General features: G+C 39.3%; 1 protein-coding gene across 1 annotated transcript; it reads right to left on the reverse strand.

Annotated features, from left to right (window-relative positions):
* Positions 1 to 1,774: 1,774 nt before the first annotated feature.
* Positions 1,775 to 59,124, reverse strand: LOC140232036 (uncharacterized). Its single transcript, XM_072312187.1, has 8 exons — positions 58,924 to 59,124; positions 57,754 to 57,934; positions 56,992 to 57,098; positions 55,374 to 55,523; positions 53,939 to 54,019; positions 53,079 to 53,291; positions 52,543 to 52,675; positions 1,775 to 1,967 (listed from the first exon to the last, which is right to left on the reverse strand). The coding sequence occupies exons 1-7, from the start codon at positions 59,122 to 59,124 to the stop codon at positions 52,556 to 52,558; spliced, it is 1,053 nt and encodes a 350-aa protein (XP_072168288.1). The 3' UTR covers positions 1,775 to 1,967; positions 52,543 to 52,555.
* Between the last annotated feature and the right edge of the window lie 6,071 nt (positions 59,125 to 65,195).

Consider the following 65,195-nt stretch of genomic DNA (forward strand, 5'->3'; position numbering starts at 1 on the left):
TGTGACCACATAATTATTTTGATCACATTTCTTCGTAACCATTTGAATGATAACACCAAATGTCTGACACTCACAATGAAGCATCACAAAATCCTTCATGATAATTCATATCCTAATGAGATTGAAAAAAAAAAGTGCCCTCTGAATCTTCGTCCTGAAAATTTGATCAAAATGCATATAACAAGCTTTATAACTCTTACATCTTAAAATCTCTTTAATTCTGACTCAAAACAGCAGCCAGGAATCTGCTTTGGTTCCACAGGCTCGAACTCTCTGATTTTATGTGACTGCTGGATCATGGACCACGGTGATATTGTGGAAAGCGTGTGTTGATAATGTACACTTCAGAATCGCGATTAGGCCCCGGTTGCCTGCGCATCACATTTGGTGGATCGGTATGAGCATTGAAGCGGGATATCATGGAGTTATAGCATCAGTGTGTTTTAAATAATTGATAGTTAATGTGTATGCTTTGTTGGACGGGTCAACAAGACGATGCATTCTTGAGAACAGGGTTCTGTATTTCAAGCTGACACAACATTTGCTCCTGTGCCAATCATTGCTCTGGTCTTACTTTCTCCAAGGACTTAGGATTAAGGTTAGGGAAGTGATAGGGTTGTAAGTTTAGTTTGATGTAAGGATTAGGATTAGGATTATGTTTGAGGATAGAATTTATGTTTGGCTTTGTGTGCAGATATATTTCATACGAGCAATTGTTGCAGGAGCAAATGTCATGGAACTGTGTTTCAAAGAGGTGGTAATTTTGGGTGAGATAGGCATTCAAGGTTAGAATCTCATCCAACACATGCAGCGGAGGACAAAAATACACTTTACATCCCAGTATGGACTCTGGCAATTTTCCATTGAGGAGAAAATCTCAATTAATCTCTGTGGTATGAGGCAGCACCAGTGTTATTTCTCTCGATCTTATGGGAGTAGACAAGCAAGTCTTATGTCATGAAGTCCATGCAAACAGGGAAGAACATCTAGTCGACCCAGTAAACATACAACGGCATTTTTGCTGGCACCGAGTTTGCGAGCGACATCGCGATGCAAATTGGCATCACACCGTCAGATGATGATCTTGAGAATTTCGGGGGGGGGGGGGGGAGGGGGGTGGTGGTCGTTGGAGAGATGAACTCTCCGCAGAATCTTGTCTCGCTGCTTCCACCTCAAAATAGCAACAAACCAGATCGGGGCTTAAAAGCATCGTTAGTAACCTTTTGATGACTTGCAAATGTGCTAAACTCAGCTCTAGCCGAAGTGTGTGTGTGTGTGTGTGTGTGTGTGCTTTCATGGTTTTGTTTCATCTCCTCATAGAAGATGGAGATCAAAAGAGAGAGAGAGAGAGAGAGAGAGATAGGATAGAAAAGAGATAATAAGAGAGACAAATGGAGAGATAGATAGAGAAAGAAAGAGAGATGGAGGGAGGGTGGGAGAGAGCTATATCATGATATGGAATGATGAGGTTTTCTCAAGAGAGAGAGAGCATGGTAAAAAAACAAGCAAAACAAAAACAAAGATTGGCATGACTGAAACACAGAATCATGATTTTGTTCGTCAAGTCCCATCAAATTTTCTGTCATATGGTACCAATATTCCACCCAACAATTACGGCACAATGCAGTTTGTCAATACGCTGGCCGCCTGCAGTTCTTTCATCTTCTGATCTTGAATGATAGATTCACACACTCACACGTACACAAATCTGTAACAAACATTCAATTTGCTCAACAACAACAACAACAACACCAACAACAAAAATCCCACTGCATCCACATTTCACACATTCCAAGTAAAGCCACTTCAGCCTAATTCGTGTTGAGAGGTGAAAATCGTGCCGAGAGCATTTTCTTGTCGTGTGTGTGCAAACGAGTCATTCCGCCACGGACCTCAAGGTGATACCACTCCTCTCCTCGTCTGTCCCCCTTTCATGGCTTCATGTTTGAAACGCCACGCAGCCAGACCTACAATTGAAAGAACAGGGGGGGAAAAAAAAGGAGAAGAAATGATTACGAGTAATCCAGTATTTGGACAGCTCATAAAGAAAAATAAAGCGATACACAAGTGCATACAAATTTTATGTAATGTACGCAGACAAATATCATGCATTATTGATCACTTCCTTTCAGATTCAGATGTATGTTCACCTCACAGCTTAAATGGGATGACGCATCAGCTAAATGGGAAATATTCCTCATCAAATATTTGTGTAAATCAGATCCTTCGTTTGTAATCTGTCTTGTTGGACTGGTTGGCTTGCTTTTAATTATTAGGTAGAACAGCTTACTATTAACTAACACTGACATCAAATGCATCTGCATACCTTCCAACAGAGGTTGTTCCTGAAAAATCAGAAAACTCTGCAGAGACAGCAACAGCCGAAAACTGGATAATTACTTCAATGCTCATATCTTGACAAGCATATGGGACAACATGATTATTTTGATCACAAATAAAAACAAATCACCTAATGCCACACAAAATGTAACCACAGGTTTAAAAAAGAAAAGAAGGTTGGGCAGAATTGCACTGCTTCATAGGAACAAAGAAAAGTTGAAGCTTGATCTTCTACAAAAAGAGGTCACATCAGAATAAGATGAAACAACTAGGTTCATGTCTACGGATTGCACTGAGATCATATCAACCCTTCCTCTCACAAATGGCATCACTGTCCCCTCATGGGTGATTTATACCCAACACATAGTATGGGACCACAGCAGTCAAAAGTCTTGAACGGCCACTAACTCTGATTAATTTCAAAGTGTGAAATGGTTGTGTCGAGTTATCTCAAGGAAGCTGTGAGATGGGCATCTCGTAATCATGTCCAACAAGTGGGTCGCCCACGAACGGGAAATCCCTCTTCCTCCCGAACAATGCCAGCTTTCCCCTTCACTCGACTTGGTGTGACCGGGGATTCACGCTTACATAATTATTGCTAACCCACTTTTGCCAACAGCAATGCAAGTGTAACGGTGATACCGTTGGGTGGAATTTACCCACAAGTCAACTCTCCGGATGCCACAAGATTCAGGGAATAAAACAGCAGATTACACAGACAGTTAGGACAGCTACTGATACGAGCGGATGAAGGCCCGCTTCCCATGATTGCGAAAAGCTACGAAATGTGTCGCGGTTACGAAACCTTCCGTCCTCCTTGTCTGAGATTCAGATTCATATATGTTGCCTGACTTTCCATTCGTTGGTCAGGCGGATGAGCACAGTTGCTACCTTGCTTCACTCTAATAACTCCCTTTTGCTTGGGTGGAGTGGGAACACCCTCCACATGAAGTAATACGTGTATATGTGTTACTGCATAATAACTTTCTCTTTGTTCTTATGAACATTAATCACTCTGAGATGTGGTTAGACGATGTAGAGTTAGTATTACGGGTAAAAATAAATGCCAAAACACACTAACACAAGTTTGTAGTCTTTATTACAAGTTTTAGACCATTTTTCCTATTTCCTTCTCATTTCATGACCTCTAATCCAATCACTAGTACTGGTCCTCTCAAATATTATCTTCACTAATCTACATGCCTAAATGCGACCAATATCACAATTTTGCATTTGAACAACATTACCAATGTAAATGCCACAACTTCCTATATATTTGTTAACTTTTTCCATCTAGTTCATTTCATTGTACTCTTCATACTCAGGTCCCCGAACACATCAGGTGCATTCACACTTGAATAACCATGGTTTAAAGGGATGGTATAGTATTGGTGAAGATGAGGACTGGGCTTTTAATTTTTTGCAACATACCAAGAAACCACTCATGAAATAGTACAGAGCATACCATTCTAAGAGGATTTTGGTTTATTTGATGAAAATCGGTTTTGAAATGGCTTAGACATCCAAAAACAACGTAAAACAAAGTGATCATAATAAAAGGTGGGTCATACATTTTCTCAGGATCGCTCTGCTTTGGATATCTCATCCATTTCATAACCAATTTTCATCAAATAAATGTTGAATTCCTCTTGGAACTACATCATGTACATGCTCTTTCACATTTCATAAGAAGTTTCTAATTATCTCACCCAAAAAAGTTAGAAACCTGAAGTTACGTCTCAACCAAAACTACACGACCCCTCGAAATAACCAGGGTAATTTGTTGGTATATCTCATGCTTGCCACTGCTCAAGAACCATTGTATTTCTAGCCAAAAGCACACCTCTTAGTGGTAAGCACTGTGCATGTGCATATCTCCTATGCAGAAAAGATATCATAATATACATTGATGTATGATCGCTGGTATTCCGTGACACAGTTCACACTCAAATCTTGAATACGCATTTCATGCAAAGTTTAAATAACCACCCCGAGTACTGAGGTCTTTCACAAATATGCATTTCATGGTACATCTGCAGTCATGTTTACACAAATTACTGTGTGGAATATCGTGGTTCTTTACCATAAATGTGAATGCACCTATTGAGTGGCTCCCCCCTCCCCCATGAAATTAGCAGTCCTGCAGGGCCCCATTTTATGAAAACATACAATCAATTTTAAATTTCCTTACCACAGCCTGCTATAGACAATTGAAATCAACTATATAATCAATTTGAACTCTTTATAAGATAGGGTCCTGGCAGGGTTTACATGACTGGGGACATTGCTAGGTTGGGATGGATTCTTCTGGTTCCCATCTGACTAGGCAAGACTTATCTTTGAGAGATGAAACAGCTGGTATTTACATGACCTGCTTGGGACAGGGATAACCCACAATCAAGACAGACAGAGAGAGAGAGATAGAGTGCGAGAGGGAGAGATAGAGAGAGAGAGAGGTGTATCAATGGAATGAAGAGATGGATATAATTCAAACTGATAAGCACCAGCTGTCATCCTCAGTGCATACAATCTACAGTGTATCTAACACAATACCAAAATATAAAATGATGATATGATCCATCTCTATCTACTATCAGCCCCATCAAGAGCATTGAAACATGATATATCATATCTTTTTCAGTGGGTCATTTACCATAGTTTTGGGCAGTCAAGAAAGATACACCAACAGGAATAAAGCAAAGCTTTTAGAGTACATCCCTTTTCTTCAGACTGAGCACAGAGACTCGGTTTATCAGAGAGCCTCAAGGATGAAATGGGTGTGGCTACACAAAAGCCAGAGGACAGGCCACGTGGTTGGGATGCAAGTCTGGTTGCCATGGCAATCCTTTTGTCTGCATCCCACCATCTCCCCTTGCTCTCGGCTCCAGGGATTCAAGGATCCTGTTAAATGCCTACATAAATCCTCCTCCTTCTCCACCTTCTCCTCCTAATCTTCACCCACGCACCTTCCTCCAGGCCTTTAAGACACCCAGCATTGTTGTTTTTCAACAGCAAAGTTGTCCCGTTAGGCCCACCTATTGATGCTTCTATCCCACTCAGACGGGTTAACACACCCTTCAGGCTTCACACCTGTTAAAGACCCAGTAGTGCGGGGATACCACGGAGTGGGAGGAGGGCTGCCCATTACCGATGAGCGTGCACTTTTTGGTGCACATACTCGCGGACGGGCAATTCTATTCTAGCAGGCTTGTCTGCTAGTCGTGGTTTCACAATGATTCCTGGTAGGCAGCGAATGACAACTGAGTCAATCAGGCCAACCTTCCTTTCCCACGTTACTGTGTCTTTAACCCATTGAGGATGGGCTGATTTTGCTACAACGCGCATTTCCCATAGACACCTGCCCAAGTATACTCGGGATTAGTCTTCAACAGGTTAACAGAATGAACCAGCCTGAGCCCCACCACTTTGTGATAACCTAAGCTCCAACAATACATCAGGAAAAACTTCATTTAAGAATTGAGGCATTTTCGAGATTTAATAAGAAGCTGTGATCGATTGATTGGGGTAAATCCCTCTGCAAAACACACCCCATTTGGAGGCTGGACACACTTTTTATTAAATTCAGAGGGACTACAATTGTGTTTGCATAGATTCAGAAAATACATTAATCTAATTTTTTTTTTTTTTAATAGTAAAAGTGCAGTCTTTCCGATGGAGAACCCCCATTAGATTGGTTACAGCAGACCTTCACTCCGTTCAAATTTCAGGATTAAAGTCAAAAAACAAAAGTTGACTGACTTAATTAAACATGTGAGACAAAAGAAAGTGAACTGTGTATATTGATTTTTTTTTTAATTCATATTTTTGAAATTATATGTCTCTACAGGGAATTCTATCTACAGGTGTGGGTCCTGTAATATATCACATACAATAGTGCTGAGGACAATATACAAAATGCTGTTTTTTTTTTTTTATTGTGCTTCCTAATTTCACCAAAAAAAAGGCCACTTTGGAAGTGAGTGGCTATGTTGAATAGAATAGACGCATAAATTCTTAGGCAAAATGACCTTTGCGGCTGGAAGTGGCCCTGGCCATCAGGCATCACATACATGTTTTTGTTCCACATTCCCTTGTAATTATTTCTCTTTTTGTTATTGGTTGGTTGATGAACAAGATCACTGACATGATTCATTGCAGTAAGAGGCTGGCGTAAGCGTCGTCAGGCTCGATTTGCAACAGCCTGTGCAATTCTCGAGATGAGATGAAAAACCCTTTTTGTGATAAACTTACAATAATTTGCCACAGAACTGATGAAACTGAGGCCTGTCCCATATTTCTTGTCAGAGTCACTTGTGAGTGAGTTTTTAACAGCATGCATTCTGCAGATTTTTAGGGAAAATACTTTCGGGCTACCCTGCACCCACGAGTTTCGGGTTTCGGCTTATTGATTTCTGGTTTACCTGCGTTACATATATCCATTTCAGGAGTGTGCCTGCATAGGTATTCTGGATGGAACTGCGTGTGTGTGTGTCATTTGTTGAGGGTCTTGGTCGATGCGAAGATCTCAAGTCAAAGAGTACGCCTTATACCAGGTCACAGTGGATACAAAACCATCCAAAACAAGATCTTTGTTCACTTTAATATTCCTACATCTGATTCTTCCCTGCATGATTCAGCTAAGGACTATTACAATAAATATTTCAGAAATTAACGAAGGACGTTTAATGATTTTTTTGAAATGACTTGGTCCCATGAAGGTGGTTTTCCTCCGTTCACTACTGCCATATTTTAAGTAATTTTTCCTTTAACGTATGGCACTGTTTATCCACGTTGCGATTATAGCGCATTGTGTTGCAGAAGAAACCCTAGGGGGTAGTTTCCCAGACTTAATGCGCCCACGTGGCCTTTCTATCGCAAGACTCGTCAAGAGTACTGAGAAGGTTACGTGGCATTGTGTGTTCAGAGTGCTCTCAATCTATTGCCACTTTTGAGACCTTCTTCCGTGCAGTTATCACTGATGGATTCATCTCACGGTCTGACCTTGTTTCTGTGTATCTGTCGTGTCTATTATAACTCCATGTTGAGAATGACATGCCACTTTCAGACTGCAAAAAACTTCTCATCGGTAATCAAATTTTTGAGAGGAAATTTTTTTGTGTGTTTACAGTCAAGGTGAGCTCCAACACTGACTTGAATCTCCTTGTGAAACAACATTCCACCAAACAGCAAGATGACGATATTCACAATTAGCTGTTAGAGGGCTACTTTTTAAGAAGTTTTCCCTGATTTCTCCAATTTATTGCAGTATCTTTGTGATGGGGTGTATAAGTATAAGAACGTATCATGGTTGATGTGAATACGAGGTCACTTCAATATATCATCAACCTCCTCTGACCAAGTTTTTTAAAAAGAGAGGTTGAATCTATCAGATCAAAAATTGCCCACTCAGATCTGAGATAAACTTGGTGAAAATGCAACTTTGCACCATGATTGTCTAGACTTGATCAGAGAGACAAGAAAGAGGAGAAACGTGATTTCAGCTCGCTTTAAGACTTACATGCATAGCCCGATTAGTATGAAACATGTTCCCAAACACGCTCGCATACTAGTTCTCTCAAAATGTGGAAGGGGTCTCTCACCATTATCAGTTCATCGTCCAAGACTTGCCATACTTTTAACCGAGGTCAACATCACGGTGGATAATAGCCATATTGGCAATCACATCCCCCACCCACGTGAGGCGTCTTTCATGTTTCTTTTGCCGATGTTCTTTCTTCATCAAAACACGCTGCCATGATCTCTTTGGTAAATTGCTTCAGGACTGCATCATGCGTGGAATCTACACTTTCCTATCTGGTTCATATCTCAACTTCGTATCTTCCACACAGAAATTATTTTCTATTTTCCTGGGCAATTTGCTTGATAAGAAAAGCTCAATATGTAGATGTGAATACTTACATCACCCCCTCTTATTCTTTCCCAATTATAGGAGTGATAATCACTTTTCACATCTAGACATCCAAGTATTCAGCAGTATTTCTGTGCAACCTGTGTATCTCCTTGGGGCGTCTTTCTATATCCCAATGTCTGGTTGTTCTTTATTCTATTTTTCTTCCCCCCTCATAGATGTGGCATGCACTGATGTTAAAATCTGCAGCAGATCTGAATTCAATCTGTTTATAAATAAGTGTATGTCTGTCATCTTGTTGCCTTACTCTTAGGCTATCACATCACACACTGCCCTGGTAGTCACCTAGATACCTGTGACTTTCACATCTTCTGTGTTAATAGCAGCACTGAAAAATGTTTCTCTCAATCTATGCACCCTCTCTTAATCGGTTTCACCGATATTCACGAGAAACGCAGCCACACAAAACAATGTAACAGTCTTTTATTGCAGCAAAACAAGTCCATGACTGAGTACCTGAATATCTGTGTTTAGCGTCATTCAGAATTGTTGGGTTCTTGTTACAAAAATTTTAAAACCACATTGTGCTTGGTTTGATTGTGTGAATTACTGAACTTAACAAAAGTGTAAATGTGAATGAAATAGGTTCAATGTTGACCTCTTTTAAATTTCGGGACAACATCCAACCCCATTCCCCTGCAGAAAGAAGTTAAATTGAAAAAAAAATAAGAATGAAAACAAGAGACCCAGTAGGTCTTGTGCTCACCTGAGTGCCATAAGTTAACCTTCCACACATTCTTGCAAACTACATTGCTTAAGAAAGAAGAACATAACTAACTGGGGGGGGGGGAGGCTACAGGGGACAATGGGTGTCCATTTGTATATTCCATCCCACTGCCAATAATACCTACCGAGTTTATAGAAAATTTTACCATGCTATTTCAAATGTAAGATCAAAATGAGAAAGCTGGCCCCAAATTTTAAAGTACCCTCACCAATGCATTCAGGCCTACTCACATCATTGACTCAATAATTTCAGGTTCTAGAGAAAGAGGTTTCTATTTACTAGTATTAGAGATTCTCCAGTTTTGGGTGCCCTGGGGTACCCCCAGTATGGTATGGTACCCATATAAGTAATCATATATTCACCAAGTTGAACTTTAGCTTAGACTCGTAACAAGAGTATTTGTAATGGGTAACCTATCTCCCCCCCCCCCTTACTGGGGTACCCTCAGTATGGTATGGTACCCATATGAGTAATCATATATTTTATCATTCACCAAGTTGAACTTTAGCTTAGACTCGCTTCTCATGAGCCCCAAAATTCAGTGGCAGTATGCACGCTTACTTGCGAACACTAATTCATTTCCACTGTTACTGCAAAATTCAACCAATCGTCAGCATATACTGTACATACTGCTCTGGTTTGTACTTTCCACAAATCATAATTATGTCATTTGCCATGTTCAAAGAGTTCAAGAGTTTTACTGAACAGCGAACAGTGAACGAAATAGGTACAGAATATCGTACATGTATACACTAATAGTGCATGCAGTACATAATACACAGTGTGTTGGCGGGAACAGTACAGCAAAGTTCCTGTTGGTAACGCTGAAGAACTGCACACGCTCTCCAGTCGATGGGCCAGTGAATTTCGCCTGAGCTGCAATCTAGATACCTTTAATTGTGACATTAGCTCCGGTCTGAAGCAGACCTGATCCCAAGAGCGGGCTAACTTTAGCATTCCCACCTCCCTGCTTTTAATAGCTCAGACGATATTTTTTAAACTTTTATACTGGGAGTTACCTCACTTCAAGTCTGGACCTGAAGCAAGCTCAACCCCAGTATGAAAGAGGTAAGAAAGAGGGCCTTAAGTGAGCTAGCTTCAAGTATGAAAAGGGGTAAGAAAGAGAGTCTGAAGTGAGCTAGCTCCCAGTATAAAAGGAGTAAGAAAGACAGCCCAAAGCGAGGTAACTCCCAGTATGAAAGGGGTAAGAAAGAGGGCCTGAAACGAGCTAACTCCCAGTGTGAAAGAGGTATGAAAAATACAGAGAGAGAGATGGGGAAAGATATTGAGAGCGTCAGAGGGAAAGAGAGGGAGAAAAGAAAAAGAAGAGAGAGAGAGAGAGGGAGAGGAGAGGGAGGGGGCATGGGGAGGGGGGGGGGGGGGGGAGGCAAGAGGGAGAATCATTGCACAATACCTATACCCCGAAGGCTGGCTAATAACACTGTTCTCCACCCACCTCTCCACGCACAATTCCGCATCTGATTGGATGCCAGCTAGAGGACAGATGAGTACCAGGTAAGGAGAAGGAATTATCTCCAGCAAACAAACAAATAATCCACCTTGAAGCCTACCCACGTGTCTGGCTTTCAAGAGAGAGAAGGGAAAAAAAAAACACCTTAAAAACCTGTCATAAAAACTAGACACAATCAGGAGTATCATGGAAAAGAAAGATGCGGGAGAGAGAGAGAAAAGGGGATAGTGAAAGGAAGAGAGAGAGATGAAGAGAGGGGAAGATGGAGGGGGAGAGAGGGGAACATATAGAGTGAGATATATTTCTCAGCAAACCCAAATGCGTTGGGCAAGACTGGTGAGAGAAACAATATGAATATATTCTTTCTCTCCCAATCTGTTTTTTTTTTTTTTTTTTGCGTTATAAAATTTGTGTTTGTACCTCTTCCATAATAAAGAAACTATTTTTCAATTGATGTGTTCTTCACCTAGGAGACAAGAGCAAGTCAGATTTGATGTGATAACATCGTGGAATGCTTTGCTGCATCTCCACGACCGACCATGATTTGCGGGACTTGACATGATTTCTGCTGACATGAAACTGGCTATAATGACCCCGGCGTATACAGCCCCTTTGCATTGCACGCATCTGGAAAACACATGCGTTGGAAGTATGTTTGCGTCGGAGGGGGAATTTTCAGCTTGCTTTGGCAAAGACACTCAAAGGGGGCCTAATGACGTATGTAGCTGGCTTTTGACGCATCTCTTGAATTTTGTTGTTTTTCTGAAAGATTAAAGCACGATATACCATGATTGCTCTTTGCTGTTAGATGTATTCTCTACTACCACTTTTAGCTTCATTGTTTTTCTTTTTGTGTTTTTGTTTCTTGACTTCATACAGGGTTGGGTACTCTGGCTGAAAAACAATTTCTAATCATGCCCTGATATGATATTGGCACTAACACCGAGAAGCATACATGTCTTAATCACAGACATTGCAAGACAATAATGGGATGGTTATTGTTACATCATCAATGTTCCTGACGTCTTGTGCTTCTGTCATCTCCATGGTAACAAGAATCACAACAATGGCCCCTCTCACACTCCCGCTCATTCCATCTCAAATAGCATAAGTACTTTATCCTTATTTTTTCTAGTGTGACCACCACTGTCATCACTTCTGTGACTACTTCAACTACAACCACTACAACAACTCCTATAACAGTACGACTACCTTTTTTTTTTTTGATTGCTCTTTGCTGTTAGATGTATTCTCTACTACCACTTTTAGCTTCATTGTTTTTCTTTTTGTGTTTTTGTTTCTTGACTTCATACAGGGTTGGGTACTCTGGCTGAAAAACAATTTCTAATCATGCCCTGATATGATATTGGCACTAACACCGAGAAGCATACATGTCTTAATCACAGACATTGCAAGACAATAACGGGATGGTTATTGTTACATCATCAATGTTCCTGACGTCTTGTGCTTCTGTCATCTCCATGGTAACAAGAATCACAACAATGGCCCCTCTCACACTCCCGCTCATTCCATCTCAAATAGCATAAGTACTTTATCCTTATTTTTTCTAGTGTGACCACCACTGTCATCACTTCTGTGACTACTTCAACTACAACCACTACAACAACTCCTATAACAGTACGACTACCTTTTTTTTTTTTATTGCTCTTTGCTGTTAGATGTATTCTCTACTACCACTTTTAGCTTCATTGTTTTTCTTTTTGTGTTTTTGTTTCTTGACTTCATACAGGGTTGGGTACTCTGGCTGAAAAACAATTTCTAATCATGCCCTGATATGATATTGGCACTAACACCGAGAAGCATACATGTCTTAATCACAGACATTGCAAGACAATAATGGGATGGTTATTGTTACATCATCAATGTTCCTGACGTCTTGTGCTTCTGTCATCTCCATGGTAACAAGAATCACAACAATGGCCCCTCTCACACTCCCGCTCATTCCATCTCAAATAGCATAAGTACTTTATCCTTATTTTTTCTAGTGTGACCACCACTGTCATCACTTCTGTGACTACTTCAACTACAACCACTACAACAACTCCTATAACAGTACGACTACCTTTTTAATCTACTTCTACTTCTACCACGAATTCTGATCCTTATAGTCATCATTATCACATTGATGTATGATGACAAGAATGACATAAGCCCACTTTTGTCAGAGTGAGAAAATGAGAATTAATCTTGTTTAGAAGAAGTCTGTTGTGACCTATTACCACATTACGTGATAAGATTGCAAATTCTTATCATCACTCTTGACTTCGGACTGTTGTGCATGCATGATTTTGCCATTTTTCCCCTATTAACTGCCAAGGACCGTTACCATGGCATTGTGACGAGTCTCATCTTTTCTCTCCCCAATGATTCACATAAAACAACGGATATATACAGAAACTTGTCATAACCACCTATTTTCTCACTTGAGTAATCAAAATCTGATTGTCTAATTGCAGAAAAGGCTTACTGTCATAAAGTCTTATACACATATGTCGTGATTTTGAGAGTAATCATTTTTCATTTAGTGAATCGTTTCTTAAAACATGGAGTTCATTCAAAAGGACTACTGTGAATAGACCCACATTAACACACAGATTTACACAAATACACCCCCCACACACACACCCTCTCTCCCTCCCCTACCCAAATTTCTTGCTCTCTCTTTATCCATCTACATAGCCATTTTCTTTTAAAAACCTCTGTAGTTTTGATATCAAATCATAAAGGATAATTCATGTGGCTTCTTAAGACAATTATGATGTACAGAATACTTTGCACAGTGTGAGGGAGCTGTGAGATTGAGGGCACCTTGACTCAACCTGTATCAGAATTGTGAACTTTTCCTGACCCCCAAGGGGAAAAAAAATGATAATAAAAGACGAAAAACCAGGACATGTCACATGAGTCAGACACAAAATATGCGCACAATAGGTAGCAAAAATGAAAATCCCCACAGCAAAAGATAAAAAGATAAACAAATAAACAAATGCACATACGGCTAGTGGTGGCCTAAAACATTTCTTGAGTTCAACAGAAATTATGGCTGGGGTAATGCGTGAAGTGGACTAAGCAGATGACAAAAGTGTGAAACCTACAGGGGAAAAGGGGGGGGGGGGATACGGAGGGCTATCGAGCCGGTGAAACAGGAGAAGAAGTTGCGCCGTGATGTAAGTGACAATGTCGACAAGATGAAGGAATTATCAATGCGGGTCAGTCTGACGATTCCCAGGGCAGCTCTTCAGGTGCCCTGGGAGTTCCCTGCCTCTTTCATTCTTATTCAACAATGGTCCCTGTTGACCTCAACACTGTACCCCTCTCACTCCTCCTCCACCCCCCCCCCTCTCTTGCTAACATCTCACAGAATGAAAAGATGTTTATTCTCTCTTTCTTCTTCTCTCCCTCCCCTCTCCCTCCAGCCTCCCTTGATCATCACTACTAGCTAGAAGCTTTTGTTCTCAAAAAAAAAAAAAAAAAAATGGAGGTGTGTGTGTGTGTAGGTGGAGCATTCACACTGGTCTCTTACTTCGTGAAGGTAAAGATATGCATTGAGTGAATGTACTGTGAGTAGCAACTCCTACACAGCTTTAGACTAGAATTGAACTTCAAAAAAACAAACAAACAAACAAACAAAACAAACAAACACACACACACACACACAACAACAACAACAACAACAACAACGACAACAACAGCAACCACCTGAGACACATTGCAAATGTTTCTGGAGCACATCAAAGGCATACCAACATGTGTAGGTGGTAAATTGAAGGACGGGTAAGCCTCATAGAACCCACAGCCCACAAAGACGGTTTCATTCCAGATATTTTGCCAGATTCCAACTGCTAAACAACAAGCCAAAGCGTGATACAGCACTATTATGCAAATGATGCTCAATGATGAATTCTCACTAATAATATGTTATAGCGATAGGAAAATTCTAAGGTCACTTCAGAGTGGCAGCTTGTTGAGCAGTTTTCAGGCAAAATATCAAATGTGACTTATTCAGCTTAGATTATGGAATAAAGTGGAGTGTTGACATGGAACTTGTTCTCTCCTCCAAACTATCCCTTGAAATCATGATTATGATCTCTTATTTCAACAAGTAGCATTCCTTTTCTTAATAATTCACGCCATAATATTTTCACAGCTTAGTGTGGTAGAACATCTCCTCTCCTCAACCTCCCTTAAAAGAAAGGGAAAACATTTTATTGCTCAATACATGACTTCACACATCAAGCACCACACAAAATTCCAGTACTCAAACTGTGGAGGTGAGGGCACTAGTAACTCAATGTATGAGATATGCACTACACCGCAAAAATTTCACATATATCAAATTTGGTCAGCCACGTGTGAAAGCAACCCTTGGACAAGAGGTGAGTTCAATTGATGATTTGACTGTGCACTGCATAAGATTACACACACACAGACAGACAGACAGTCATACTCTCTCTCTCTCCTTCTCTCCTTCTTCCCCTCCCTCTCATTCTGTTAGAAGCAGTGATGCGCATATAACTATTCCCAACGACCCTGGAAGAGTTGGAACGACAGAGGGGGGTAAGTACATGATTTGAAAATTGGGGACAGATTATGGGCAGGTTCACTTATCTTGAATGTTCATCACTTTATACACCATCGTATATATGTGCCACTCTTGGCCTTTGTCTTTCTCTATGGGTCTGTCCAACTCGCTATCTCACTTTTTCTTTTTATTTCATTCTTTCGCTCCCTCTTTCTCTGTCTTAATGCTCTGGTTTTTGGAAATACAGTGGCAAAAGGCCAGGGTAGCTGAGGTTGGCCGATATGGGTGACAGCAGGTTTAAGTTGGATGGACAGATGAACCGAGTGAGAGACGGGGAAGAATAAATTGTCGACTGAGAAGCAGAAGGGAGTAATCGCAAGGGGATATTGAGTCATTGGTATCACCTTGTAGAGCTTGATCTCCTCTGCATTACGGTATCAATCTTAAACTATTTTCATTTTCGGTAGAATGCTTATATCAAAACCAGAGGGGCACTATTCAACCAAATATAATTTGGAACCATGTTTATGAATCTACCCATTTCTGGTTAAGTATACTTTTTATTTCATGAAAAATGGTCTGTTTTGTTTCTATTTGTGCTCAAATCTTGGAATGCAATAGCACCTTCCTTGTTCTCAGCTGAAGACATGGACTGATGGACTCAAACCATGAAAGGTATAGAGGGGGAATCTAAAGATGGTCCTTTGTATTAGATTTAGATGTCAAAGATTGACAAATTTTTGAGAAAATTTTCTTTCTTCTTGGGTTAGATTGGCAGATCTATTTGCTTTGGTTAAATTATGAAGTCATCAGTGACTGTGAACAATTTCAAGTTAGAATTTGAGCTGAATGTTCTATCACTACGTTAACATCTACCTCTGATGCTATCAGATGCTAGAAAAGCTAGTTCACCAAATTGGTAAAGTATCTGCCTATCTCTCTCCCCCCCCCCACTATCTCCCCCCTTGCATCAGTCTGTTTCTGTTCCTCTTCTCTGTGTGTATCTCCCATTTTCTTTCATTTTTCTTCTTTCCCACTCTATCATTTTCTTATGATTCTTTTCCTTGAAATCTCTCAGTGGGAAAATCCCCCTTTTTTTTCTGACAGCGGCCTTCCAAAGGAAGTAATGCCCTATCGTCATTAGGTTAACATACTAAAGCCATGTTATCCAGCATATATGTTGCTATATAACCAGTTTGCCACATACCCAAGAAGCTATTTACATACATATACTATATGTACATACACACACATACATAGTATGTACAGACATACTTAAATGTAGGTCAATATACAAACACATACTATCTAATGCTGTATGACTTCTGAATCGATACATGAGCCAATTAGAAGAAAGTAGCACAAATCCTGGGTCAACATACAGTACATATCACGTCTTAGCTGAATGCGCACATCTCAAAACAAGTGCATACAAGATAACAGAAAACTTTCAGTTTTCTCCGTCATGCATACGCCCACACACAAACACAAACATGAACACACATACAAAATGAAGCTTGATCTCATTCTGTCAGCCTCTTGTCTGTCTGTGTGTGTGTGTGTGTCTCTCTCTCTGTCTGTTTTTTTCAATTCATGTCTCTACTCCCACTCAATTTCATACCAACACACTGGCGAAACATGTTGACTCCACGCACGTGTCTGCTACATTCATATCAAACAAAGATCGCTAAAAATCCGTGGAAAGAGAAATTTCAAATCACAACAGCCCAAGAAAGAGAGAAAGAAAAGTTCGTACAGAATGCATTGGAGCTTCTATATAGTGCTGCCCACACACTGTCATGAGCATACTTAAAGGTACTTTGATTAAAAAAAAAAAAATACCTTGTATTATCATGTGTTTAATTGTCTGCAATAATGCCTGACTACAATATGTTACCTGTAGTGTGTAATGATGCCATATCTGCAAATTAGATGGCAAATAGATAAGAAGATGTGTCCTTTGAAGTAATAAAATGTGTCATAATATAGATTTGAGGACCAAAACTCACTATATGCCATATACCATACATTGCTTTGGAAACCTGTTTTGACGTCATCAAAATAATAAAACTACTGATAACAACATACACATAAGAATCTACACATACATACATGTATGCAACAAACACACATATAAAAAATACATAAATGATTGGATAAATAAACTTACATATATGCATGCATAGATATCATATGTAGCAAATGATAGATCTGAACATATCATAAAGTACAGTTAAGCCTTCATAGTGACCACCTGTGTATAATGGCCACTTTTTTGTCTCCATTTGGTGGCTGCTATAGACAGGTTAGACTGTATATACATATACATTATAAAGCATTTCTAGCAGGCACATTCTGGAGATATATACATACACATTCCAAAATGGTGTCACACATAAACAAGGACACATAATTATGTTCCCAAAGACTACTATGCCAGCTTTGAATGTCACAGCTTAGCACAAGCTTGAGTTTTAGTTTCTAACAGCTTTTTTGACTACCACGATTGGTACAAAACGTCAGAGTCGAGGTATTCAAGCACAAGTGGTAGACAATGGAGTGCAGTGTATGCTGAAATCAATCCAACACATATGGTGGTAACTATGGGATTCCAAGAACAATTCAGCAAAAAAAAAAAAAAAAAAAAAATTACACATTTAATATTTCAATCTTAAAACCATAGCAGAAAAGAGAATTAGATATATGTGTGGGGTCTGGCAGGAAGTGATATTATTCCGGTGGCAGAGTCAAGACCAGATGTTGAGCAAACATTAACACGCATTGGCCACAGGTGGTCACCTTCATTCCATTTACAATCTTCCAGGGGCGGAGTCCCCAACCTACTTTCTGTTGGTTCCGGATCGATGGCGATACGCAAGGGGGAAGAAAAAAACCCGCTAAAACAAACAAAAACAAACCCTTGCTGAAAATCCTGTCGTCCCATTCTTCCAATTCCACATAGCATGCAACTGTTTGAGAAGAATCTGCACATGTCAGATATAAGCCAAACAAAGGCAAGGCAAACACTACTAGGGAGTGAAATTAACTCTCACTAACGAAACTCTCTCTCAAATCAGTGTTATCCCCAGGTGGGTGCCTGCTGAAACAAATTTATTGCTTCCTTTCTGACGAGTGTAAACAGAACGGACTAAACAAACCAGAAAATGGAAAGGGAAGCATGTGGATTATTGCAATCAATTTGCTAATAATGTATGAAACACCAAGGAGTGGAGTATATAGGCGAACCTTGGTTAAAAAAGACAGAGTGATATTTGCAATGAATTCTGCATCTTTGTGAGCAAGATTTGCACATATCATAATTACCGTTTTAAAAAAAGAATGACATTAGTCCAAAAAAACACATGCAGCGGATGATTATATAATAAAAAGGAGCACTATGCTCTATGTTCTAACTACCACTCAAACTATTCAAGAAAATACCACCACACAGTTTCACGCCTGTTAATGTAAATCTTTATTCTTTAGAATAAATATATAACCTTTCATCTAGAATGTGATAATTACTCTGATCCCCAAATAAGCGAATGTCTTAGCTTAGTTAATGTAATGCAAATGGCGGGGGGGGGGGGGGAGGGGGGAGGGGGGTAAAAGTATTTAAAGAAGTGAAAGAGGGTAAAGGGAAGGCTGGAGTGGAAAAGGGGGTAGTGTAAGAAGTTGGTAGGAGGGAGTTGTCCAAAAAAAAGAGTAAAGCTACCAACAGTAAGTCCCCTGTGTTTGTTATTCGGTATTGATTTACTATGGTGGCTTGCAGGATTGAGACAAGCGGTAAACACAGCCGTCTGCTTTACAGCAAAAGAGATGGCAAGTCTTTATGACTTGGAAAAATGCACCCAGAGAAAAACATTCATGCTTGTTAGATCCATGCCCCTTTGTTCGGTCTGGCTTGGTTTGTTACTTAATTGCTTTATTGCCGCCACAGAAGAACGGGGGATTTCTTTTCGGCATTGTTGAGTGCAGGCATCTACTCGGCAGTTGCTTACAGCATGATTGACAGACAGAGAGAAAAATATACCAGGTGAATACAATTGCATAGCATATGCCCAGGAGGTGCGATTGTGTGCTAGTATGTGTGAACTTGCATGTCTGAGAGTGATCGTGTCCATTTATGTCACTGCACGTGTAAACGCTCATCGTTTGCTGCTGATCCCGCTGTATGAAATACCCGAAGAAATCCATGTGATGGCTCTGAAAGACATTGCCCGCAGAAACCCATCCAAACAACATCCCCGCTTCCCTTCTGACTGCTGCCTGCAAGCAAATGCACTCATTGACGGCGTAGTTCATATGAAAAGAGGCAGGTTTCACAGCAGCCTGTGTACTCGTTTCCACATCTTAATTCATAACAACTTCTTCTTCCAAAAAAGAACAAATTCATGATCCAACCTTCCTGACATTAGGGGCTCATGTACTCATACAACTTTTAACAAACAAATGAGTAAGCAAAACAGATCTGTCACCCAAATATGTTATGCCTGGAGTTTTATTTTTTCTTTTTAACTACCACAGCTTTCTTACAAGTGGTGCAATGAAATCAAGACTACTGTAAAGCAAAAGCTCTATCAGCATATTGAGTACAAGGCTGAACTTCCTGTGACCTTTTTATCTACTTCCAGGTTATTTAGCCTTGACAACAGTTTTTCACACCTTTAGCTTCTAAAAGAAGGAAAGACGGGAAAAAAAATGAGAACAAAATCAACCTTCTCTATGGTAAGAGAAGTTACTGCAGTACTAATTTCATGCCAAAACCTAATCTGCGTGCTTATAGCCATTAATACTGAATGCACAATATATTTTGCAGGATTTTTATTTTCACATAGTCTGTGAGTGGGGAGCTATTTATGAATTCAAAAAAAACCCCCACAAGAATATGAACTTTGATCCTGACACAAATGTGACGTGCAAGCGTACAATTCTCTGATCATTACTGTACTCCACATAGGCGAGTTTAACCACTGGCAAAATCATCAGGAATCCCAAATTAGCCTTGCTACATAAAATATGGTGTATACAGTAGATTACTCTGATGTCAGATGCTTCAGACTTCATCTCCAAATTATACCAGCTTGCCTGGTGTCAGTGATACTACGAGCTTCAATGCGACAATCGGACCAGGCAATCTGACAAAACCAGGCTCTGATAGAACAAGCGAGATTCTGTGTTATAATTGAGTCTTCCCCCCCCCCCCCCCCCCCATCCTGTAATTCATGAGGAGGGGCAGTTGAATCATATTTCAGATTTTGGAATTGTCCTACCAGCACTATTTCCAGCTTCATTCATTGTGGGGGATATCATTTACTATAACAACAAAGATTTAAGAACCTCCCCCCCCCCCCCCCTCCTCCTTCTAACCCTAAGAAAAGCTGGGCATGGCTTAGATCACCTGCAATGGAAATGTTGTCCTCTGTGATACATGACAACAAGACCAGGAAAAAACAATCATCATCACCACCAGTATACACAATAATGCTACTGATGATGATGATGATGATGATGATAATGATGATGATGATGATGATGATGATGATGATAATGACAACAACAACAGCAAGACTTGTGATACAGACACTCTTACACTCACAATTGTCAGCTGAACTGGTGGTACCGTAATTTGAGTTTGAAAAGCTCTTTCTCGACAAGTTTTGCTTTCTTCATCTATTTTATGTTCTTTCATATGACTTCCTTTCACTGACCATTCATGACAGCAAGTTTGCAGTTCACAGAGGTTACTGGAATTGTGTCACTGGTAAAATTGCTGTCCATTGAAAAAAAAAGTTCTATAAATGAAAAGTGAATAGTATGAAGGACTGGTGTGACCCCCCCCCCCCCCCCCAAACACACACACACACACACACAACAAACACAATTGCCGATGACAAAAATACATCAACTTTTGTCGGACAATTTTTTTTTCTTTTCACAGGCAGCTGGCCAAACGAAAATGGTATACATGACACTTTGTATGGGTGAGTGTGGACTGTCTGCCACACTAAGCGGGCGGTTATTTACTTGACTTGAAAGCCGAGAAGCTATAATGGACTTAATACATTGTGCCGCAGCAGTGCCGAGTTACACTCCTCCAAACATACTGCCAGCTTCTACGGCGCATTGAAATCATTCTTCTTCCTCTTCTTTTTTTTTTTTCTTAAAACCAGAGAATATAAATAACTCAAAAAGAATATCTCTTTGCTACACATATCCTGTTGACACCATGTTTTGAAATACAACGTATACATATACACGATCATACGAATATATATATATATATATCGACGAGCAGTGCAAGTTCCATAAATCTGTCGTCCTTGCTCATTTTACCCTGAGGGAGGGAATTTTTCGTCTGAATTCCATACAACAATTGCGCTATACTTTTCGGTGACCTTCAAATCGTCGCCCGACACCATGTAGCTTCATAAGTTGTGACATGTGTATATATATGACAATGTAAACAGCCTTCAGATCCTCTTCATAAATTGTATTCAAGGCATGTCTCTCTCAGACCTCAATAGATCATGATGGGTAATACATACATTTTTTTTTTTCAAACAATGTAAATAACCCCCAAGTTCAGATATTCATAACATATTTTCCATCTTTCCCTTCTACTTGACATATTCCTTTAATGTACATGCTTTTCTGGAATTTTCAAACCCAGAGGGCCCTAAATGGCATGTTTTTTGTAAGGAATATACTGAAAAGAACATTATAAGTGGCGTCGTACATAAACACTGCCATAGTTCAAGGGGATCTCTCAAAATAGAATAAGAATTCAATGCAGCATTGAGCATCTGCTGTGCAGGGTCTGATATTAGTGACATGCCACTCCAAACACAGCATTGTTACTTTCCCCCTTTTCTGGTTAATGTTGAACCTTTGTCAGATTACATATAAGGGGCAAATCTTTGATAAAGCTGTTTTTGTTTTTTTTTCTTTTTTTAATAATCAAATCCACCTCATCTCCCCTTTGGAGAAAGGATAAGACATATGTATGTATATCTTCCCTCCTCTTGTTACACAAAAAAGTTGAGGAATAAAAGAAATAAGATCTTGAAATATTTGTTTTCGCTCTCTTTTCTCTAGTTTCGAACACACAGTTTCCGGAGGCTCCCGCTCTCAACCCGTTGAGGACGAGCTGATTTAGCTACAACACGCATTCTAATAGACTCCAGCCCGAGTTTACTCGGGACTAGTCTTCAACAGGTGAAGGGGATACACAAGAGGGGAAGAAAGAGATTAGACAAAAACAACAGCAACAGAGCAAGTGATAGGACATTAAGCAGCACGTTTCTGCGAAATCCATTGTGCAGCCGCCATTTAAGTCGTAGAATAGCGACTGAGGATTCATTTTATGTGATACATGAGTACCGTGTCGGAGACTGGTTGCAAACAGCACCACTTAGATAGGGATGTACAAAAAAAAAAGAAAGAAAAAAAGAAGAAGAATACTTTCTGGCGGTTATTGCCCTTGGTCGGTTTTGTGTATACATGCGATGAATGCTCCTCTGTGAACAGCGTCTTGAAAGAATGGTACACCCCCATCATAATTTTATGAATAAAAAGCTGATAATGACAGTAATAAGGAGAGATTATTGATGTTTTAGTACATTATTGATTATTTCTTGCCAGGTGGCAAGATCACATGGATTCAACACTTGTTACATGCCAGCAACAGGATATTGGCAACAACAACCACAACAACAAAGAAAAATAAAGAAAGATAGAAAGAAAATGCCTCATATGCAAACATTCTAGCACCACACAGCTTGTAGTTCTGTGTGCTTAGTGGGAAATGCAACATGGTTTTAATTTTGTAAATAACGGTGTTGCTACACTTCGCAGAACTGCGTGCAGATTTGCCCCTGGAACCGCTGCAACACGAATTATCCGTTGTTGTTCTTTTCACCTATTTGTTGTTGCCCACCCCCCCCCCCCCTCCCTTTGCTCATTCTCGGTTTGTTTGTTATTGTTTTTTGTCTTTTTTTTTTTAAGTTTGCCCAGAAAAAATACCCTGGACAGCCCTGAATCCTGTTCATCTGAGCTGGCTGCCTGGAAAAGGTCAAGGACCACTGAAACCCAGTACAGCTAATAGGCCATTTCACAACTGCATTCAAATTATTCAGTGATATCAATTCTCTCTCCCTCTCTCTGAAACACCAGCATCTTATTTCTCCCTCGTTTCTCCCACTCCCTCTGCCCCGTTCACACCAGAAAAATAAGAGCTTTCCCCAATACTGCCATTTGTTGATGTGATCACTCTGGTTTTTCCATTCTACCTGCATTCTCTACAGTATCTTTTTTTTTTCTTTTAACACTGACACTCTGTCTCATGCCAAACCATTTCATACCTGCATACACACATATATGCACGTACAAGATGTATGTACCAATATAATGTGTAACATAAATATATCTATTTATAAAAGTATATATATATATAGATGTATACATATAGACATGTATGTACATATTACGCTGGGCTTTTATGAAAAGTTAATGACATGGAAAACGTCAAGGTTTCCAGTTTTAGAAGATGCCAAAGGGTGGCAAATATTTTTGGGTGAGAAAACATCCAATCTAGATACAAAAAAAAAAAAATCAATGCCCTTCCCTATCATTGGCAAAACATTTTGAAATTGGCATCTCGCAGTGAAATTGATTTATGCCCTGCCTCTTAAAAATAGCTAGTCACTTTGTTATGACAACCCAGATATGCGCCATCGCCTGCAGTATTTGCGCTAATATCATCGCTGGTTCGCAAACTGTTCAATCTTTTCGTGCACTGTGTAGCAGATTTGAAGCGCAGAGAGGGCACTATAACCCCCTCAGGTGGGTGACTCTTGTTTTGAAGGCTGACAGCGATATGAAAATAACAAATCAGCTGAGATAAATGAAAAACAAATGGAGTGACACTGTAGCAATCCACAAGGAAGTAACGACCATCTAAATATCATTACAAAACATCTACGATGGCATCCTGTTTGTGCGTAAAGGCATTTGCGGTCATAACATGTATCTTTAGCACAGTGCTCTGAATTTTCATTCGGATAACTACAGGATCAAAGGCAAAAAGAAGGATTCTCTTTCTTTTGTTCAGACAAAAACAAACAATGTCCTCTTTCTGGATGGGTAGGTCAGGAAAGGATGTTCTAAATATAAATTCCTCCTCCATTCACAAACAGATGGCAAACTTTGTTCAGGAGGCTGTTTTCCTGAATGTATCTGATCCCACTCCCTTTTACAGAAACAGTGCGAGTCCCTGTTCCCACGGGCGATCCTGATTAATGTGCAAGTCTATACGACTGATGTGAAAGTGTTATCATGAAACACATTTTCTGCTGTACTCATCACATTCATACCACCTTTTTTCAGCTTTAACTCTTTATGTGCCACGTTCGCACGTCCGACTCAGTCGACGGCGTGCCAACTTCGCATATTCTGCTCAGAGGCACAAACCCGCCAAAACCGATAGATAAATCGCCAAATGCCACAGTACAATGAAAGTGTTTCTCGCGATTAATTTTGTTCCTCTCACATAATGCTTGCATTTTATGTTGTGATTGACTAACAAGAGGTGTTCCAAACTGGATTTGCTTGTAAATTATAAGTTTCTGTCACTATTTTGTGAGCAAAAGTCATGCCTTTACGTTAATTTTGCTACTAGTCATTTCAAAGAACAACAATCAGAGATATATCATACGATTTACATCAAAGCAAAGCTTGTCATTATCTTTACAACTTTACTCACAATGTGCCCAGCTTAACAGAATTTTATGGCAGTAACACTGATTTTAAAAACAGAATGTTTTCTCAAAACATGACAACGTTGGTGTCTCAGAATAATGTGGCACACAGTGGGTTTCCACCATGGCACATAAGGAGTTAATGTGTGATGTCTATTTCTAAGAATCTTTAATGAATATCTGTAAGTGTACAGGTTGCTTCTTTTAACTTTTTGTGTGTTTTGAGCTTCAACTGGCACAGAAAACTCCACAGGGTTGTTCACACTGACCAAAGTCCCTGGCATGGAAAGGGTGAAATGGTGTGTGTGTGTGTGTGTGGGGGGGGGGGGTGGGGGAAGGAAGAGGGGGTGGGAACAGTATAAGGTGGAGACACCCGGTATGGCCACACCAAATGCTCCGGTTCCCACCTATGCGCAAATTCATTGTTTGAACTTCGCCGTGTTGACAGAGCCGATAACACCACTGCCCTGGGCAAGAATGCCCAAAATACACACGCGCACACACACACACACATACACACACGCATGCACATCCATCACTTCTGGGCCAGGCAGCATACCTGGGTCGCGTGCCAATGGGGAGATAACAAAGTCCAGGGCGAAAGAATTGGCGCACGCATGCAGGTATGGTATGCGATGATGACGACGCCGAAGCTGCAGACAGGTAAAAGGTGACTGTACGATTCCGGTGCCATTCGGGAGAGGTTCTTAAAGGTGTGCTCTCACAAGGGTGGTTGCTAGTCTAGATGACCACACATTCAAAGCAATGATGTTTATAAACCCTTGCTTCACTTTCCACGTCAATCTACACCTCCACTAGCTGGCATGCTTTCTATAAAGCATTCTTACACAATTAAAGAATGTCCTGAAAACAAAAATTATGCCATTTGATACAAATTACAGTAATCCTTCAATTTCCTCTTGTATAACAGTGGCCTTCATATCACAATGTGCCATCATTATCCTTGAATGATTCTATACCATTTACTCTATGACAAAGCTGTGAGAGAGAAAATGAATTGATGCCAAAAAACAGCTTAGTAAATTATGGCTACGATGAAGGTCATGTAAATGTAATGGGTTAACTCAATCAGGACGGAATCTCCATGCACGCTTCCAGGTTTAAAGGCGCAAAAGGGTTTACCACAGTCAAATAATATCTTTACTCTCCACAACGGCAATTCAACATTTGACAAATGATAAAAGGGCCCACTAATTCTAACAATCGCTTTCTTCACATGCCCACACATTTGTTGCAACAGACAGCAGTTGATGAGAACATTAGCAAAGGGGTAAAATTGTAACAACTGTCAGGTAGCCTACAAGTAAAAAAACAAAAACAAAACAAAACAAAACTAAAATCAAATACAACTAAATAGATGACCCTTGCAATGACAATATTTAAATCATAATCTCATGTGCCTACGCTGAAAACAAAACAAAACAGAAATTTTTTTTTTTTTTAAAGAACTCTCTTGAGGTGATAGTAGTAATCCTCATTTAAAGGAGACCTGCTGATGATTTTCAGACTTTTGCATTTGTACATATTATCTATGAATTGGATACACTGGGTACAGGGTTACAGAATTTGTAGTGATTTGGATAAGGAATGAGAATGTTTTCAAAATTTTCGTAACAAATCACAGTGAACGAGGATGATGGCATAGCAGCCTCTAATAAGAATGCATGAATGGTTGCTCATGGAAGCAGAAGAAATAAAGAAAGCATGCATAAATTCTACTCAGGTGAACTTATTAACCCGATGAGGACGAGTCCCGAGTATACTCAGGCAAGTGTCTACGGGAAATGCGTGTTGCAGCAAAATCAAACCATCCTCAACATGTTATCATAAGCAAGAGTTATTGTAATGGAATGACATAGAAATGGAAGGGGTTGCCACCCCTAACTTGAACCCTTTTAGAGCCACATTCACACTTTATACTTTTTCAGGGCAATATGCCTTTGCGCAAGGGATCCACACTATCTCAGCACTGTTCTATCATTGGTCCCACTATTTTTCATAGAACATCATTATCTTGTAAGCATGGCATGCAGAATTGCATAAACTATGCTTTACGCTCCTTGTAATGCGTCATCAAAATGAAGATGAATCTATGCATTAGGTGTCTATAGTTGATGTTCTGTTGATTAAAAGGAGAAAATGAGCTTGAAGTAAAAACTTTAATGTGAAAATTGAAACTACACGATGACAAAAGAGACACACGAGAAAAAATTGGCATAGTATTCCCTGCACTGTTATGTCTCGATAGTCATGTGTAACATGAGAATGGTTCCATTCTGAGGGGAACCGAAATCAGACTGCATCAATCGTCACGTCAAATGATATGCGCGGAAGACTAGTTTCTTTTCTTATACCTACTCTGGTGGAATTGCTTTGCAGTACTGGAAACACACTGCACAGCTCTGGGTAATGGAGACATATAGCACCCCCCCCCCATACCGAACCAGACAAATTCAGAACATGAATGGGAAAGATGAGAATGCAGGAAAGTGATACTGCAGTTGGGTGTTTTAAGTTCGTGGCTATATTTGGTCATCTGAAAGGATTGAGAAAGCAGAAATGGACTCCTTACCTAATCAGCTAAAAAGAAGAAAAAAAAAAATTCCTTAAGGGCATGTTAGGTAATAGTTTCATTTTTCCACACAGTCAGAGGACATGTCTGTACAAAAAGTTCAGCTCAGTGCAAGCCAGCCTTCCTTCTCCACTGTAATGATCCAAGGCACAGACATACAGCACTTTTATCATCACGATGCAGGGTAAGATTTCTGGATCATGTACTCTTAAAATCAACCAGTTCACAGTCCCCAAAAGTTTACATATGACAATGACTCCTCAAAAAAGAATTAGTAGCTTTTCTAGTGGATGTTAAGGTATTGGAATGCCTTTGGCATAGTATATGTAAGTGGATGTAAAGGCATTGGTATGCTGTTGCGAACGCTCTTCAAGTGTTCGTTCGTATTGTATGCTGTTACAAACGCTCTTCAAGTGTTCGTAACAGCATACATATCTCACTTGGGGTAGAATTCAGGTATTTTTGATATTCCTGTTTAATGTTAAGGTATCATTTTTTTTTCAAATAATGTGAGTTTGTGTATTATTATCACCAAAGATTAATTTTGCATTTCTTCATTTATATAGAGTATTGATATTGTGTTGATGTTATGATGTAAAAAGGAATGTCCTTGATTTGTTATTTTGTGTTTGCTGAACTGTTATATTTTGTCATTCTGTTGCAGGGCCCCCTAGGATAACAGTGTGTAAACCACTGATGGGGCTACCCTGGGTAAAGAAAACTGAATAAATGAATGATAAATAAATTGGAATAATGCATGTACCAATTATACTGATAAAGTTGCAAACCATATGTAACTGCAAACTAAGATGAAAATACACAAAAGTTGTATCTACAACACATTTGATGTTTACTAACTGCCTCATATCCATTTTCATAATCTAACAATGTTGGGAAGTTTTAAACTTGTCTTTTTTTTTCTTCGTTATAATGAAGCATGTTGAATGTCATTCCAAAGTAACCTGCATGCTTGATTATCCCTAAAATTTCAAGCAAAATATCCTCAAACTGTGCGATACATTTTGAGCTTCATTAGAACTACTTTGCGCTTGATTCAGTGATGGATGCACACACATGAATCACGACTGTGATTGGGTATTGGGTAACTCTTGGGTATGATATTTTTATTGCCTTAACAAAGCCCACATTTACCATGCACTATAGTGACTATCTAGTGGGTGGGATATATATCGTCGCTGGGGCGACAAGACCTCGTATCTACAAAATGTAAAATGTTCAGGAGAGCCAAAAAACATGGCGGCCAAAGCATTATAGCCAATGGGAGAGCCTTTCCTTTGACATGCCGTGGCGGCTTCATTTTTGGAGTAAGACAGTTTGGATTTGGACAGGACATCACTTAACCCATTATTTGACCATTAATCCAAAAAAGTCATTTTCACCAAAATTGCAGATACAACGTCAAGCGACGATATATGGCCTTAAGAGGAGGTATATGTTCAAATATATTTGACGCTGATATCACCTACAAACCAGTAGCAGGCCTGTAGGAAGCCCTGTCACAATGGTACAGCAAAAAAAAAAAAAAAAAAGACAAAAGGCAAAACAAAACAAAACAAAAATAAACAAAATAAATACACCAACATCAACAAAATGATTTAGCCATTTTCAAGTTATAATTCTGATACACTTGCCTTAGTATTATCCTTCAATCCCCTCAAAGTATATTTTTGAAATAAAACATTTTGGGGAAAATTACTAACATGTGTTTGGAGGGCCAATGAAATCTTGGTCCAGTTTTGTCATCACCTAAAATGTATGGGGATTGTGACATCAGCTTAACAGAACACATTTCATACATGTTATCATAAAAAACAGCTTTCTTAAAATGGCAAAACAACATCTGTTTGGCATAAAGTGTGATTAATTGCAAAATATGGCTTCACTGCCTTGCACACAGAGCATCAACATGACTTTTTACAGGGAAGAACATCCATAAGATAGTCAAATTGCCATGAAAGGTCACATTCAAAACATCTTGATATTTTGCCAGCCTGACCCTACCTCTGACAACCCCATATTGTAAACAGCATGACCTTGTTGGCAAATCATGCATTTTAAAATATGCATGGTTCAGACAAAAAAGTTATGAGACTGGTGAACTTGTTAAAGGAAATTATCTCTCTTATGCAGACTTGGATTTCCGTTTGTGGTCTAGTCATAAATCAATTGGAGAAAGAGAAGATTACAGAGTGGCCCAAGGAAGAAAAGTGAACAAAATGGCTCAAAGAAGAGAAATAAACATAATTACTTGAAATGAAAAGAAGTGTTAAAACTGCTCAAGGAAGAAAAGTGTTCAGAATGGCTTAAGTACGAGAAGTGCACAGACAGACTCAAAGAAGAGACGTGAACAAAAGGGCTGAAGGAAAAAAAGTGCAAAAAATGAAGAAGACAGATGCACAAAATGACTCAAGGAAGAGAACTGAACAAATGGCTCAAAGAAGAGCATACAAAATGGCTCACAGAACAGAAGTGAACAAATGGTTCAAGGAAGAGAAATGTACAAAATGGCTCTAGGTTGAGTAGTGTACATACTTGAGCCATTTGTTCAATTATCTTTGTTGGCCATTCCTTATGCTACACACCTAGAGCCATTTCATACATTTCTCTCACTTGAGCCATAAGGTTCACTTCTCATTCTTGAGCCATTTGTTCAATTCTCTTCCTTGAGCCATTTATGTATGCTTCTCTTCTTTGAATCAGAAGAAGATGAGCGCTCCTGAACCCCTCTGAGCTCTGCATGAACAGACAATCTGCCACTGGAGCGCTCCAAAGTTATCCCCATCTTGAAGCTAGGCTCAGCAGTGCTAAAAAAGTGATCTCAAAACTCTGTATAAACTGTCACCAACATTTAGAGTGCTCTTAGAGCCATTTTATGCACTTCCTTCACTTGAGCCATTTTGAACACTTTCCTTCTTTGAACCATTTGTTAACTTCTCCTGGAACTGTTCACTTTTCTCTTTTGAGCCATTCTGTACACTACTCATCTAGAGACATTTTGTAAAGTTCCTCTTCCTTGAGCCATGTTATACACTTCTCTCCCTTGAAACACTTGTTCACTTCTTTTCTTTGAATCATTTTGTACACTACTCATCCTAGAGCAATTTTGTACATTTTTCTCCCTTGAGCCATTTTGTATGCTTCTCTTCCTTGAGCCATTTGTTCACATCTCTTCCTTGGGCCATTTTGTATGCTTCTCTTCTTTGAGCCATTTGTTCACATCTCTTCCTTGAGCCACTTGGTATGCTTCTCTTCTTGAGTCATTTGTTTACTTCTCTTCCTTGAGCCATTACGTACACTACTCATCCTAGAGCCATTTTGTATATTTCTCTCCCTTGAGCCATTTTGTATATTTCTCTCCCTTGAGCCATTTTGTATATTTCTCTCCCTTGAGCCATTTTGTATATTTCTCTCCCTTGAGCCATTTTGTATATTTCTCTCCCTTGAGCCATTTTGTATATTTCTCTCCCTTGAGCCATTTTGTATATTTCTCTCCCTTGAGCCATTTTGTATATTTCTCTCCCTTGAGCCATTTTGTATATTTCTCTCCCTTGAGCCATTTTGTATATTTCTCTCCCTTGAGCCATTTTGTATATTTCTCTCCCTTGAGCCATTTTGTACACTTCTCTTCTTTGAGTCACTTGTTCAGGAGCTCTGTATGAACAGATAGTCGGGCCCTGGAGCACTCTAAAATTATGCTCCTCTCAAGGCTAGGCTCAGCAGCGCTCCTGAAGCACTCAAAACTTTGTATAACAATCACCAATGTTTAGAGCGCTCCAGGAATGGAATGCGGTGCACAGTGTGCATACAGTGTGTACATTGGAAGTTTCCGTGCACCTGAAGGTCACCATGACATTTATGCCCCTCTCAGCCACTTTGTGTTTGGTCTCAGCGAGTGGTAATTCTCTGTGTGAACAGACTCAGAGGGGCATAAGTCGAAGCACTTCAGGAGTGCTCTTGGGCCCAACCTTGTGTATAAATGAGGTATAAGAATTTCAGGGCACTGTAGGAGAATGAGTTTCACCCTCTGCGTGATTTGAGTGCCAATTGGCACAGAAAATCCCATAGCATTGTACATGTTCTCCAAAGTCCCTGGCACAGAAAGGGTTAAGAGGTGAAGGGGTGGGTCGAGGAGATAAATGAATCGGGAGGGGGGGGGAACAACAAGTTTCAGGAGATGGAAAGAGAGAGGAAGAGAGAGAAGGAGAGAGGGAAAGCGGGAGAGAGAGGAAGACCAAGGAGGTATATACACACAGGAAATAAAGTTGATAAGTTTCACGACCCCGAAAGAAAGAGAGAGAGAGAAAACAAAAAAGAGTGGGAGAGGCAGACGTGGAAAGAGAGACTTTCAGAGATATATGATCAGCAAGGAAGTATATGATATATATGAAATAGAACTAATTTCAGGACATGGTAAGAGAGAGAGAGAGAGAGAGAGAGAGAAAGAGAGGGAGAGAAAGATTAGGCGAACAAGAGAGGAAGAAAGAGAGGGAGAGAGGGAGAGAAAGGCCAAGGAGGTATACAAACAGAAAATAAAGTTAACAAGTTTCAGATCACTGTCAGAGAAAAAGAGTGGGCGAGTAAGATGCGAAAAAAAGAGCCTTTCAGAGATATGTGGTGAGTATAGAAATATATATGAATATATATATATATATATATATATATATATATATATATATGAAATAAAGGGAATAAATAATAAACCATAGCAAGAGAGAAGGAGAGAGAAGAAGAGAATATATGAATTGAGATAGATGGAGTAAATTAGCAGGTAGAAGGGGAAAAAATGATGGCGGGGGAAGACTAACAGAGAGATATGACAGAGAATGGGTGAGATTAAAAAACATGGCCAGAAAAATCCAAACAAACAACATAAAAATAGTCTCACCCCTCAGGCGGTGAGTAATTTTACACCCCGACTTGACAACTGCCACTTCCAAACAAAAATATCGCTGCGCCTTGTGATTGCATTAGCGTCGTAATTTCTACTTCGGATCTGATCTTTCGGGGGATTTCCTGGCCGCGTGGTGCTTTACCTTTGCCGATTCTTCTCTATTAGCAGCAAGACTCTGTTTTACCCCGTTGGATTGGAAATTATTATACACCGTATTACAAAAATATTTTGTCAGTGTGTGGGTATTCCATCTCCAATCTACATTCTCTCGGGCGACTCAGAAGAAAAACAGGGGTGGGGTGGTGAGATGAAGGGGTGTTTGCACACTGAAACATTTTGCTGTTTTGTTTTACTCTTTTCTCTTTGTACGCCAAAGCTCTGAACTTTGTTGTCCAGCTGTGCTCTGTAATGGACAGTTGCGAGATTGTGAATTCTGTTTTGGTGAATAATAACTGACAATACATATCCAATATAGGTGACAACAGGGAGCTTGAAAGTTGATAAAGGGTGTCAGGTCATATGTATTCTTAGTGTGATAGTAGTGAGTCTCAAAGGAGAATTGAAATGAAATAAATGTATATAGATTGAATATAAGTGCAGCAATATTAGTAGAATACATCTGCAAAGTTTGAGAAAAAATGGACAATCCCTTCAAAAGTTATGAACTTTCAAAGTTTTGGTGCAGCCATCGCTGGATGAGAAGACTAACTGTGCAGTTTGTAATGTCACGCATGTACAATGATATCAAGACAATATAAAGAGAATTCCACAAAATTTCATTTCTTATGAAAGTACGTATCCCTCCACTAACATATTATGTGATGACTAATAATATAGTCTCCATGCTTTCTGAAAGTTGTAAGTCAAGTGCTCTTTCATGATGATAGACAAAAAAAAAAGAAAATTCGAATTTTGTAAGAGAACACACAATGGACACATACTTAAAGGTAGGGAATCCCATTTGCATGCCTCAAATGAAGAGTTGTATAAATATAGTGGTATGTTGAAGAGAGTATCATTTTAGAAACTCCCATAAAGTATTGAAAGTGGAAGGTAACATTTAGTACATTTTTATTGACCGTTAGATTTTGAATTGAATTTTTTTCGGGGCTCACCGTAAATTCCAGTACATTACTAGGCTACCTTTGCAGACCCATGCACTGCATGTGTGTCCATCATGTATATTTTGTGAAGAAAGTTCATCAAAACTTACAAACATTTCTATATACATTCTTGCCACACACTCTATATGTTATTACATCAGCTCTTATACTTTCAGATTTGTGTTTATAGATAAAAAATACAGAAGACTGCAACAAAAAGGCTTAAGTGTGGCTGACACACAAAACTACTGAGTAGTTGAGTTTTGTGCATTATTCAAATTGTAGATAACTGTTGACTTCCACATTTCTCAGCAGTGGCCTAAACAAGTCCCCTGAGGTTCATATTTAATGTTTTGCTGTATTTTGGGAGGTCTGTAAAAGGTATCCCCTACCTTTAAGACAATTTCTCTGTCTTTTCATAAAAATTACTTGCAATTCACAGAAATCAAAATATGAAAAGCTCTCCCCATCCCCCATGCCCCCCCCCCCCCAAAAAAAAAAAGAAGAGGAAAAGAAAAAAAGAAATCACTGCATGTGGGTGGCTAACCAAAAATAGTTTTCGTATGCACAGGAGTCCTGTGCTCACCCACCTAACACGTGAGTGAGTTCATTTGTAACCAATCTCTTGCAAACATATCCCATCCTGCCCATCACCAAGTCTTGTTATAATCCCATGTACAAAATGTGTACGTAAGTACCCACAGTAGAGAAGTGCAGATAATCTAGAAGGGGGAAAAAAACTCCCCTCAAATCACTATATCAATCCAAATGAATTAAGATCAGTTGGGCTTAGTAGTGAGCTTTCATCTCAAGATCCATATAGATATCCAAACCACTGTTTTTTTCTGGCACTTATTTCTCACACTTGTTCTTAGTAAGATTCCACTCTCTGTAATGCTACTAAATCAGGCCATCTAAATTTTTCAACCTCAAGGTACGCTTAATATTTTCACCGCAACTTGCATAATTCAAGGTATAATTTATGATATGAATTAGTCTTTTTACATACCCCCCCCCCCACTTCCTCCTTACAACTAACTATCTGCTTAGCCACACCATAATCTGAAAAATGGATGCGTGGGTTGGTAACGGGCAGATGGGAAATTCATCATGGAGCGTGTAACTCTCCAAACAATGTGGAGATTATGTTTGTGGCATGAAGGTAAGACAGAGTCATAGAAGGTTCCATGGGAGGGTACATGACGCAAGATAGGGTCATGAAAGAAGGCAGAGTCGACGGGGGAAAGGGGGGAAGGAAAAATGGGGCGAAACAGAACAACTGAAGAGGGCCAAAGGGGCATACAACAAAAGAGTGAACAAGAGATAGATATATATATAAATATAAGAGACGCACTCCAGATGACCTACTATAGATGATGATGTAACAAGAAGACAATAAGAGAAGGATAACGGAGATGCACAGATAGAGAGAAAAGGTACATGAGACGGAAGAACGATGATACGAGGAGTTCAACTTTCTATACCATAATATTGACTGTAATGTCCAAATACGTTATGCTGTTTAAGAGTGAAAAAAATAAATGGGTAGATGATCACTCACTCAGCCACACAGAGAAACAGGACCTGTAAAGATGTTTAATTAAAAAAAAAACAACAACAACAAAATAATCATATGTAAACTGTTTGGAAAGCTGAAGACAAAAATAAAAGACCTAATTACAACACACAGGGGAAGATCTGGTAGCTACAGATCTATAACTTATATAAGTGACAGTATACTCACATCTATCAACAAGGAAGACAGAAAAGAAAGGGGGGGGGGGGTGGAGAAGCAGACAATTTGGCTGAAATATTATTATTTTATTATTAATGCTATCTTTATTCAACAGATCACTGATCGCTACCAGAGGTTGAATTACAAATGATTTACAAAAATAAAAAATATACATACACAGTATTACATAAATATAAAAATGTAAAATTACAATAGAAAAATAACTTAAACATGAAAAGACAGCAATATAGATAGCTACACAAGAAGTAAGAGAGAGAGAGAGAGAGAGAAAGAGAGAAGGGGAAGAGGGATAAAACAAGAAGACAAATAGATAAATTGATAGATAGAGATAGATATGTATAGATAAACAGATAAATAAAAAGATATATATATATAAGATATGTATAATGACACAGACAAATGGAGAAGACATGGCAGTAGGTTGTCTATCAATGTGAACCCATAGGGCAGCACACTTCACCTGGGAAAGGATGCACATGTGGCTGGTGGGGTGGAGGTATAAAGGGGAGGGGGGGGGGGGAGGAGGAGGGGAAGTTGCGGCCTAAGTAAGTTTGCCCTAGATAATATTAAAGCTATGACGCGTCCCCCGGCCTTCAGCTGTTGAGCTGGACTGCGATTCACACCGAAGAACAATCGGCGATCTAGATTACCGAGGGAATGACATTCATGCCTACCAGTCACCCATGAAACTCTCAGAGGAGTTGTCCGTCTGTCACACATAAGACAAAGACATACCAACACACATGCATGCACTCCACACACACTCACTTACACACACACACAGACACACACATGCACATTCACATACTTTGAGGTCTACCAGATAAATCTATGAGAATCATGTGGCTCAACGATGTGACATTCCATGCAAACACATGCTAGCATGCAAACACATAATTCACATGCAGCTTACCGCAAATACACTGAACGACATCAATAATCAAATCAACAGTATGATCAAACAGTAATCTCGGCTCACTCAGTGTACACCAACAGCAACTTCGCTTGTAGCAATTTGATATTGGCACATTCTACCTTGCATGAACCAGCGCAGAATTGATGAAAGATGGAGACTCATGCTAAATTCATTTGTGTGGTCGAATAGACAATAATGATAAGAATTATAAGAATAATAACAATAATACGGATGATGATGATGATGATAATAATGGTAATAATAATACCAACAACAACAACAACATCAATAATAATAATAATAATAACAATAATAATGATAACAATACATCCACTAGTAACATTATATCACTGCTTACATTCATGGTCATGATTTCAACGTTCATTCAGTCATTACTTAATATATACCACTTCTTACTCTAGATTACTCAGTTTACAAATCTATGGGATGAATGTGAATTTTGGAATCACTTCCCAACATAGTCTTTGCCAAACTTGTGTGCTATGTAAAAAAAAAGAAAAAAAAAAGATATATTGGTCTGGAATTGACAATTTGTATTAGCGACAAAGCAGTGCTAAACCAAGAAACTTGGCAAAAACAGGTACGTGACTGCAGCTTGCATTCATACATATGCATTTATGCAAATTACTGGGCATGATTCCACTCGACCAAAGCAGCCTTCCTAGAACAAACACTTCACCATATGTGTATACACACAAATACTCACAAACACACACACACACACACACACACACACATACTAACCTCAGCAAGAGAGCAGTCTGTGATTATAAGAGAAATTAAAAGACATCAAGTTGTACACAGTATCAAGTCTTTTAAGCAAAGCACTGACAAATTTCATAAAGGCGCATTCTGGCTTTGTACAAACTGTAGTATAGCTTTACCCTTTTCCATGTATTCTATGACAGCTATAGTATCACCTTTGGTTCGAGCAAAAAAAGAATTAAAGAAATAAAAGAGATTAAAGGTACTGTTTACAACTGGAAGCAGTGATTTCAAAATTGTTTGAGTTATCACATTTGATGCATACAGTGTTTGTGTAGGTCAGTTGTATCACAAAACATCCTACCATATAAAAATCTGCAATACAGCCTAGAATATACAGAGATATCACAATTTTTCTCAATAAACCATAAATGTGTATGGTTTATTCTAGAAACCTTTCTGTTAAAACAGTTGTTCATATTTTGTATATTCAACAATACTTAACATTGATTATAGTGATTAAATTTTTTACATTGGTTGTTTCTCTCTTTAATTCACATTTTAGAACTGTTCTGAAGCACTAAAGGTGGGTTTTTGTTTCATCTGCAAATGGTTAAAATAATGCCTTTAAAAACTTAACACATATAAGTCTGGTAGGGAAGACTACTTCCAAGCTATCTTCCGACGTCACACAGAACAGAATTAGATTGCATCGGGCCTTGTTTACAGAGGCTAGGCTAAAAATAATCTAGCATGGACCCCAGCCGGGCAAGTAGTTCGATGTCACTGCACGATTAAAGCGCCCCCACACTCAACCACTGCTGCAGATTCACCAGGTTGCTGTTGTTTTCTTTTTACCCAATCTATACATGACACGATGTATCATATAATTCATTATTTTCTTGTTTCTTTTCAACCAGGCAAAGAGTTTGGGGAAAAACATTCCAACCAGCAGAAAGAAACAATCCTGCCTCATATTTCCTTAACCTTCGCAGGAAGTGTAATTCAAAGCTCGCTAATAGGATACAATTGAAGAGAAGCTTCTACCGTTTGCTCTTTAAGTGCACATACACACTGTAGCTTGCTCTGTACCGCTATCTTCCGCTGCTTCTACAACTTGCACACTATGATAAAGATACAAAGCTGGCTCGCCATTGCCACGATGACCATGATTGAAACTTGAAAGATAAGCTCTGCCCTGAATTTGCGAACTCCATACAACGGGTGGAAGTGATGTGGTATAGTTGATTTTATAGCCTCCAGGCTTTTGGAACAGAAATGCCACAAGTTCAAATTTTGCCCAGTGTCCATTAAATAGGAACAAGTACTCCAACAATGTGCCATGTGTCACTCCATGACATTTTATTCATTGCATTGTATGACCAAATAAAGGAATAAATAATTAATCAATTAATAATGATATTAATAATGATAATAATGATGATAATAATAATAATAATAACAACAATAACAATAAAAATAATAATAATAATAATAATAATAATAATAATAATAATAATAATAATAATAATAATAATAATAATAAAATTAATAATAGCATTATAACTACTATCATTATTATTATTATTATTATCATCATCATCATCATTATCAATATTATTGCTGTTTTTGCTGTTTTTGGCATCTTTGTTCCTCTTGACCCACACAACAAAAAGTGTACCTGGCAATGCTGGGGTACAAATGGAAGAAGACTATACTGAACAAACAGTGCTGGTGGAAGATATACACATTATAAACATAGCATATCCATATATCCATTTATCTATCTATCTATCTATCTATCTATCTATCTATCTATCTATTCATTTATCAATATCTTATCTATCCATCTTTCTATCTATCTATCTATCTGTATTTATCTATCTATTCATCTATCAATATCAAATCAAGATCTATTTTTTTTTAATCCATCAATATCTACCAATTCATTGATCCCCATCTATCTAAAAATATTCTCTATCTACTTATTCTGTGTAAATTACCTTTCAATCTATCAAGTTATTTATACATTCATCTATCTAAAATCTAGAGCAACATACAGTTGCACAGTTAGGTAAATACCTCATTTATTCTATGTATGGAACACAAGGACAAATCTGTCAGTGTGATAGAACTATAAACATTATGTCACAAAATCAACGGGAGAATATGAATATTCCCACTTCATGTCAAGTTGAAAATCCATTTCTTTTTTTACCATCAGTCACTGAAACACGAAAGACCTTGCTTAAGCGCCAACGCTGAAATCTGATACACCATACCTTAACAACAAATCTCACCCACTCAGTCGTGAGTCTGAACATCTTTCTTTCTTCTAACGGCTGTCTTGTCCTCGGGACAGGAAACGAAGTTGGTCCCTGAGAAAAAGTAGGACTTTAACTGGGTTGGGGGGGGGGGAATACAGTATAGTGTCAACCAAGAGGCCTTTCAGATTTCAGATTGTGAAGAACTAATCTGTAAACATGTCTAGAAACATCTATTTTTTTTTTTTTGTGCTAATCTCACAGAAAAATAACCATGCACTAAGTGGCTCCAGTAGAAATTATGGATTCTGAGGTGGCAGGAATTATAGCACTATTTTCTGAAGATCGCAACCCCAATGAAAATACCTTGGTAGTGTCTTTCTGTCATGGAATCCATAATTTTAATACTGGCTCAAAACCGTATATGATATATTTGTGTTTTATACAACTCCGATGAATCTTAAGCCGTTGAGGACGAGTCCTGAGTATACTCGGGCAGGTGTCTATGGGAAATGCGTACTGTAGCAAAATCAAAACCGTCCTCAATGGGTTATAAAAAGAGCTGATAAACTTGTTATGATAAGATAATTGTACATAACCTACATGTAGTTATTGCAACACAGACAATCAGTATACTGCGGTGGACTTGATTATACACAGTGGTCTATGAGGCTGACACTGACAGCAATTTCACATAATTATTACTGATGAAAAAAAAAAATTGATCCATTGCATTATCTGTGACATCATATTCATGGTATAGCACATCAGCACATTTTTCTCCAACACCATTTTGTCATCGACATCATCAGCATCATTGCCATGTTATGTTTGGTCACATGATGCTGTGCAGACCAATCACTGAACAGGACTTCATTAATGAAGGATATAATATTTTTGTTTGGCAAGTTTCAAATTCGAATCAAATTTCTCCAAAACGCATAATTTCTCTCACCACGATTGGCTAGTCCAGAGGTGTTTTCCAATGAGTTTTGCTCAATTCTAGGTGAGCGTTTTTAGTCTGAACTTTTGACCTCTGACTCCTGATTCAGGTGGAAAATGGCTAAATGTTGTTTACACTTTCATCATGGTGCATATATAGTGATACTTCTGAACTCTTACATGTGAGCTCGGGTATTGAGAATTGCTGTGGTGTACTGAGAGTTGCTGTGGTGTATTGAGAGTTGCTGTGGTGTTTTGAGAGTTGCTGTGTTATATTGAGAGTTGATGTGTTGTATTGAGAGTTGTTGTGGTGTACTGAGAGTTGCGGTGGTGTATCGAGAGTTGCTGTGGTGTATTGAGAGTTGCTGTGGTGTACAGAGTTGCTGTGGTGTATTGAGAGTTGTTGTGGTGTACTGAGAGTTGCTGTGGTGTATTGGGGGTTGCTGTGGTGCATTGAGAGTTGCTGTGGTGTATTGGGGGTTGCTGTCGTGTATCGAGAGTTGCTGTGGTGTATTGAGAGTTGCTGTGGTGTATTGAGAGTTGCTGTGGTGCATTGAGAGCTTCTGTGGTGTATTGAGAGTTGCTGTGGTGCATTGAGAGTTTCTGTGGTGTATTGAGAGTTGCTGTGGTGCATTGAGAGTTCCTGTGGTGTATTGAGAGTTGCTGTGGTGCATTTAGAGTTGCTGTGGTGTACTGAGAGTTGCTGTGGTGCATTGAGAGTTGTTGTGGTGTATCAAGAGTTGCTGTGGTTTATTGAGAGTTGCTGTGGTTTATTGAGAGTTGCTGTGGTGCATTGAGATTTGCTGTGGTGTATTGAGAGTTGTTGTGGTGTACTGAGAGTTGCTGTGGTGTATTGGGGGTTGCTGTGGTGTATTGAGAGTTGCTGTGGTGTACAGAGTTGCTGTGGTGTATTGAGAGTTGTTGTGGTGTACTGAGAGTTGCTGTGGTGTATTGGGGGTTGCTGTGGTGCATTGAGAGTTGCTGTGGTGTATTGGGGGTTGCTGTCGTGTATCGAGAGTTGCTGTGGTGTATTGAGAGTTGCTGTGGTGTATTGAGAGTTGCTGTATTGTTTGTTGCTGTGGTGTATTGAGAGTTGTTGTGGTGTATCGAGAGTTGTTGTGCTGTACTGAGGGTTGCTGTGTTGTATTGCCAGCTGTTGCAGGGAATGTTCTATGCTCTATGCGTGGCTGGTGAGGAGACTCATTTCAGCCCCTCTGCACACACTGCAATGCAACACCAAATAGACATGTATGATATGTTTAGAACCTCTATGTTTCTGAATGGGATTAAACATGAGTTCTAGCATAAGTGTGAAAACCCTCATTGGTACCGTGAGGCATATTTCTCATTTCATTTTCAGATGCTCCTATTCACAACATTTTCACCTTTTCTCTATTCACTTGTGATTCAAGGGTACTGCCTGCTAGGCAAGGACTGTGTTAAATTTGCCATATGACAGATACTCCACTCATGAACATATAATCACAATTGACTTAAATTCTTACTGACTCCAGAAAGGGACAACATCCATGAAATCTTATGCCTGGTACACAAAACGTAGCACTATACATCGCAGGGCCCCTGCATGCATCTAGTCCAAACCATTACTGTGCATACATGGTAGCATGGCTAGTCATACATACTATACATGTTTGCATCTAGTGGATGCTTTAAGTTACTGTTATCGATACAGCAGAGCTGATAATATCAGCAACATAAACTCTGAACGTAGGCATATCGCTAAAATGCAGAAACTAACAAAAGTTGCACACGGAATTCACAATCTATAAATTAGGTAAATGCCATTAATTATTTCTTGGCTTTCTCATCGCAGGCATCATAGGCATGCTATCAATATTTCATTGGCATGTGCTCTTAAAGCAAAAACTGACGAGCACAAGTCTTCCTGAACCCTGCGGTCCCCTTTAAAATACATATAGATGAATGCACAAAAGATTGTCACACCGCATCATATCTCGATCCCTCTGAAATACCCAAGTGTGAGATGATTTCACCGTACTGGGACATCCCATGATAGCGTATATCGCTCACCGGGTGCGACTTTTGGCACGTCCGCCCACTTAGCAGCTGGCAATTTCTGGCCAAAATGGGAATATGATATTTTGGGGATGTTTTTCGATGTGTCCTATGAACACACACAAAGACACACACATACACTCCCTCACCCATCCCCAACCCTCCACACACACATTAAAAAAAAAAAAGAAATGCAAAGAATATCGTCTGTTGAGAACCAGAAGGGCTTTAGCGCAATTTTAGGGAGTATTGAGTCATTGCTATCATGTTGTAAAGATCAATCTCCTCTACATTATGGTGTCAATTCAAAATTATTTTCATCTTCAGTAAAATGTTAAAAATCAAAACCACAAGGGTACTTTTTTAACCTATACTTTAAACGATGCATATAAATCTATTTACTTTTGTTTAAATATTCTTAAAAATTATTCCACAAAAATTGATTGTTTCATTGTTATTTACGCTCAAATCTTAGAAATGCGGTAGTGCCCTTCTGGTTCTCAGCTGACGATATATACTCTTCACTTATTCATTGTTATTCATCAGGATGAGGTAGAATGCAAAGATCTAGTCATCGCTGGAGTCAGGCATCCTTACACTATAAATTTTACATATTGCTTTTTAACCACGGTTTAAAAAAAAAAAGAAAATAATAATTTACTGGTATTCAATTTTCATAATCCATTTAGTTGCTTAAGCTATAAGCTTATCTCTAATTGTTATACCTGTGTGTGGTACTTGTAGCTTGTCAAAACATTGCGCAAATCACATAACACCTTTTAATTACTGTAAAATAAGATATTTTTGCATCATCAAATATTCGCCAACTGGAAGCAGCGGCCTTTTTTTGTGGCATGAAACACTGAACAAATTTGATGCCCGTAAGTACAGCAGTCTTAAGGAAGTAGTGTACAGTGGGTGAAGTGCTACCTCAAACTTTGACTGGTACAGTGTATTTGGGCGATCAAAATTTATCCCATCAAGTCTGGGAGGAATTTTGCTGCAAAAAAAAAAAAAAAAAATCTTGCCTTATCATCATTAATTCGGCAAATGTAATTTTCATTGCATAGCTTCGAGAAAGATCATAAAAATTGGTTAGATTTATAAACACAAAAAAGGTAGAAAATAAGTATGAAATTTACAACAAGAGACCCGCGGGTCTAGCGCTCACCTGAGTATCGCAAGTTCACCTTTCACGCAGTCACTAATCTAAATTATTCACAGCTCTACTAAAATTTGACCAGGCTTCTCAAGTAGAAGATGAAAATGTACAATAAGGGCCGAATTTTTTAAAGATTCCTTAATTTGGGGGGATTGGGGGCCCCCTGGGGCCTTCTGGGTGGGGCATGGTGCCCATTTTGATAAATTGAGATCCTGACCCCCTAGGGATGCTACCTGCCAAGTTTGACGAAAATCCATCATGAGGTTTTCAGGAAGAAGATGAAAATGTACAATTCAGGCCCCCATTTGGACCTTCCCACTGCCCCCAAGAGGGGCACCCCTGGATTTGCTATGACCAAACTTGAAACTACAGTCATTAATGTACACACTCATAGTATTATCTTAGCTCTATAACTTCTGATTCTAGAGAAGATTTTTAAAGATTCCTTCATTTTGGGGGGTTTGGCCCCTGGGTGGGGCATAGTGCCCATTTTAACAAATTGAGATCCTAACCCCCTAGGGATGCTACCTGCCAAGTTTGGAGAAAATTGGTCATGGGGTTCTCAAGAAGAAGATGAAAATGTATAATTCAGGCCCCATTAGGACCCCTCCCCACCCCCCTCCCCTGGGTCCCAAGGGGGGGGCACCCCTGATTCTGCCATGAACAAACTTGAAACTACAGTCATCAATGTACTAACTCATAGTATTAACTTAGCTCTATCACTTCTGGTTCTAGAGAAGAAGACTTTTACAGATTCCTTAATTTTGGGGGGTTTGGGCCCCCCTGGGGGCCCCCTGGGTGGGGCATGGTGCCCATTTTAACAAATTGAGTTCCTAACCCCCTAGGGATGCTAAAAAGTTTACACACGACGGACGACGCATGACGGACGACGCACGACGGACGCTGGACGAAGGGCGATCGCAATAGCTCACTTGAGCCTTTGGCTCAGGTGAGCTAAAAATGTGCCAATATAAGAGAGAAGCAGAAATCCAGAGAAAATGTTAGAGTCAGTTTTGATAACCATACAGCAATTGAGAGGTTTTAAAAAATGTTGTAACTGAAATGATTACCAATGAACAACACTGGACTGAAATCAAAGTTGTCATCATGAAAAAGCTAAGAATGAGTAGCTATAACTGTAACAAAAAGAAACAGTACCATGTCACTGAAATGTGGTTCCTGGGAGTTGATGTGTTATGGCAAACAGGAAGTAATAGGAAATGAATGTCTGCCTTCTGGTTAGTAGTCCCATTAATAGGCTTTCACGGTGTAGCTTCCACTGAACTTACTATTCTTATCTCTGACATTTGACGTGGAGCCATAAAAACTTAAAAATAGCACAAAACAGGGAAATCTGGACAATTTGATTATCCTCCTGGATCAATTAATTTGTTCTTTTATGTCATTTGTTGTGGGGGCAGACTGGCAAAAAAAAAAATGATGTTGATGGTATATCAATGTGGGTAGGCCTTCCATTTTGACATTTTATAAAAATTATGAAATGTATAAAGTCACAAATGAAGGTACATCAGTGAATTCCTTTTGTGGGATTAGAAAAGCCTCCCCCTACCCTTCCTCTCTCTGTCACATCTGGGAAAGGTGAAGAGTGTCGGGGGGGGGGGGGGGGGTGGCGGAAGGCGAAAAGGGAGAGGGGGAGTGGACAGAAGGAGAGATGAAGGAAATCCATCAATTACTGACTGGTGATCTAAAGGGAATTGAAACACAAACATCATGTGAAATGAGTAAATGTAGCAACATTAGAAGAAAACATCAGTAAAGTTTCAGGAAAAACAGACAATCCATTCAAAAGTTAAGAATTTTTAAAGTTTCTGTGCAGACATATCTAGGTAAGAAGACTACTAAAATTCATGAGGCCATGTATGGAAAATGATGTAGCAAGAAAACACAAAAAAGAATTCTGCAAAATTATTTTTTATGACAAGTACACATTCAAGCAAAATTCAAATCATAATAATAATAGTACCAGTAACACATATCGGTAACAAGTTGAGAGAATGTGTGCTTTTCATTAAAAAAAAATGAAATTTTATGAAATTCTCTTAAGTTTTCTTGTTGCCATTGCACACACATATGTGACATCATGAACTGTAGTAGTCTCCTCATCCAGCAATGGCTGCATCAAGAAATTCACACCATTTGAATTTGATTTTCCTTAGACTTCACTGGTGCATTCTATGAATAATGCTGCATTCACTCAATCCATATGTATATTTGGGTTTCATTCAACTTTGAACATCAAGTTGAATATGGTGTATAAATGCCCTTTTTTAAACTTAGGGGTTGTTGGGTAAAAATCGTTAACCCTCCCACGAACACCATCCTAAGAATCCTACTGATAGTGCATGGGAAGATATTGCCGGTGGGACTGAAGGAGTTAAATGGATTCTAGAGACACTGAGAACATTGCTTGATCAAGTCTTTATTCGCCGCTGGTTCACGGGACTGGTAGAAAATTCTTGCAGCCCATTTTTATTTATACCTCTGTCATGCCTACCAATCCTGCGCTGATCTGGTCATGGATGCAATTCGTGACTAATACCTTTCCAATGTTAAGCTACCGACCTAGGTTCTCCCCTGAACATCGTGCCATGGCTTGTATGATAACGGAACTCGCCTCTCGGGTAGGCCGGGGTGCGTACCACAGGGAAATACCTGTCTGGGCACAGGAGGATGTCTGCACGGCTAGAGCGGGAGCAGGGGGCAATGAACTACGGGTGTAAATCACGCTGGTAAACGATAACCGCCCCCTTACTTCTCGTTTATTGGCAATGACATGTGAACTGGTGAAATACTCTGGGTCTAGACGATTTTAGATTAATTTGAATTCTCTCCAGGCTACAGGCCAGACCCAGAAAAGGAAAAATGGGGGGAGGGGGGAAGGGGGGGGGGGAAGAGGAGGTGAAAGCAGAGTCAAGCCAAGTACTGTATCTATTATTATGTATCCATTGCTCTACATGTATGAACAAAAGCCAGAGGAGTGCTGTATCCACCCAAAAGGAGATCTGTTCATGCTGGGAGGACCATGTAGCATTCCTAAACTGCCACGCATAAATTTGGGGGGATCTCCTAGGCAGCAACAGGCATACCGACTCTCTAGCTCATTTTGAGCAAAAACGTTGCCAAGTTCGGTTCATAGCCTCCCAAATAACACGCCTATAAAAACGAGGCAGTTTATTCCTTATTTCAATGTTTATAGCTTGAAAATGAATATGCATGTAGAGTTTTAGTGGAAAAAGCAATATATTAATTTTTAGCAATTTGCAATATTTGAGATCGAAGTTGCTGAAAAATAGAATAATTGAAATATATGTGATAATTTTAAATTATATATTCGAAAATATTTCTTGTTATGTAATGATTGCAGTATCACTGAAAATATTTGATGCTTCTGTATCTGATGAAGACCTTACTTAAAAACCTTTAAAAAATGGCATTTATCTGTTGTTGTTTTTTACATTCAATAAACCCATAAATTCAGTCTAAGATGACCAAAATTGACCCAAACACAAGCTCAATTCAACATTGTTGTCCCGATAATGCAGAGTGTAAACTTCAGACTGTCTGTGACCTGATGGAATCACCTTTTTACTTTTTTTTGGTAAATATTAATGACTAGAATAGAGCAATTCAAGCAAAGAAATTATCCTTGGGATGCAGCTAATATGAATAACTTAAAGAAAAGAGAGGGATAGAGAGAATGAGAAAGAGAGAGAGAGAGAGAGGAAAAAGAAGAAGAAGAAGAAGGAGAAGAAGAATCCAGGAGTTTCTGACTTCTTTCTTCTGCTCATCTGTCCCTCTAACAATCGCAGACAATGGCCATGTGACATAATGATCTGGTGATCCCAAAAAGCTGCACAACACAATTTATCACTGCCGCACCAGATTTCGTCTGGCCGGGATTCTTAAGATACGCACTGTCAGACACAGGCAGTCACAGACACAGTACACACACTGTGAGACATGAACTTGTGTGTATCCTCTCATAAGCCCTAACCCTTCTCTCCCCCCTCCCAATCCATAAGTTAACTCGTTATCCCCCCTTTCACCTCCTCGCTAAATTTGGAATCATCCCGAGCGGTCCGGAGAGTGCCGACGGGGACCCATACTTCATCAGTCTCCTGCTTCCTTGAGTGTTTACACTGTCCCTGGGATACAACAATCCTCATCCTCTTTTACCACCTTCTACCATCTCCCCCTCCCCTCCCCTCCCATGCTCCTCTGAGCTTCCCTGTGCTCCATCCTCCCCCTTCCCCCATCTCACGTGCTAACCTCCTGCTAAGTGATGTCTACGCATCTTGCTGTCCCTGGGATATGATGATCCTCATCCTCTTTTACCACCCTCTAACCATCTCGCCCCTCCCCCCCCCCCCAATCCCCCTCTAAGCTTCCCTATCCTCAACCCCCCCCCCTCCCCCATTCCCCCATCTCATATGCTAACTTCCATGCTAAATGATGTCTATGCTGTCCCTGGGATACAACCAGGGAGGTGAAAAGAACTTTCCACCTCCCTCATACAAATGATCCTTCCTCCCTCTATAACCATCTACCCCCCCCCCCCATAACTCCTAGCTTCCCTATCTTCCTCCTCCCTCGCCCCTCCCCCCCCCCCCCCCCCTTCTCCCATCTCACGTGCCAACCTTCTGCCAAGCGATGTCAACACACCTGGGAACTATGTTGGGACATTACCAAGCTACCTCTAAAGGTAGTGACCCTATTTCATAATACCAACAAACCCCTCCCCATCTCCTATTACCATTAAACTTTATCTGACTGGAGGCACTGGAATAGCACATGTTAAAGCCCTACTCAAACTACCTACCAGTAAACACATTTTGGCAATGACAAACTTTAGTATTTTTCACAAATGCTTTCAATTTTCTCTAAGCGCTTCAAGTGGAATGAAATCTCCAAATAAGAATGTCTGAAGTCAAGCAATTAAAACAAAAACAGGCAAACAGATAATTCATGCTTAGAACAGCTAAATAAGCAAGACAAAGAGAAATATAGCAAAGGTCACATGCTTGTCATCTAATTACAATATGCTTTTTAGAGTTAGCTTTTTTCAAAGCAAAATTGTAAAATCTTAATTGATTGCTAATAATGCTATGAAGTTTCTCTGTCCATCGCAGAATACTGGAGAATACTGTTTCACTGATCCAGCCAGGTCAAACATGAAGTAAATGCCACGTCTCTCATACACTGTTACAGCCCTAGAACAGGAGTGATGGACTTAACTAGGTCCTGTGGGAGGTATGCCTTGAATTGCTGCTTAGTACACCTATACTAGTATGAGACAAAATCATTTTCCTTCTTCTGACCCTATGTTGTTACCTTTTTTCTCCGGCTATCTCGATCCATCAATGATCTGATCTCATATGCAAGTTGCATACAATATATTGCTTGATGCATGTTTATACTGGAGTACATCATATGGCATGCATGGTTCGTGACAAGACAGAACATTGACTGGGAGTTTTGAAGGGTGGTTTGACATTCTTTGATTCCATTATGAACACAACTTAAGAGGCAGACAGGACTCAAGACCAAAAGTAGGTTTGGAATAAAGACTAGCACAGGATCCCACACATCCATGAGCAATGCTGGATTGAGCCTAATTCATCTCTTACTTCAGGTTCTTCAGACACGCATAACATACTATGTTTGATGAGCATTAGGGGTTGGGTGACAGCAAATGGCAAAACAAAAGAACCAAGTGACTGCTTGGCTCAAATAGCAAGCTGCAAACAATTAGGCAGCCCCTCTAAATGCAGGCATAATGATGCGTCATCAGTCACACCTTGTGATATCTTAACAGCTCTGTCAGATGTACAATGTGGGTATAATCTTGTACAGCTGGCACGGATTGCGACACTACAACAACCCCAAAGCTTTAATTTGCACAATATGTATATGCATGTAATCAACATTACAAGATCATATTCATTATTTCGCATCTTTATATGTATCAGAAACTACCTGAAAACAACTGCTGAACAAAGTCCAGCTCAGATCAATAGCTCACCCAATGCTAATTTGTCCCAAGGAAGGATAGGTGAGCATCAGCAAAAAGAAATATTGACAATTTTCCATAAGATTCCTTCTTTACCTATGATAAGTTACAGAGCTGTCTTTCTCTATTTTTTTTTTCTTTTCTCTAAAACACTTTGGAGAGTCTTATAAACACTGCTTCCAGTCATGTTCGAATAATATAGCCACTTCTCAAAAAAAACACACACACAAAAAAAAAAAACATTTGAGCATTCTATAAACCTACATTAACCCTCTGAGCACTACTGTCTCAGAATGGCAGTACCATTGGGAATAAGAGTACTGTCTTTGGCTACAGTGAGGTTTAATGGGGACTCCTTCTGAAAGAACTCCATTAGGTTTCAAGGTAATTCTTCTCCAGCCACACTATCTCCCACGTGCGTGCAGCTCAGCCCAGCACAGCGGCAAAATAAGCTACCAACAGAGGGCGCCATTGCACTACCACGACAGTGTGACATTATCGAGAGTCTGGCAGCCACAGCACTCTTCCACTGGACATGGTCAGTGGTCTTTGAGGGAACCATTGCTTGAAGGTAATCCATCATATACTTGGCAATGAGATTTCATGATCAAAGACAAATTAATTACATCTTAATCAGTGTCATGAAAAATTATATTAACATGTGTGCCAAGTTGACTTTTTGTTCAATATTGTCGAGGCACTTTGATTGACTCTATATTACAAATATTTACATATCGAGTTCATGCACATACTTGTGTACTGTCTACCCCCTTAAACTAACACATGCCAAAGCTACTGTTCCAAATATGACATGTGGTGATTCTCAAAGTTTCAATAATACAATGCTGCACACTGGCAACGGTCCAACAGTTTTGGACCAGTAACTTTTTTTCAGGAATGAAGCAGTAAAAAATGGAAAAACTGGGCACCTACTGGTCCAACAGACAAGTCGGACCAGTAGGAAAAGTGGGTTAGCGTGCAGCCCTGAATAATATATTACACTGATGAAAAAAATGTTTTAGAGAAATGTGCTGAGTTTTGTATTGCGAGTATGAATGTAACATTTCATATATTTTCTACATTGCGTGGATATATAAGCTGATCTACTGCATGACACTGAAAACTCAACAAACATGATCTATATTTAAAAAGACAGACATGAATAGGAGTATGTAGTACTTGTATATTACATAAAATATCTACAGTTACATGTACAATGTACATCAACAGATCATTTTTTTTTCCTTCATTTCAGAAATCATAGTTTTACATTGAACTTTTAACAATTTCTTCATCTAGACTTCACTTATACACACATTCTTTCAAAACTTTCTTCATGTGATTATGAAAACAACAACAACAACTAGATTTTAAGATAATTTGACTGACGATTTCTCAATTTGAGAAGCAAATTAACATCTCTAATCCTGTCTCTGAGGGATTTTTATTTCACAAGGGCAAATGCATCACAGATGTGTAGGAATCAGAAAAAGTGGCACTGAGTCATCAATAGAGGGCACTAGACTACTTCACACATTATGGGACTTTGAGAGAAAATAAATTTCTTCTTTCTTGAGACAAGAATCAATCATTTACACACAGCACTCTGCCAAAAACCCGTCTGGTCAAAAAGAAATATTCACCATCGTAAGAGTGACTCATAAAATGGAACATACATTCTCCAAGGATTATGCTTAGCTGTAAAACAACAAACTGAAGGTTTCATGTAAATGCAAACTCACTGAAGTGGTGGGTGGTTTCATGGTACACTATGTGTTCTTTCTAGGATGTGAGTGTGGTCCTGAGAACTAGAGGATCTACTCATTCTCAACCACAGGACCACAGTCACATTCAAGAAAGTATTGAAACATGGTGTTCCATAAAACCACCAACTGCTAAATGTTCTACCACCATAAGCCCCCTTGCAAAAAAAAAAAAAAGAAGAAGAAAAAGACAAAAGGTAAAGCAACAACGACAAAGGCATTTGTGAATGGTTGAAGAAATTCTAATATGATCTGTTCAGTTTCATTTTGTTGATCTATCTGAATTTCATTCCAGTCCTACTGAGTAATTTAGTCACTTTAACCAGTGCAACTGCTCAATTCGACCATCAGCCACCAGCAAAAAAGCGTACGCGTCTCTGGATGGTGCTCTGCTGATTGGTTGTGATTTGGGGTACCAAGTACTGGTATTCAAAGAAGTTACAAAAGTTAACCCGTTCCATACTGAATTATGAAATCCCCACAGACTTAATACAAAGGCCACCAGGTTCCCGTAGGGAACGTGTTAAGAAACTAGGACAGATCTCCCGGGGCCTTTCACTTGGTTTTGACTGATGAAGGTGGCTTGACTAGCATACAAATACTGTAAAAGTGGATATTTTCGCGTGACTAATTTTTCGCGCTTGGCTGGGTCGAAAGAGTTTCGCGTGTTTTTAATTCCGCGGAATCAAGACATCACGCACAGGCACATATGGCAAGCAAAAATATTCGCGTGCTTTTATTTTCGCGCTAGTTTCTGGTTGCGCGAAATGCGCGAAAATTTGGACACCGCGAAAATTTCCACTTTTACAGTAGTGAATAGTCACGAGTGAAATGGTACAAGATTTCACATGAGGTGAAAAATGAGAGGTGCTCTGTTCAACGAGGCAAAGCATGAAGTGAAGCATGAGTAAAGATCATACACTGATCGTTTCATACAACATCTTCGACATCAACGGATGTGGTCCACACCAATACTTGAATATATTTCAGTTCACTATCTTTTGTTCAAGAGCCTAGAGCGCTATCCGAGACAGCACTACTTCCCACCAGGAAAGTATTAAACAAATGATAACAATATCAATCACAATTATGACTTTTATTGCACCAAATCCACTCTGCAGAATACTCAAAGCACACCAAATCAACTCTGTAGAGTGCTAAAGGCACATACTGTACATACTCACATTGCCCTGGTCACTGGATAGGCCAACATTATATCCAACCAGTACTGACAGCGCTCAATCTCCACTCCTTGGGAGCATTCCAGCCAGTCGCAATCTTACAGGTGCACAAATGCTGATCAACCAACATTCACATCCTACTAGGTAGCCATTTATACTCCCCGGTAGAGAGCAGCAATGTCGATAACCTTACTGAAGAGCAAATGTGTTGGGCTGCATTGGGCTCGAACCCACAAACCAGAACCACGCTCATGTGATTCAAAGACGTGCGCGCTTATCCACATGGCCTAGACACCTCCAGACTTCTTCAATGCAAAATGCAGCTTGTATCATTTTAATCACAGCCACTTTTCAATACGATAATATTTACAAGATGACATCTTCTTACCTGAGACTGCCAGCTACCTCAGGGATGCCAGTCGGAGAATGTCCGCGGCTCCGCCCACGGCAAAGAGCTTTCCTCCGTCGGTGCTGTCCAGGGCTTGAATTGGCTTCCCACCGAGGTCTACGGTACCCAGAATCTGAAAGATGGAAAAACCACAAAGTACAATGTATGATGATGAGGATGAATTCTTATGAAGGCAGCTATTTAAAAGATAGAGTAGACAAACAGATATGAATATACACATATATAGGGGAGTACATAGAACAAATATGAATAAGAGTAGATGGATGGATGTACGTTTGTACAGAGTACCAAAGTGATGATGTCCCAGTTTTTTTGTTACAGCTTACTGCTGGTTCCGAACAAGATATCCTTGCACAAGGCTTGGGACATTGCGTTAGAAATGGGTACGAGCATTGTTGTTAGCAATTGTTGTGTAGACAGATATTTGGGCTACTGTATGTGAGGTTGTTTAGAACCAGTTTCCATGGCGATAAATGGCTACGATGTCACACTTTGGTAGTCTGTTGATAGAGTACCTCAAAAGAGGCTGAACTGATGGCCTGTACGTCCGAGGTGCCACTCCCACCGGCCAGCACCACATTGTTGTCGCAGAACTGGGCGCAGTAGAGGAAGTCACCGGTCTTCTTGTCCGCATCCAAGTCCAGCGTCCGGTCAAGCTGACCACTAGAGAAATCCCAGATCTGTAGGGCATCGTGCTGGACCCATGAAGCAGTCAGAATCTTTCCATCCTGCAGAAGATCACATGAAATCAAGTCATATCAAAATATACATAGAACTTATTCATCAGCACATTAGAGACATATTCTTAATGTTGGCTGTATCCAACAAAATGAATAAACTGTACAAAAATTATGACAAGCAAACATACTGACAACACAAATATTGGTAAAATCACAACAATGCCTTTTTTTCTTCTTAGGAGAAGCCGGTATTTCATTAAATTCCACTTAATTTCATTTGTAGTGTGGTCATCAGTAACTTGAACTAGACCATTTCTGTCTTGGTGTGGGCAGTTGTATGAACTTCCTTTATTTGAAGTCATCAGTTGCTACTCGATGTTAATAATCCCATCAACCGCGTCTTCCATTTCTGTATAATTCACACACACACACACACACACACACACACACACACACACACAAATGTCATAGACATGACATTACTGCTGCTTTACTGAAACTGTCAGAGTCACAAGACAAGAGAAATCAGAAATAAGTGAACTCTAAATATTTTCAGTCTTGCAATTCTTGAAGTGATGTATCACATGCTGTTGCTGATTAGAATGTCATGGAAGCAACCTTTGAACAAAAATGTTGCCAAAGTGTGGTCACTTTAACTGGTGTGGGAATGTGCTTGACCACTCTGACCATCTCACCTTAATGTCCAGACCACTCCCACAGATGTGGGGCCCAGAGATGGTGCGCTGGACTCCCTGCTCCGTTCTCGTATCCCACACCTGGATGAGACAAAAGAGGCAATTCACCCCACATAATTTCACTGTATTCTGTGCTGATGAACATTCATCTGCGATTTCATGGATACATGCTTAGATGGAGCTTCATGGGGACTTACATAGAGGCAAAAAATGATCTTAGTTTGAAAGACTGAACAATGAAAACATGGCAAGACTGGCCATATATCTATGATAATGTGGCAAATACCAGTAAATGATGCCTAATAATTTCACTGTTTTCTACATTGGTGAAGATTTATCTACAATTTGTTGGATACTGTATGCGCCCTATGTTTCGCGAATCAAGACTTCCCGACGATTTCGCGAGTGGTTAAATTCGCGATCGTGGAGTCCTGTACTGAACGGAGAAATGTGTACGCGTACGCCGCATTCATATCAGGATCAGAGTCAATATTTTTGCGTGTTTTTAATTTTGTGAATAGTAGCTGACTCTCGAAATTTGTGAAAATAAAAACCTCGCGAAATATTCGGCGTATACAGTATATGTTTAGACAGATCTGAAAGGGGACTTTGCCCTGAAGCAAAACTGGTTGTATGTTGAAGTTGGAAACTGTAGAATAAACAGCAAACCAATGCACATCTGAGCAAGACTGGTCTGATGCTGTAAATGTCATGTCCAGTTGAATGTCATTGAATGAAACAACAAGAAAATTTATAAAGACCTTGAATTAAGCTGCAGTAACAATGTGACCATAAAGTTACTGACATAGACTTTGTCAATGCTTCACAAATATAAAACAACACAAATATCCTCAAATAGTTATGACAAAATTAACATCCCACTTCGAGGACGATGTGTAGCAACACAACACATTCAATTACAAGCAGGGAAGATTTCTACAGAGAAAATGTGCAATATGTGACATTTCACAAAGTATAAGAAGAGTAACACAAGGGAGAGGACACTATTTTGATGTGAGCATGAAACACTGTGTCACTTAACATGCTAACATAGTGGTCATTAATGCCTTACTGTGTTAGACATTTACATGACTTCACTCTTTTGGTGACTGAGCCGCAGTTTTTTTTTTTAAATTCTTTATTCAAAATGGATCTCTCTATAGGGTGGAAATTCTCCCTCATGTGAGATTTCCAGAGTTTTTGTTTGTGACAGTCTTAGGAAATGATATTTGGCAGTTTGATGAGATAAATTGTATAGAATCGAGAAACACACAACCCCCCCCCCCCAAAAAAAAAAAAGAAACAAACAAACAAAGAGGGAGACACTGATATCAAATTCTGTAATTTTGTCATGGATCGACCTGTGCTACACCGAAAACATCAGACATTGTGAGCTCCATAAAAACAAAATAAAACAAGATCAAACTAAAATCACCTTCAGGCAGTTATCCCATCCACCCGTGACAAAGATGTGATCATCATCCGGATGGAACTTGAGGGCAAAGATGCGCTGGCCGTGCCCAAATTCCATCACTTCCTCCTTGGCGGGCAGAAGTGAATTGGAACTCTGGAAGACTCGCAACAGCTGTTGGAATGCAAAAGAAATATGTAACACTTGTAATCCCCAATACTATCTATCTGATATCTTGTCAGACACAACACATTCCAGGGGCACTTTGTACAATCATCCCGTATCATTTAAATCTGTAAACTTCAATAAAAACAAGAAAAATATTGACAATGATTTCTTCCATAGAACTGCCACTCACTGTTCCTTTCTTTTCAGTTGAAGTAGTGACAACTTTATGAGACAGAGTGTTCTCAATTGGGCTGTGAAGGGCAGAGACATACACACACATACACACATACATACATACACACACACACACACACACACATAAACATAAATCTACAACATAACCAGCATTAGGACTCTGTGAGATTTACTGAAATACCGATACAAACTAATACAAGGCAAGTGCCAAAATGTGTCTCGCCCATTCACGTAGAAGAAATTAATATTTTCCAAATCCCGGAAGTTCACTGACCCCCACCTATGACCTTTGACCTTGTAATGACCTTTAACTCCCCGAGGGACATTTACCAGCCAAGTTTGGTCAAAAACAGACATAGAGATCAAAAGTTATGAGCCATAATCGAAACGCGCCGTAAAAACTTAACACTGGGCCCTAAAAGTTTGTTGACCCCTGTCTGTGGCCTTTGACCTTGTGATGACCTTCAACTTTCCAAGGAACATCTACCATCCAAGTTTGGCACAAATGGTCATAGGGAACAAAAGTTAAGAGCCATAATCGAAACGTGCAGTAAAAACTTAACATTGGGCCCTAAAAGTTTGTTGACCCCTACCAGTCACCTTTGACTTTATGGTGACCTTTAACTCCCCAAGGGACATCTACCATCCAAGTTTGGTCACAAACAGACATAAACATCAAAAATTATCAGACATATACATCAAAAATTATGAGCCATAATCCAAACACGCCGTAAAAACTTAACATTGGGCCCTAAAGTTCATCGACCCCTGCCTGTGACCTTTGACCTTGAGGTGTACTTCATGTTTGGTAAAATGTGTAACGTTGCATAACCACTCTTCCCTCTAAGTTTGATTGAAATTGAAGTCCTCAGTAGAGAGTTATTCAAGTTTTTGTAGCGTTACGAACGGACGACGGACAGACGGACGAACGGCGGACGGACAGACGCCGCAGGTGATCCCTTAGTCTCCCCGCACCTCCGGTGGGCTCGACAAAAATGGCAATATTCCATTGACACATAGGCATATAGAAAACATAGAGTGTATATCAGGAATCTGTTGCAGACACAGGTTTGTAATCGTGGTATTTCTAGCTCATGACAAATACCATGTCAAAGACTCCACGTGCTCACAATTACTCAGTTGTTGTCTGGCGACTACCAGTGTAATGTTCTGCAATTGCTCTTGGCTGTTTGTTGTTGTTGTTGTTTTGTTTTTTGTTTTTTTGCAAAGTGCTTCATAAAGTGGTCCAGGCATTCACTGAAGCAGGAGAAGAACAAACCTTATTGGAGTTGGCATGGTACAGCCGAACACACTGATCTTTCCCAGCTGTAGCAAAGGTCCCACCCAAGAGACTAAAATCAAGAGCGTTGATCTCATTGCCTTTCTCTGTTGAGAAAATGAGAATGGGGAATTACAAAACAAACAAAGTATTGGCATTTTCATGAAATCTAATTTGTAGATGGCAAATGACATAATGTCCCATATCTACGAGCACTGGTACCCTGCTTCCCTCCCTCTTTGAAGATGAAATGTGAAAACAATTCTAAAACTAGAAAAGCACTTGTAGAGGGCAGACCTCCACCAATCAGCTCATTTCCATCCATATTATGATCCCACCATTAATTTTTTATTTTTTATTTTGGATGCAGACGGTAATCTGTATCACTACTAAAATTTAATCATCTGCACTTTGTGTCTTTGTGTCAATATCAACTTTTCTTGAAAGTTTTATCCAAACCTGTTCATAATTTTTGGAGTTATTTTGCAAACAGACAAACAAACTGCTGCCATAAAAAAAAAGAAAAAAACCTCCTTGGTGGAGGAAATTAATTCATATTTCATCACTGCATGCTTGTAAGGTCTTACAGTTGCAGTCCATAATATGAACATCTAATTTTCTCCTAGAAATATTTCAGCAATATTATATTTGTCTCATGCAATAGCACCTAAAGGTACAATAAAAAACAATCTCAACTTCAAGATATTCTGAGAAATATTAGATATGAGAACTCATCAAATGAGGGCGCTGTGCATGTCTCACCAATGACTGTTTCAACGCGGGTGGCCGTCGTCGCATTCCACAGTGTGATGATCCCATCGGAGCCTGCTGATACTATCACATCTCGCAAACCAGGGTGGAAGCTCAGACACATGACGGGAAGGCCTGCCTTGTCACCGCGATGCAGTGCTCTGGACAGCGCACCGGTCCTGCTGTTAAAAAGCTGAATGTCAGAGCAGGGATAAGCAGAGATTGATTAAACATGTAATTTTATTCTCAGATGGCATAGGCTCCCTAAACATTTCATATTAATGCAGTTAAGATTTATACTATATGTAACTACCACCACTCTGAAATCATGATCCTTGGCATTGGCAGTGTGAAAAAAAGATGATCTCATTATCTCTGAGGGTTATTATTGTTGTGATTTAACTTATTTACCATGATGTTAAGCATAAAGTATACTGAACTTATTTGCCCCTCTGCATCCTCCCGAGTCTTGCTGCAAGTGTTATTTGCAGTACTATTCGCATGCATAGGGCAAGAGCTTTATGGGAATTTAGTATCTGGATCGTAACGGTTGAATTTATGTTTCCATGCCATCTCTTTTTATTTGAAGGAGTTTATACTGTTGTTGTTATTTCAAAGATCGAAAGAAGAGAGAGAGAGAGAGAGAGAAATGGGGCCCTATACAAATAATTTGCCCCAGACAGCACTTAAACATAAAACAAACATTATAGATCTTAAAGAGATATAAACAAGAGTTTATACTGTTGCTACTGATGGCTTCAAGCTTCTGTGAATCTGGCAATCACACATATGACTCCATGTGTAATTGTTTCTTTGTCTATGCTTTCTCATATTTCAAGGACATCACACTGATTTGACCAGGCTGAAAACTACAGTGCCTCTATAATGGACGTTGAGATCCTTACAATAAGTCAAATACTAGTCTAAAGTTTTATTTTACAACTGTATGTGACATACATCTAGACACTAGCAAACATGTTCTTTCTGAGGTTTGAATTTTCTTCAATTTGACAATGTTCATTTGTTTGAGGGAGACAAATTGAAGAAAATTCAAACCTTAACCTTCACCCCTCTACTTTTTTATTCTCTTGCATTTATGTTCTTTCTGCTCATCACATATATTACAAAGGAATCACGACACAGCAATAACAAATAAAAGATTGAGAATCAAATTGCCCTTACCTGTATGCCTCCGTTTCCTGTACCCACAGCGAGGACCTCACCATCATGGGAAAACTGCAGGCTGTATGTTCCCATGGAAGCCTCCCCCAGTTCAATGGTCACCAGCTCCTTGACCTTGGTGAAAGTGCCCGTATTCTTCCTCTGCTCCGTGTCGATAGCCCTCCCTGCACGGATGGCTGCCTCAAGCCGCCGTCTTGCCATCTTTTATTTACTTTTTTTTGGGGGGGGGGGGGGGATGATGGGGGTTGGTGGTGGGTTTACACTTTCCTGGACAGGAACATTGAGGTAGAAAGTCATAAGAGAATTTGACATTCGAAAGGTGATATCTTGGGTAGGCTACATTATTTACATCTTTACGAAACTTTAAAAAAATACCGATATTTACTGTTCTACGTTCAACAATCTCAAAATCTTGTAATCCCCAAATAAAAAGCTTCCTACCATGGGGTGGGGGGGGGGGAACCCCTCCAACTCCCCCCCCCCCCCCCACCACCACCCTTGTCGGTTCCCTCCCTCATAATAGTTACTGTACAAATAATTATTGTTAGTATAGTATTATCAATACTCACTCCCCGGGGACTCACTCCAAACACATCACTGCATCAGTACATGGCCATGAACCAGCATAAAATTGACAACCAGTCCAGTACAAATCAGATCCCTAAATAAGTTGAGAAACTTGCATTTTACTTGACCGAAAATCGGTCTGTATCTGTCCGTCGGGGAATGTTCCGCGGAGACTGCGTCTGGCTTCACGGATCCCCTCCGTATATATGTCTACGGAGGACAGCGTCAATGACAAGATATAAAAGAGTCCTCCGGACAGACGGATCTTTCTGTGTAACTGTTAGCATTTTACATGCATGCATAGATTCTAGAGATTTTTGAAGGAGAAGTTGAAATATTCTAGTTTATTTGTTTCTTGCTCGGAAACTATACATACAGAGTTCACACTTGTATCACAGCACTATTGCATTCGTAAGGTAATTCAGGTAGCGATGGCCTTGGCACTATTTTAGCCCGTTTTATCGGGGCTGGTGTCAGTATAACCGCGGGGCGCTCCTTGTAGGGTTGGACCTACTACTAATCGACCGCCTAATGTTTATTTGCTTGATAAGAATATTTAACACTGAAATTCACGTAAAAAACTTGACCTACGTGATTGAGAAAATCCAGCTCTATCAAATGCCGTTGTTCCCTTTTCGATTCGAAGTTTCAGTGCAAAAATATCGCCGACGAACTTGCGTGGCCTCGTTTCAGCTCCCCGCGGTAAATCGCGTTTTTAGGATCGACCGTTGATTTTGCATTGACAATGCACGCAAACCGAGTTGTATTGAACACCGTGTTGTACGAAGCTTTTTAGAAGCCTTTTAGAAACTTCCATAGACATTACATTGTGCTGTCATTACGATTCGGTGAAAATATTCATTCGAAATTTTGTCCTTGATTAAAACCATTATTAATGAACAGTGAATTATCGCGTTTTCCCACACCATCCTAATCTGCATTCAAAGCCAATCCACTTTTATGTGCTTTGCGCGCAGAGAAGTGCGTACTAAGTGTTCAGTGCGCGAATTATACGCGGTCGGTTTCAATAAGGGTGGTCGATATGTAGTAGGGCTACTATACCCATGGACATGGTACACAGATTAATATACCAACGCGAAGGGGCTGGTCGCAGTTAGCGCCAACACAAATTTAAGCACATGGGACAACGACAAGAAACATTCGCCGAATAATAATACTCCTGCCTGTTATCTTCGGCCTCTTCAAGTAAGATTGTTGAACAGTTTTGTCAGAGCACAGATGCTAGCAGGTTAATCAAATATCACTTTTTCTTTTACAAAACGATACACATACACAGCACAAAGAACACAAATACATACTCAGATATGTCAGGCCGCATTTCTGTCCCAGCCGACTACACAGCAAGCGTACGTAGCAACGATATACGATACGTGAATTCGGTGACTCGCTCGGCGATAGCGCGGCTAGCGAGGGGAGCCCCTGTCCGATATTCCGACTGTTGTGCTGTCTCTTACGTGGACGAGATTGCCAGTTGAGTCAGTCCAAAGAGGTTCTACCTCAGTCTTATCTACACTCACACACAAAGTTGATTTCTATGTAATGTAGATTATGACATGAAATAGTGTCACCCCTGCAAAGACTGAATTGAGATTGTGTAGACCAGAAGGAAAAAAAAAAAAAAAAGACTCAAACAAGGAGCGGTATGATATTGAGTATCATCAGAATTTGAGATAAGTATTGATAAAGCTCTGGTACTTGAAATCTTCACACGTTTTCATTGAACACTGACTTTTGATCGCAACCACGTTGCAAATTAGATAAGGTGATCCTGTCGTCACCTCATAACTCTCCCGCTGTTTATACACAAAACAAGCAATCATGGCTTTCCTATATAAACATTTAGGGCTTATCCTATATGTCAATGAAATTTCTGTCATATTATGCTGCGTGCTTTGATTTTGAAATTATTCATCAAAGTGGAATTGTGTACAAAATTGTTCCACAAAATGTCATTCTTTGAAAAAAGTATACATTTCCTAAACTTGTAACTGACATAGTTAAGTGTATACCTTCCCAGTGGCAGATCGGGGGGGGGGGGGGGGCGCAACCGGCGCACGCCCCGCCCCCTTCATTTTTCGTCAAAAACAAAAGAAATAAAAAGAAAGAAAGTCATGTGCTCTATTATGAGAGAAAAATGAAAACATGTTGATTTTTTAAATATTTTCTTCATATCATTCTGCACATATGACGTCACAAGCTGTAGTAGTCTTCACATCCAGCGATCACCGAACTGAAACTTCAAAAATTCATAACTTTTGAAGGGATTGTCAGATTTTCCTCAAACTTTCACTAATGTGTTCTACTAATATTGGTGCATTCTCTCAATCATTGATGTTTATGAGGTAAACTTGTCCTTTCAAGGAAGCGCAAGACCGTGTAAACGAAAGAAGGAGAGGAAAATAATAAAAAACAAACAACTGGAATGCCCATCTCATAATACCGGGAATCTGCCCATCTATCATATCATATACCCCAAGAAGTTATACTGATATACTGGAATGATTAACTTCTCTCCAGTCTGATCCCTCCACTCAACATCTTCCAAGAATGTATCAAATCACTCTTTGGATATAAACACGGCTCTTATCATCATCTCCAGATCAACCCGATTAATAATAATCTTTACTGTATATATACATAAATACACACATGAACATGATATATATGAATTATTATTTTTTTTTTTGTCTTAAGATCCCCCTTGGGAGTAGACAACCATACAGAGGGTTGGTCATTGTCAGTGTTCCGTGTATTGTTCAAGAGGGTAATTGCTACAGAGGTACACCTGTATTTAGAAAGGAGAATTGGGAAATATGTTAGAATTGATTGGCACTGATACTTCTGGCATTTTTATCTTTTATTATCGTTGCTATACCTCTAAAATATCAACCTTGCTAATATTCTTTAACCATGCAGCAACGGGTTGATTCCCTATTTCATTTCACTTCACTTCATTGCACTTCACCTTACTTCGTTTCATTCCATACCACTTCATTTCATTTTTCCATTTCAAGCAAAAATTATCATAAACACCACATTATTATCTGAATACTAAACATTTCAAATATTTGTATCTGTGCATGAATTTTTATGTGATAATCTGGTAGATAAAAAAGAAATATTCATATGGAATCAATATTATTTACGTTGTATCAAAATAGGTAATTAGGCCGTGGGCTGTTGAAAATGGAGGGGACTCCCAAAAGTTTAGCTTATATTATTGCACTCTCCCTCAGAAACAAAACAAAAAATCGAAGCAACTCTTGCTGGTCATAAAAGAGAAAAGAGTGGGAACAAAATGAGAAGGTGCACTCTAGGCATGTGCCGCAATCGGAAAAGAGTAGAAGTTAATGGGGAGGAGGAAGATGACGAAAATATAAAAGACAGGATATGAAGAAAGGAAATACTAGTACAAGACCATTACAGAAGTTGACAATATACGCACACACAAAGAAACAAGTGGTACATGATCTTCGCATCACAGAAAATGGTATGGGGCCAGTGAGGAAGAGAAAATGTGCTTTATTTTTTTTTTTTCTCCAAACGTAACTTAGTATTTTGCCCGTAATATGTATGTATATCTCTACCCTGTTAACTGTAACTACAGTGTACTGTTAACTACAATCTTTCGCAGTCCAAGGTATAATATGCATATAAGATATAACTCCTGATTTATTCTGTACAGTGTTTCGTTGGGAGAAAAAGAGAATGAAAATAAAGGAATTTAATTGAATAAAGTTTGTGTACAAAAAAGAAAGAAATATATTTCAATTGGTATCACCAATTATAACTATTACATCCCATTTACCCCTCAAGTCAACTCAACAGATTTTTTTCTTGTTTTCTCCACAACATATCTCACACTGTAAGCATCACTGCCTACTCTTATACTGAGTTTGGCGAGACCCTCCCGCGACTGTCACTGGCACAAGGATGAAAGAAACTACATTTGTAATAAATGAATGAATACAAATATATTCTTAAATTGACAAAAAGTAATAGATTACAAATTACTACTATATCTACTATCTACTACTACTACTACTATAACTACTACTACTACTACTACTACTACTACTACTACTACTACTACTACTACTACTACTACTACTACTACTACTACTACTACTACAACTACAACTATTTCTACTACTACTACTACTACTACTACTACTACTACTACTACTACTACTACTACTACTACTACTACAACTACAACTATTTCTACTACTACTACTACTACTACTACTACTACTACTACTACTACTACTACTACTACTACTACTGCTACTACTACTACTACTACTACTACTATAGCCCTCTACTATACTGCTGCTGCTGCTATAGATCTACTGCTCCTATACCCGTAATGATAATAATAATGATAATAACAATAACAATGATAAAATATGCTGACAATACCAGTCACACATAATAATGCCTTTGATTCGGCATCACCGAGGTGAAATGTACAATCTAGCAGGGCGAAAAAGATATCTATTCGAAAGCAAAAACGAGGGGGATTGGAGATAACAGTCTTACAGGGAGAGCTACACTCAGCGAAAAAAGAAAGTCAACACCTTTTCAAGTTTATATTTATCATAGAATATTTGGCGAAAAGTTAATGTGCTATATGCCATATTAAAGATAATCTAATTGGCTATCAGCCTAGTAGATTAATAAACAGCTAAACTTTACGCATGAGTAAACATCTTTGTTTTTCTCTTCCAAGGCACAAAAGTAAAAATTGCAAAAATGAACAAGTATATCATTCATGCTTAAGTGCTCTTCCATTATAACAATAAGAACAAAAGACAAATTTAACACAATAAGAAACATTAATTAAGTTTCAAAATTAAACCATGATTTCTATAACATCTTTGAAGCTAAAAAGTTCAAAAGAGGCTAAAAATAATGGTGAAAATGAAGAATTGCCTGTACAATCCAAATTCAAATGAAATGAGAAAAGAAGCAATATCAACAAAAATGGTAGAAATTTTAATTGATTTTTTCAAATTAGGAAAATTGTGAATGATATTTAGTCCTTGAATTTGTCTCATGGATTTTAAATTACTAAATCAAAAGAGTGAAATTAGAAATTCTGTTGATTTAATCATCTTTGTGCCTTTACTCCCTATGTCATTTAAAGTTTGAGTTGACAGAAAATTCTTATTTTCCCCTTTCAGTTTCCCATTTTGCTTTTGTTTGAGGCTATAAAGAGATAAAGAGAACGAGAACCTTTTTTTGTTGTTTCATTCAAGTCTCTCATTGTGTTAAACTGGTATTTTATCAATAATGTTATCATGAAGGACTTTTGCAAATGAAGGCCTACATGTCAATTTTTGCAATTTTTACTTGTATGCCTTGGAGGACAAAAATGAATGTGTTCACTCATGCGTAGACTTTCCCTTTGTATTGACCTATTAGGTTGATAGCCAATTAAATTACCTTCAATGTGGTATGTGATGCATCGATTTTCATCAAAATCTTCTATGAAAAATAAAACCTCGAAATACAACTGTAGTGTTTAGGCCTATACTTTCTTTCTGTTTTGCTGAGTGTGTGAATTAAAAAAAAAAAAAGAGTGAAAGAGAAGAGAAAGAACAGACAGAGAAGAGATAGAGCAGATAGAGAAAAGCCATCAGAGTGGCAGACTCACAGACAGACGAACAGACAGAAAAAAA

Source organism: Diadema setosum, chromosome 8, assembly GCF_964275005.1.
Source record: "Diadema setosum chromosome 8, eeDiaSeto1, whole genome shotgun sequence".
Lineage (NCBI taxonomy): Eukaryota > Metazoa > Echinodermata > Echinoidea > Diadematoida > Diadematidae > Diadema > Diadema setosum.

Excerpts from the sequence above, each read along its gene's own strand:
- LOC140232036 (XM_072312187.1), bottom strand. The coding sequence starts at position 59,124 with ATGGCAAGACGGCGGCTTGAGGCAGCCATCCGTGCAGGGAGGGCTATC. Across the intron at positions 57,099-57,753 it reads CCGCGTTGAAACAGTCATTG|AGAAAGGCAATGAGATCAAC; the intron begins GTGAGACATGCA and ends TTTTCTCAACAG. Across the intron at positions 55,524-56,991 it reads ACCATGCCAACTCCAATAAG|CTGTTGCGAGTCTTCCAGAG; the intron begins GTTTGTTCTTCT and ends GCATTCCAACAG.